A 59,959-nucleotide genomic window follows, 5' to 3' on the forward strand; every position below is an offset into this window, starting at 1 on the left:
AAACCACTTTGACTGTGAGGTGGTACCTTCTCCACCAGCACTGCCTTGCTCAGAGGAGCTTCTGGTGACTTGAGTGAGAACTAAATCAGACCACCTGGTAGGTGTGAAGTGCCAGGAGGGAAGGAACCAGCGGGTTTGTGGCTGATGATATGTGCTTGCAATCTGATGTCCTATTTCACAGCCTTCACAGCTGGAGTTTCTGTGTCATCAGGAGGAACAGGAATGCTCTCTTCCCTATAAGCACAACGTCAGAGCAGCTTGGCTGTGTTACCTCACTAAGCTGCAGTAAATTGGTTCCCACAAACCTCTTATTGCTATGAGTAAGACTTTCTTTTTTTCCTTCCTCTTTTTTTTTTTTTTCCCTATGATTTAAAGTATCATGAACGAGCTTGGTTTGTTTCAAATAGTACCTTCCTTCCCAGAGGTGCTAAATCAGAAAGAACTATTTGCATTACTCGCGTATTTCATGTTCTTGTGTGGGTTTTGGGAGAAACTGCTTCCTTTGTTATCCCAGCTGGGCTGGAACACTGATTTTACATATGGTCATAACACGGAGGAGGAAATGTAAAAACTGTGGTACAAAACCATTTTGTGTTGCCATTGGCACTTGAAGCATACTGTGTTGGCAGGTCTGATGCGCTGAGAAAAACACTTCTTATCTGCTCACCCATTTGAGGCCAGGTATATGGTTCCTAGGTCCTCCCTTGAGCACCTGAACAGTAGTAGTATCATGCAAGACACAGAAACCTGCGGTGACTGCTACGTACTTGTTAGTCACTGATATGAAGCTGTGCACCTGAGTACAACTATAGGTGCCATAGGGAGAAGAGAAAGAGAGAAATGAAATCTTGCTGTACCCTGGAGCAGCTTGCTTCCGTATTAGGCTGCAGAAGGCTGTTAGTCATTTATGAAGAACTTTGCCATGATGAGATCTGTTTATTCCACGTAGGATTTGCTTTTTGCTGTTAGCACAGAGCTGAACAACTGAGGCTGTGCCTACGCGCTCACATCCCCAGCAGCACCAGTCCTATAGTGCTCTGCTTACACAGAGGGCAGGGCCAGCATTCCCACGCTGACTCAGCGAAGCACCCCAGCACTGTGCCTCCCTTTTTTCACCAGGTGTTATGGCCAAGTCTGACTCAGTAGCAAACCCAGACCTCACCAGGAAGGCGGTGATCACATATGGACAGTGCTGGGATGTCATGGAGGAGGAGTGGGGGCTGACTGGGGCAGGATAGGTGCCCTAATGTCTTCATCCAGCTCCACGGCAGAGAGAGCAAGATGTGGTTTCTCTGCCAAGGGAACTGATCTGGGAAAGAAGATTTATTTTTTTTCCTTAACATACTCTGCTGCTTACATTAAGGTTTGAGAAAGGTGTAAGTAAGTTCATATTATCAATGTCACCAACAGACTTTCAGGAAAAAGCAGACATTGCTTCAGAAAAAAAATTAAAGACATAGGAAAAAAAAACAAACACCCAAATCTCCATTAAAAACATAAATTTAACCCAAATTAAATTTTCAAAGGCTTCTTCCTAATCATAAATCCTTTGTGAAGGTCATCATTAGATGATGCAAACCAACGCTGTACTTGCAGCCCATGAGCCGCACTGGAGCCGGCTGGCAGCCAGCACGGTGTGGTGGGTCTGCAGAGCAGAGCACTGGAAACCCTTCCCAGGGCAGAAAGAGCTGAGATCCTCCTGGTCCTCAGGGCGTACAGTGCGGCCACAGAGCACGTCATGGGACAGCTCATGCAGGAATCGCTCCTGGCAGAGACTGGCCCCGCAGAAGGCATTCATAAAGCCTTTTGAAATGTTGCCTCCTTTGGTCAAAACAGATGGAAAAGGGCTTGGCCTTGCTGGTAATTTAGGGGTTCCTGTGGCAGCAGGCAGCTTCCCAGTGCTGGCTGCCCTGTGCTGAGCCACATGTGTGTGAAGCAAGTGACTCATCTCACTCTAAGGAAAATGCAGAGCTCTGTGCAGAGCTCTGTGCCCCACTCAAACTGCCGTTCCTCCCTGATTTTAAGTACTTCTCTCTTGTGTTAGCCAACCAGCCATGACAGTATGGCTGGTTTAGGGGCTCACTGCACATTTTTGTTGGTATGAAGATCGTATCATTTCATGCAATTGAAAAAACAAACAACAACAACAACAAACACCAGAAGTTACTGTATTTGTTTGGGGACTGGTCTCCTCACAGATGCAGCGGGGTTATTCTGGTGTGGCTGCAGTGCAGGAGTGGTCATTCCCAACTGCACTTGTTAAACCTTTCAACTAAAGAGCTGTCTGATGAAGGAGCGAGGCTATGAGGTCTCCTTCTGCTATAAGACTCACTGGAGACCTAAGAAAGAGCTATTGTGAGCGTTAGGGGGCCTCAAATCTCTGAGACCTGTTGTACCTTGGATCTTCAGGTGAAGATGAGGCACTGTGCTTTCCATATGTGCTGCACAGGGCAAACTTAAATTTCTCTGCAATTTCCTCAGAGAAATCATGACTCCTCTGACCAAATACGGTGCGCTCAAGAGATGCTGAAGGCACCAAGCTGCACTTTTCTGGAGTCCCCAGATCATCACCCTCTCTGCCAGCTTGTTAAATGGGCATGCTTCAGGGAGTTGAAGTGTCATCGATGTTAAACACTGTTGGAGTCTGCGGCTTTCCTAAGGGGCTTGTCAGAGGTAAGGTATGTCAGAGGTAAGCTTGGTGAAAGGCAGCATTTTGGGGCTTCTGTGTACTGTAAAACACTATGTACCAGCTCTTGCTGGCAGATTCTTTGCAGGAAGACCTACTCTGGGACTCCAGCAGCACTGAATACTGATCAAGTGAAAGAAAAGGCTGTATGTGTGGGGGGAGGGAGGCTGGACCAATTTCTCTGCTGGACTAACTCCAGAGGGTAAAATCCCAGCCCTGTTGAGATACATGGGATTTTTGCTAGATATGCAACTGCTGATAAATCTTTTAATAACTCAGCGCCGACTTTGCTTTGGATGAAAACCTCCTTGTAACCTTAGCTTACAAATACTCATATCTTGCACACAGAATCAAAATCTTCAGAAAGCAAATGAGCTTGAAAATGAATTCAGCTGCATCGGTGGAACCCCTGCAGTAGAAATTCATCAAAGGCTGATTTTGGTTCATTGTGGTAAGACTGGCTGAATGGCACAGAGACACTGAAATCCCTCTGTAAGGGAAGGCTCCAGCTTTGACTGCAGTCACACACTTTACCAGACATCCTGTGAAGTACAGAAGCACAGTTTTGGTGCCGTCTCTTGGTGTGACCCTCTCACGCAGTCAGTGCTCATTAACATTTTTAAAGATCAGATTACTGACAGTACATCTCTCTCTTTCCATTGCATATTGCTGTCATGGCTTCTGGGCTTCAACTTGTTGTTCCCAGGTATTTGGAAGCCTTCTGGAAGCCCTTGTGCCTGAAGATACACCTGCAATAATGACCTCTGTGCTTCTCCTCTTTGAGGAAAACTGACTACACCTCCTGCAGGGAGGTCAGAGAGCTGGGGCTTCCACTGCCTGCAGATACAACCAGCTCGCCTTAAAAACAAAGCAGGAAAAAAGATGATAGAAAAACAAAATAAATTAATAATAACTCTGGTTTCTTTATACATCGTAAAGAAGCAGAGGATAAAAAGTGGTTTGCTTTGCAGGTCACCTTCACAGCAAATAGGAATCATTCAATCACTGCAGGATAGTATCAAAGTCACTCTCACGGACTGGCTACTGGAATGTTGATTAAAAAAATATGAGAAAGATTTTAAATGTTTCTTTGTGAGACAGAGCAAAACTGCTCATCGGTGGAGGAACAGACTCTGTAAACTTTCTTTTGAAAGCTTTCTTAAAATGGACCTGGAAAGACCATGTACCTCCCTAACAATTTAAGAGAAGATGGCCAGTTCTGTCTTCCCAACTCAGTCCCAGCCACATACGGATACAGTGGGAGTTTGTGACCTTGTCTTCCTGTGTCAAGCTAAGTAGAGCTTTATGTCTCTTTTTGCAGTTGGCAGATAGGAAAGATTTTCACAGAATCACAGAATTTTTGAAGTCAGTGAAGACTCTTGAGATGACCCAGTCCAACTGCTCGCAGGCAAGGTGAGCTACAGCAGGTTGCCAAGGACAATGCCCACTTGGTTTTGAATATCTATTTCCATGAATGGAAACTCCACAACCTCTCGGGGCAATCTGTTCCAGTTTTTGACCGCCTTCACAGCAAAAATAAAAAAGAAAGGAATCTCAAATGTCTCAATTTGAGCTTATTGTCCTGTCTGTGAGCACTATTGAGAAAAGCCTGCCTGCCTTCCTCCTGCTGCCTTCACTTGCTTTTCATACTTGCTGGGATGGATTTTTCTTAAGCATGGAGGTGATCCTTGAATACCAACCAGCAATTCTGCACCTATTATCTCCAGGACTGTATTACAAGCAGATCTCTGAAGAGGCCGAAGCTTTTTCTTCTGAAATCAATGTCGTGGTCCTGCCTTCTGCCCTGCTCCCTCCTCTCAGAATCCTGAGCTCAATCATTTTGTGGTCACTGCCACCAAGGCTGACCCCACCTTCACGTTTCCAACCAGTTCTTCCTCCTTGTTTTTAAGAATCATGTTCAGGACAGCATCTTACACCATTAGCTCCTTGATGACCTGTGCCGTGAAGCTGCCATCGGTGCACTCTTGAACTCTCCAAGATTGCTTGAGCCCTGCTGTTCAGATGTGAGGGTGGTTAAAGTCTCCCAAAACAACTAAGGCCTGCAAGTGGGAGGCTTCTTCTGGTTGTTTGAAGACTTCAGTGAGGGCATAGCCCCGTAACAGCACACAGACTTCCAGCAGGTCCAAGGAAAATGGCCAGATGGAACAAGGGAAGGGAGCTGCTGATTAGCAGCCTTATGAATTCCTCTGTCCCTTCCTTCTCCAGCCCAAATGGGAGCTGGACAAGGCCTATCACAAGAGGAGCTGGATCAAGAAGGTGTGCATCAATCTCATTTACACATGAGAATTTCCTGCCCTTCCATCTTCTTCTACTGTCACTGCTCCAAGTGGAAATACCGATATGTATTACTGCTCGTGTCAAATAGCTGCCAGCCTCTGAACAGCCCAAACTGTACAGTAGCACTCTCCATTCCAGCGCTCCTGGTGGTTCTGTAATTTGGCTCTCCCTCTCAGGAAAATAGCAACGCTACTTTGCTGCGCCCTTTCAAAGCCACATTTAGCTAGCTGGGCTTTCCCACTGTATTATTTTAAGCTCAAATCCATAGACGACAGCAGTTACGAAAAGCTTGGCTGTGCATTCTGCCACAGCAGAGCTCTGCTCCAGCAATGCTGTTGTGCAATGCTTATCTGGAGCAGTGTGCAACCCAGTGATCACAGTTAACACACGTGGGGTGTGCATCCGTCAAGAGGAAGGTGGCACGAAGCACAGGATGATTCGCTTAAAGCCTGCACGAGCTTAGTAAAACATTTCTGTATATCTGTTCCACATCCTTTAGGCAGTGCAGATGAGGGGATGAATAAATCACTTGGTGGCCTCTCCCCTGCCTGCCTCTGCCAGGAACTGCCCGGCTCTGCAGCCCTGCCGCTGAAGAACCCTTGCAATGACATGAATCTGATCACGCTAACGCCTTCCCAGTGGTCACGAGGGACTCAGGAAGGAATTCGGGCCAAACTCTCATCCAAGGCTGACAGCGTCTCCGTTAAACATTAGACAAAAGATATTCTTTATCTGTAGGACTGGTAACGTTTTCCCACAGAGCACGTGGCAGCGGCCGGCGGCTCTTTCACCCACGCCGCTGCCCGCAGTTGGCAGCCCACCAGCCGCCCGACCAGCAACGCGGACAGGAGCAACTGACGGAACGCACCGCGCATGCACCCGACCCCGCCCGGCCATAGGGAACATGGCGACTGCACGGACCAATCAGCGCACGGCGCCGGCGCGCGCCCGCCCGTCGCCCAGTCCCTGCGCTCCGCGTGCATCGGACGCTTCCATTGTGCAGCGCCCCGCGCTCCCCCCCCGCCCGGCTCCTCAGGTGGTCGCGCCCGGTCGGTATAAAAACGGGCGCGGAGCACATGCTCGCCTCAGTGCCGGCGGGAGCGGGAGGCGGGCGGTTTCTCTTCCGTGTTGGTGGGGGGAGAGAGAGCGGTGGGGGTCGGTCGAGCCTCCCAGTGACTTCGCGGCCCCTCGGTGCCCGTGTCCCCGTCCCGTGTGAGGGCCGCCGGTTCCCCTCCCTGCCCCAGCCCGCCCGGCCCTACTCCACTGCCGCCGCCCCGCGGGATGCGGGCACGGCCCTGTCCCCCGCTGGTCCTGTCCCCCCCGCCGGCCGCAGCATGAGCGCGGCGAGTGATGCGTACGTCTTCATAAAAGACATAAAACCCGGACTGAAAAACTTAAATGTCGTCTTTATTGTGCTGGAGATCGGTAAGTGGCGGCCCTCCATGCCCCGCCCGGGCCGCCCACGTCCCGCGGTGCCCCCCCACCCTTCCTCTATCCCTCCTTTCCTTCCTTCCCGCAGGGCGCGTCACCAAGACCAAGGACGGGCACGAGGTGAGGTCCTGCAAGGTGGCCGACAAGACGGGCAGCATCACCATCTCCGTGTGGGACGAGATCGGCAGCCTCATCCAGCCTGGAGACATCATCCGCCTCACCAAAGGGTGCGTAGGGGCCTCGGCTGTCTCGGCCCGGCGTGTCCTTTGTCACCGAACGACGGCGTGGGGGTCGGAAGCAGGTTTGGGATCGTGGTGGGGAGGTGCAGCCCGCCCCGCTCGGGCTGGCTCTGTGTCGTGGAGCTGCCCGAGGGCTGCTTGCCAAATGAAAACAGCCTGCTCCGGCCCGGCACTGCCCAGCGCCAGCGTGTGCCCTGCTAGGTGGTGGGAGGGGCCTGCGGTTGTCACGGCTGGCTGTGCTGGACGACTTCTCTGGGCCCGAAGAGCTGTTCTCTGAAGCTCTTTTGATAGGGAGCAGCGCATGCAGCAGTCAGTCCCGGTCTGTAAGTGAAGCGGGGCAGGGAAAGCCACGTGTTTATCTTTACAGCCTGAACTGTACCTCAGCAGTCGGCTCTTTAGCGGAAGGCAGGGATAATTAACGTCTCTAACATAAGAAAGTTGCTTTTCATTGCAGTGGGTTTAGCAGAAATGACGGGCATGGCAGAGCCTTCTCAATTTCACCGTAAGCCCGCACGTTAGGGCTACACTGCAGAGCCCAAGGTTGGGTAGGTGCTGCTGAATTTCTCACAGAGAGACAGTTTAATTTGAAAACTACCCATACTGTGTTTCGTGGCTGTGGGAAACTAGACTTAGAGAAAACAACAAAATCCTTCATTTTGCCAGTTACACAGCAACAATTGCTTTCATTTCAGTTCCTCAGTTACTTTACACTTTAATGTTGCACCGATACTTTCTCCCACAGCACTGCAGGACATGGTGGTACTACAGCATGCGTAAGATCCTTTTAATATGTGCTTATGAAAGAAAGAAGGGAAAAATTACTCAGCAGAGCTGAGTGAGCTCTTTTACTTGCTCATTTCAATGTTCTAGGAAGAAACTGGATGACCCTTGCTGCCAAGACTATAGCTGCTTCCTCCTATGCAAATATTTTCTATGAAATGGGCTGGCTCCTCAGTGGAGGAGGTTCTGAGGAAGCCTGCTGGTGTGGAGAGCATGTGGCAGTGCTGCAGCACTGAAACGTGCAGGGTGAAACCAGGGCTCTGGGCCAGGACAGGGCCTCACACATAGCTGACATTGAAACAAGTTGTGATACTCTTCAGCAGCATTCTCTGAGGCTTGCTTACTGCAGCTGCTCTGATAGCTCAGTGCTGCCAGTGGGAGGGGCGTTGCATCTCTTCATGTCAAAAACTGAGTTTGGCTTGTACAGATTAAATCTATGAGCTGATATCCATCATCTTTGTAGGTGGCTAAGTCATGCCTTCATTTACATGAGTTGCAAGCCTCCTTTAGACTGTAATTGCAAAAGCCAAGTACATTCTTGTTTGGTTCTTCTATTAAAAATGCCTTCAAACAGGCATATGGGGTTCTCTGAATGCATTTATACTTAATCCTGATAGGGTTCAGTGTGGGATGTTGCCATTGAAAGACAGGTAGTCTTCAGCTCCATGCAGTCCATTCCAATTCAATCCATTCTGATGCTTTCCAGTGCAAGCTGCTTATTGCAAGTAGTAGAGCTTAGCTAGGCTTTGCATGTAAATGTGCCTTTCTTCAGCTGAATTTCAAGCTGTTATGGATGCATTTCTCTGCAAAAGCAGGCACTGTTGCTGTTTACCATCACTGGCTGATTAACTCATTTACAGGAAGCTGCTGCAGTTAGCATTTCTAAATTCAAATTTCTTGAGTTTAGTGTTGTATGGCCAACTTTTTCCTCTTATGAGGCATAACCACGTACCTGGAATAATTTGGGGCTGGAGGGTATCAAGATTTGCTGGGTCTTGTCCCAGTAAATGTGCCCTTTGTTTTTCACTGTTTCTGTTTTCCTTTGTGCTCTGCCATAAGATTGTTCAGCTAACTAGTTATTAAAGGTGAAGCACACAGGGAATCATCTTTAAAGCGAAAGGTAGCACTACAAGGTGAAAAACATTGTTCCTGCTTCTAAATGAACAACTCCTGAGACAGGCTTCAGACTGTAGAGCTGACACTGCACTGTTTGTGCTCAGCAGAGAAGGTCACCGCTGCACAGGCATTAGAGTCCTATTCTGCCAGCAGGGCCCCTCCTTGGTACTTCTGCTGGGGACCCTGTAAGGAAGGCAAAGGACAAGTGGAGGAGGGCTCCTTATCTATTTTGGAGATAGACCTGGAGCATAAGGAAGTGGTGACTCCAGATTATCAGTGACTCCCGAGAGTGGAATGTCTGGGGCTCGCACTTCCTTTGCAGGAAGATCAACATGCCTGTACTCCTCTTAGCTCCCTTGCTCTACATCCAGGCTTACAGTGTGCATTCTGCCATGTTTTCTTTACTTGATGCTCCTCACTGAAAGGAACAACTCTACAGAAGGTTTTGTGTGGCCTGCATTCCATTGCCTGGAGCAGTTGTCACTCGTGCTCTGTCTTGTGAATGCTTCTGCAATCCAAAAATGCTAGTAGTATGTGTCTGTATGCCACTTGGAACACCACATTCAAACTTCTGCCTTAAAAAATGCCAAGGACCAGTACTGAAAGAGCACTTCCTATTCTACATGTTGCTAGCAAAATATATTTTCTTCAGTGTAGCAGTCCTAGAACTGAGATTTGTCAGTGAGTGGTAACATGGGTACTGCTTTTGGCAAAATGCCTTTTCTGCAGGAATGGGTCACAAGGTTTTCTCTAGCCAGGGAAAGAGCAAGTCTCAAAATAGTTGGCTGGTCTCCTGGAATTCCCAAGGGGTTCAGCTGAGCTTTCTGTAACTTTTGCTAGAGGTAAAACATAAAGATCAAAATCTTTTTAGTGCCCTAAAGTTGAGAACGCTTGAGCTCCCTGGGGCTTGTTTTTAGTGCTTTAATTCTGATATGAAGTACCTTTTAACCCTTGAAGACGTCATATTTCTACTTGCTTTTTCAGCAGCTGTATTTCTCTTCATCTAGGAGTGACTGCTTTGCTTGTCCTCTTTGCCCAGGTATGCATCTCTGTGGAAAGGATGCCTGACGCTTTACACAGGACGAGGAGGCGAGCTGCATAAAATTGGGGAGTAAGTATTGCACATTCACACTGTTGTTTTATGTCCAGTTCTCAGCAGAGCATCGTGGTAAGTATAAGATGTGGTGGTTCTCAACAAATAAGAGCTAGGTCAGCAAAACTATGCTGAGTGGCTGTGGGTAGGTACACTGATGCCTGCAATGTGAGTTTCCACATTTGTTGTAATGTCTTCCAGTCCTCTCTGGTTAACAGCTTCTGTCACAGCACAGGTCTGGATTTTATGGTGAGGTGGTGGTGGGAAAGCATTCAGATGACAAAGAACTTAGTCACTCAGCTTGAGTTATTGTTTTGATGGAAGACTCTATCATGCTTGAGAGAAGCAGTACAAAGAAAGAAGACAAAGGTAGCTTGAGTGAATTCTGTCTAAACAGAAACAAGCCTCAAACTGTCCTTAAAGTGCTCACAGTGAGATGGTGACTTTTTGTGTCCCAGAACGAGTAACATGCTTGGCAGGCAACAGGTAAAATAGCAACATTTCTAACCAAAAGAGAAAACTTTTGCTGTTACACAGTGCTGCAGGAGCCCTTGTAGTCACTGGAGAGGTAGTGCTATGGGGTGGCCCTCCTCTTAGATGAGGAATGACCTGCCAGTTTTCTTAGTTCAAGTTGGTGCCTCAGTGTTGTCATCCAGTAGGTTTAGAGTCTGACAGGTTGGACTGAGGTGACTCTTTGTCTAGGTTCTGCCTCCCAGCAGGAGCTGCTCTTCTGTTGAGCAACTCTGAGCTGCTTAATGATCCAGATCTTTCTTCCTGCTATAATTTCCACGTGGTTCTATTTGTTAAGACTCCCCTGAAAGGATGTGCTGGATTTTGTTCCTTGTCCTGGACTCTTCTGTGTTATTATGGTAATGGGGTACTCATTGCATGGGAATGTGTGGGAGTTATTTGTTCTCTCTAGATATCTAATGCAGCCATAGTCTGGGAGCAGGCTGGGTGGCTCTGCCTCAGGTGACCTTGTGAGTGGGTGCTGGACAGAAATGTGCAGATGGGAGATGTGAGGGAGCTCTTTGTTACGTTTTGTTTTCTTTTGGCTGTTCTACTTCCTACAGCAGATGTGTATTTGCTTCTGCTTGACAGAACTACCTGCGACAGCTTCACCACAACCCTACACAGGGATCAAACAAGTAGCAAGACCTTTTAAAACCTACTGACCCTTTCTGAACGAGAGGGCTCTGGATTAGTTCATGGTCGGATATGTGTGGGACATAGATTCTTTGAGTAGCAGAGTAGAGAAGTTTAAGAATAGTTTTGGAACCTCCCCATAATGGTAATTTCTCCTCAGGTTCTGCATGGTATACTCAGAAGTGCCAAACTTCAGTGAGCCCAACTCAGAACACGTTGGACAGAACAAACTGGTATGTTAAACTTGTCTGAGAATTCCACCATAAAGTGTTCTTTGTTATGAATACTGTGACTCTTCTGGAAAAATGGGCTTGAACTAATAAGTAGATTAAAGTCAATAACCGGAGTAGCAGGTAACTTCTGTATGGAGCTGAAATAGGAACACAGGAAGAAAATCAATCCCTCTATGTGAAACTATGAAAACTACTCTGATCCATGTTTCTTTTTATATCTCTCTGAAGGCACAAGGCGAACAGAATAATAGTTCTGCATCAAGTAATATGGGTTCTTGTACTTTCGGGCCACTGGGTAAGTCATTTTTCATTTTGTGGAAGTGAAAGTATGTCAATGAAAATGAAAAGAAATTTATTTTAAGGTTCTGTTCTACTATATTAAAAATGTACTAGTCTTTAAAAAGTCTTTTGAGTCTGCAAGCACACGAACACAAATGTTTCCTGAATAATGGTTTTGGGGTTTGCTTCCAAGAAGAGGAAGAGATCAGAATATTCATGGTACCTGTACTGTGTAAAGGGATTTTGCCAACTCTTGATTGTTCTGATACTTTCAAAGAGCTTTGTAGCACTTCAAATTCTGCTTATAAAGTGGATTAGAAGGAGACATTTTTCTTTAAACCACCTGAGACCTTGGCCTTAAAAATCTTCCCTGTTACCATGGTTTTCCTGCCAGGTTAGGTCCTCAAAATAGATAGAAGTGGTGGTAATCTGAATTCTAATATCTGACCTGACTGCGTGCTTCTGTAATATACTCTATTTAAACATTAAAGCTTAAGTAAGTTGCTTCAAAGTCTTGAGTGGGTGTAAGCTCAGAGGGAGCCTTATTTGTGGCTGCCTACACAAAGCCCAGACTCAGTGCCTGGTGTCGTACAGCTAAGCTCTGCTGATGGATGACTGCAAACTGATACATAACTCACTGCTCCAAAGCTCTGTGTAACTTCTAAACAGTGACTGTCTGCTTCTTTAGTAATATGACTATCATTTCTTTAACTTCACTTATGAGCCTTCTTTGAAAACAAATGCTTCTGAACAAAGAAGGGCAGTGCTTTCTGAGGCCAGTCTCTCCTTTTCCAGAATGAGCCAACTGGGCATTTAACCTAGTTGGTATGTAGGCACCTCCTCAGAGGAAGCAAAAACAAAACATAAGCCATGATGGCTAATGCTCAAATTTCTGAGCTAGCTGACTTGCTTCTGTGGCAGAATCTCACAAGACAGCTTTCTATCCCAAATTCTGGTGGTGGGGGAATGATGCAGTAAGCTATGCATGACCTGCTTTCCTTTGGCTTGTTTCTTCTTGATTTGTCCTGCTGTGTCTCTGTAACCTTGGTGTGCTACCTATCAGCCAGCATTTCTGAAAGCATCAGTCTAGTTTCATTAGACCCCCGTCTCTTTCCTGTGCAAAGAGTTGTCATGCAGCTCCCTGTGTCCTGTCTCACTTTTGTTGAAAGTGGATGGAAGGGATGGGGGAGAGAAGGTAAGTTGCAGAGTGGGGCCTTGGAAAAGCCTTTCTAGTGCTCAGGGCTTGTTGGTTGCTGCAAACTGTGTTCTGTTGTTAACTTGTGCAGGGGAGTTGTGATTTCAGTCAGTGGAACTTGTGATGACCTTTTTTGTCTTTTCCAGGAAATGGTTTACAATCTGGACCTGACTCAAGTGGATTTCCATTTACATATAATCATGGCCACTCTTATGCAGGTAGTGGGAGAGGCAATGGACGAGGACCTGTAAATCCAGCAGCAGCTAATAGTGTTCAGCCTCTTCCCCCTGCTGTCAGTAACGGGAGGGACCCACGCAGAGCCTTTAAAAGATGACTATGCCAGACGTGGTTGTACAGCTTGCTTAAACTCTACACTCTACTTGAACACTTATTGCACTTTTATTTATGGTTAACTGTGAACCAGTTTGTCCCTTTTTTTTTTTTTTTTTTACCTTTTGGTCTATGGAGCAAACTTAATGTGATCTTTCTGTTTTGCTTAGGGAAGCACCGGGAGTCTTCCCATTAAATTAAAGGAGTAGGGAGAAAAGGTGGATAATAAAGAGGGTGAGGGGTAATGGTTTGAAAAGTCTCAATTAAAACTCGATACCCTTTGTTAAATGGAAGAAAATTTCAGTAATGTGTATGTATTTTTCTGTTTCTCTTCATCAGCCATATAGCCTTAAATGGTTTGTAATGTCCTGTGTGCACATACGTTGACTTCCATTAGGGCTAGTGGGAGTCCTTCGTATTGGAAGAGAAATTATGGAGAGTGGCAAACGTACCGCAGTGAATTAGGTGTCCTTAGGATGAATATAGCTTGGAGAAAGCAATAAGTATAAGGAAATGATGGGGTCAGCACTTTGTGGTGTTTTCTAGATTGGAACTATTAACTCAAAAGTTGAAGACCCTGGGAGTGTCTTGAGGCCTAACCTCTGATTCCAGAAACCTGTATACTCTCCTAAAGAAATTCTCAGTAATACACTGTCATCAGTGTCAAGGAAAGCAACGCTGATTCTTTCTGCTTTGGGTAGAAGCTTGGATACTTATTCTTGCTTTGCTTGGAATATGACAGATCTAAATTCAGATAGCACTGGAGAATACTGTTAGTAGCTGCTCCTGGTGTGAAAGCCCAAAGCTACCTTTACAGGACTCTGAATCTCCAGGAAAGAATGTGTTTCAGAAACTGTTCTCAAATGCTGCATTATATATCTCTTCAATGAGGCTGCCTACTTTTCCTTCATTCACTTTTCCAAATCAATTATATATTAGATCAAGCTGGATGTGTGGATTGTGGAGGTACAGGCCAAGCACACAGCTGCAGTTCTGATGCTGTAAGCTTTTGTTCCTCTGTTTTATATGGAATGAGTTATCCCTTAGAGAACTTAACCCCTCCCACCCTAATCTCCCTGGGAGGGAAGTAGCTGTGGTTTTATTTCTGGGATTACAAATGTCTTGACTCTTTATCTAGAGTCCTGTGCCATATTTCAGATCAGGTTTAAAATACGACTTTGAAGCTGAGGTGTCATACTGGTTTCATCTGTTTAACTCTTCTTACAGCTGACCTCTCAAATAAAAATTGCACTAACCATTTCAAAAACAAATTTAACTTTCTTTGTCAAGCCAAAAAGACTTTGTGACAAAAGGCTGTTTCTGAATTGCAAGTTGTCTCTGTTGTCATCCATGTTAGTATCCCTAAATTACTGATGTTTACAAGTTATGTTTGATGTGTTTGGTACTCTTATCAAGATGATTTGTTGACAATTGCCTCCAAGGGGCGAAGGTTCCTTGCTTGATTCTGAAATACCAATCTGTCCTTTAAAAGCAGGCAGCAGCAGCAAATATCTCAAGGAAGCTCTAGGGAAACCTGTGTGCTGTTTGTCTCCAGTTGGTGCTTTCCTGATGCTTGTTGCCAAATTTGTCTTGCATACAAGGGAGGGTGATGTGCCTCCTGAGGACACTCAACTGGTGCTGATACAGGAGAGCAATGGTAACTTGTAAACCTAAAGCATGCAACGATTTCTGGGGAGGTGGCGTAAGGAAATGTGTAACTCAGGGACTTAAAATTGTTTATGTATTTAGAAAAAAACAAACATGCATAGAGTGTAGATGTATGGAGAAGCTTTTATGTGGTGTTGCATTAAGATGTTTGATATGCTTATGAGAAGGAAGCCAGGAGGACTTCTAAACCTGTGAAGTGCACGTGATGTGCTCAAAAGGTAAATGAGATGCAAGTGTGGTGTGAGAGCTTTCCAGTCGTAGCTGTAACTGTAGTAAGTGAGCAGTGCAAGTGATAGCACGGTGGCGACTTCGTATTTGTTGGGATTTCTCAGCTGTGGATCTCTGCAATCCTGGTGATCTTGGTTTCTCTACAATAATAAAGAAGGTTGGTTATAGTGCTGAACCCACTTTCAGTGTATGCTGAGGTACCTGGTGTTTGCAGCTCTATGCGTTTTGGCTTTTTATTAAGCTAATAAATGAAGTTGTTCACATTCAAAATTGACATCACTGCTGGTAAATGGCGTGAAGTTGAAATCTTTGCTGTCAAGTGGACAATTGATTTGCAGTTGGGAGGAAAAAAACACAAGAAGCTGGTCTCCGTGTTTTCAAGGTTAGTAACATTCCTGCCTTCATCTTTCTTGTGTGAAACTATTTCAGTTTATTAATGAATTTTTACTTCTTTGCAGGGGAGATCCGTGCCCTGAAAAATCGCATGGACTAAAAGTAAATAATCATAGCAACTTTTCAAGGTTCCTCTGAGCTTCCTGTGAACCTAGTACAAAACAAGTTATTTCCCTCAGAGGTATCAGTGTCAAGATAGAGAGCTCTCAACTTGCAGAGGCGTCTGGAAGCCTGCCTTGCATCTGGATCCTGTCACCTTGCTCTGTGGAGGCTTGCACAGAAACATTTCTCTATGTAAACAAGCAGTGGTCATGAATTACTCAGACACTATAAGCTGGCTTGTGGGGCCCCTGGGTAGGGCAGTAGGGAGTCTTTAATACACAAGTCTTTAGGTAGATCCCATGCAGAGCCATAAAGGAGGAACTTGTCCAGACAAACCACAGTCTGCTGTGCAGAGCAATTGAGGCACACTTGAATCACCTGACAGCAGTCACATCACACCAGTGCTGCTCTCTTCCCCTGTACCAAAGGCACTGCTCCAGACCAGCAATATCTCAGTGCAGGGGTTTGCTGTGTGCTGAAGTCCTTTCTCAGCATGAGTCTTCCCAAAGTGGAAAAGCAATCCTGTACTGTGAGACACCACCTAGCCTTGAGCATGTGCTGAGGCCGTGTGACCTACATCCACAGGGACAAGGGGGGGAGGAAGGGGTGCTAAGTAACATGAAACCAGCGATTATACATCACATGCCTTGGTCTTGTGTTTACAAGTGATCTGGATGGCTGCGGCCTTCAGTTAAAACTGCTCAAGCTGCAGTCCTGTGCAGATCTACGGTATTGCTCAAGTGCTAATGAGAGTATGGGTGTTTAGTGCTGCTTCGGCTAAGATGACATGGGCTGTGTGAGATCTTTCCTGGGTCAGTGGAGTCTGTATACCTGGCAGAAGTACTGTGAGGATACTGGTCATGGTGTGGCAGTAAGCTCAGCTCATATCTGAACTTTTATAGGCCCTAATGCCCATGTTTTGCTCCTGGGCTGGTTGTGCCATGATACTTCTGTACAGCTAATGTCCATACCATCCCAAAACTAAGAGCTGTTGCCTGTTTTCATAAAGGCAGTTTCCATCAGCAGCTCCCTAAGTGCCTTGCTAGAATTAGGGATTAGCAGCAAGGGGGGAGTTCAAGCATTTCTGCTGGAGCTTCCCTGCTGCATTCTCAGTGGCCCAAAGCTTTCCCTGTTCCCCTTTCTTTGATACAGATTTGACCTATTTAACCAGAAAGCCAAGCAATTCTTTGCGCAGCTGGTGGTGCTCTCCAGGGAGCCCAGCATGGCTGTGTGCGTGCCGAGTTAGCCAGGGGCTTGCTAACAAGCATCTCAAGTTGCTCAGCTTCAGGAGGTGCCCCCTCAGCAGAGCATTAGTGTCAGGAAATCACGGGCAGCTCTGGGTCCTGTGACAAGGTACCCCATCCCATTTTATCTAGGATTGACTAAACTACAGAGGATGGGGTTCAGAGGGATTAGAAACTAAGCTTGGAAGTGGCTAAGGGGAATAGTTAAGGACTTCATTTAGCTTTTTGATTTCTCCCAGTTCCTAATGTGTGTGCCGTTTGTTTTTTTTCTCAGGAAGTAAGTAATGTAGATATAAGAGCTGCATCTGCAACAAGCTCCCAGCTGATAAACAGGGGCCAGGTTTGTACATTTCCTAGGGATTGAGATTAGGAAGGGAGAAAAACATCAGGATATGTTCAGTAAGGAAAATTCTCACATGCTCCTGTGTGAGCTGAAATGGAATGAGGTCTGTGCTGCTCAGGGGAAGTTCAAGGCCCTGCAGCACCACAGTGCTGACCAGCTGCCCTATGGTAGGGAAACTGACATGTAAAAGACAAAATCAGCTTAAAAAATGATAAGCAAGGCTTTAAAGTAGTGCAGTTGCATGCTGCAGGACTCCACGGGGATGCGTGTGTTTCCACTGCACATGAGCATGGTTTGCCTTGGGTCCTGTGCAGGCAGGAGGAACACAGCTGTGAAAGCAGAGGTGATGGGGCAGAGCTGCTGGGAGCTGAACTCAGCATTGGTGTAGAAGCTGAATGCAATGGAAAAGCTGAGGCTTTTCTTTGTAAATCGAGAAATTTAGGTGCACTAGTGAATTTTGCAGTTTTTTTTCCCCCTCTCTCCCCTACCCCCTTTTCTTTTTTCTTTTTTTTTTTTCCTCCTTTGTTTTTTGCCTGAAGAGGACAGAGGAGCCCCACACCCTGCCAGGTGGGCTGTGCAGCCGTTGGTCTAATCAATTTCACCTGTTGCTGCTGCCTGGGCTGGGCCATTTGCGACAGGGCAGGCACAGGGAAAGGTCTCAGAAATATTTCTGCTCACTTTGGAAACGTCTGTAGTTCGGAGGCAGTGAGGAAAGACCTGGAGCAGGAGGACTGGTGACTTTGGCAGGTAGATATTTAAAATATTTGAATAAATGCTTTTTGGTTTTGGATAAAAGTGGCTTGGGGAGAGGGGGAGTGATTTTGGCAGAGGGCAAGCGTGAGGATGCATTAAATGATCTCATGAAGCTCTCTCCACTGTTATTTTCTATGATTTATGCATTAGCTTCATTTTTGTAATTTCCTCTTTCCTAGGTTGATTAATACTAAATTTAATTTTCTGTAATCAACTTGAGCATGCAACTTGAAGAGATGAGGTTTAGGCTGATTGCAGTAAAAATCTACCCATCCAGTCTAGCTTGAATAAAGCAGAACTATTTTTATCTCTAAATTATGCAATATTTTCATGGAGCTCTGCAGCCTACTTATATTTAGCCTTTGAATGGAGTGCTCTGTTTTTTCAGATCACCTAATACAAACTTCGAAAATGGGTTTTTTAATTACGAGAGACCCACCTGCATGCCATCAACCAAATTATTAGCAAGGCAAGGAAGGATAACCAGTACTGCTGTCAGACTTGAGCTGCATGCAAAAAAGGTTTAAATGCCAGGAACAGGAGTTGCCAAGATATAACTTTGAAACACCAGGTGCTGGAGGAACAAATTAATATGGCTTATTTTTAGAAATAGCGAATGGAGGCCTGGTGCAGGCTTTTCCATGGACGGCAGCGCTTGGCTGGGCAAGAGAGCCAGCAAAAGAGCACAGCCTCTTACAAAAAGAAAGATGCAATTTAATTAAAAGCCTTAATTAGGGAGGAAAAGAGAACCTGCTACCCTCTCCTCTTATTTGTGAGGCTCTGGTGAGCTGTTCCTGTGCTCTTACTTATTGGAATTGCCTTTGATGTGGTTTGGGATGACCTTGAAGTAAGAAAGCCCTGTGCAGAAGCTGCTCCTGAAAGCCTCTCCCTGATGGTTGCAATTGAGTTTCATTTTGGCTACACATTGCTGTTGGTGGGGCCCGCTGCTAGGAACAGCAAGCCTGAGCTTTCTCACTCAGCTGAATTCCTCCAGTGGTACAGGAGTCAGAGGTAATTTCTAGAGGAAGCAGGACCTGAGACATTGAGTATCGTGAAGCCAGTAAGCGGGGTGTTATAGATCATAGAATCATTAGAGTTGGAAGGGATCTTTAAATGTCAATTAGTCCAACTGCCCCACAGTGAACAGGGACGTGCACAGCTAGATCAGGAAACTGCTGCAATAAGCTTCCCCTAGCTTTCTTAGCCATGTGGATTTGCAGAAGCCTTTATTGCCACTTCATCAGTGCTGAGGGTACATGTTAGAAAACCTGGCTCTTCCCAGTAGGCATGAGTGGCTGGGAGTGATGGAAAGAGGGCGTGCATTGATAATGGGGTAGCCTGCTGGATGTCTGCTAACAAGTCTGGACCTGTTCTGTCTGGTTGCTTTGGAGGTGTGCTTCAGCAGTCCATTTTCACTGGGCTGAGTTGGCATTGTTGGTGATAGGAGAAGGCAGATCTTTCTGTAAGAGGCCGGCATGATGGGTGCAGCTGGGATCACAGGCTTGTTGTTGTCCAGCTGTTTGGTGATTGTGTGTGGGAGGAACTGATCTTGTGACTGCGTTTTTAGGTACTGCAGGTGTTTCCTGTACCTCCAGAGATGTTTAGTTCACTCAGGCCCAGAATGGGAGGACTCTGTGTATTTTAATTTTCTTTCCTTGGGTTCTGCTGCCGTTTCAGATGAATTTGCAAGACCCCTGCTATGCAGCTGTTTTTCCTCTGCCTTTTCTATGTGTTTTAGGAAGGCCTGCATCAGCAGAGCACAGAAGGCTCATGCAGTCTTGCAGAAGCCTATCTCCTGTCTTTGGTGGCTTGCCCGGCTGCTTTTGCTAATAGCCATTTTATTTCATACAAATCTGATTTCTCTCTAACTTGTGTTATTACTCATCTGGTACGGGTCTGTGTTATCATTTCTGCTGGTTGCAGCTCATTTCTGCATTACTGAGATAATTCCCAGCCCTTCCCGGTGAGGTCCCTGTTTCTCCCAGGGGTTGTGTGGCACTGCTGGCTGTAGCTGTGCTGATGGAGCCCCTGGGGCTCGAGAGGGCACTTTGTGCATCATCTGAACAAGTTGTTTGCAACTCCAGGCACAGGGCTTGCGATTCAGCTGCTGAGAAGACTTTGATAAAGAATAAAGGATTGGGATTTTTTTTCTTTTTTTTTTCCTGATGGCTGCAAATGAAAAAGCTTTTCACTTGGGAGTCGTGGGTCATATTTATGGAAATGTGCAGAACAGTTGCAATATTTATAGCAGTTACAGAAGCGATTGAATCTATATTTTATTGATACATATTTACATGCCCACAGAAGTCCTATTGCACAGTAGCTGAGAGAATTTTATTTAGATTTAGTATTTTAAAGTAATTTTTTAGTGCTTCTCTATTATCCGAGGAGTGCAAGATTCAATATTTCAAGTAGAACTGTCACCAAACAGCCGGAGGTTTTTAAAAGATTTTTATTTTACATAAAGATAAATGTTGAAGACACATTTTTCAGAGACACCATCTGTTCCGTGTTGACCTTAATTTTCTGGATGAGTGCTTTTCTTCAAACGTTTTAAGTCTTGTCTACATTTCATTTGGTTGGGAGTGTTTAGGATATTTGTTGAACAGGAAATCAGATATTCAGAATGCAAACACACCATTACATTGCAAATTATTGCTTTTGTATAATTTAGCAAACTGCTGGGTAAATAGTTGTGCAGACTGGCTGGGGCAGAGCTGCCTCTGAAATCTGTCAGGTTGGCCTTTGGTAGGGCTGCATTTCATAGAATCGTTTGAGTTGGAAGAGACCATTAAAGACTGTCCAGTCCAACTTCTTTGGAATGAACGTGGACACCCACAGCTCAGTCAGGGTGCTCAGAGCCTCATCAAGCCTGACCTTGAATGTCTCTGGGGACACAGCATTCACTACTTCCCTGAGAGATCTGTTCCAGTGCCTCACCACCCATTGGAAAAAACCTTTTTTTTTTTTTAATATCCACTCTAATTTTCCTCTCTTTTGGTTTGAATCACTTCTCCTTGTCCTGTCACAACTTATTGTGCTAAAGAGATTTTTTGTGAGAGAGCCAGTGCCACTGGCCTGCAGGTGCTGAGCAAGAAATGTAGAGGTCCCATTATGACAGTGGTGCATGAATAGCTCTGGCCTGCTCTGTGGGCACCTGAAGGAATAGGGGTAGGATAGGGCTTGTTGGCCTTGTGTCCCCAGTACGGTTTTCAGACAGAAAAATGTTTAGTTTTGCAAAATGAAAATGTATTTGTTTCCATGCATCTGCTTTTCCACAGTGTCTTCAGAAAATACTTAATGTCGATAGCATCATTATAGAATGAGGGTTTAAAAAACATTTGATTGTGTGCTCGTTACGTTTCTGTACATAGCTCTGCAGCAAGTGGTCTGTTACTTTTTGTGTGTTTAATTCTTCTGAGACAAAACATCCAACTTAATGTGACTTAAAGATGTTTCAAATACTGCATTTGCTTGGATATGGTCATATCTGCAGAGCAGGTGTAAGTGTATGTGAGGTGACAAGAAGTATTTTGATCTGCTGGGTTGCAAGTTAGATGTGAAATCATTGTAGAGCTATTTGGAAGAGAGCAACTGTGTTTCTTAAGTTAGTAGGTAAAAGTTGAAAGCAAAATGCTTATCCATGTGAATATCTGAACTGCCTTGAGGTGGCAGTAGATAGAAGATGAGTTGTAAATGTCTGGGGCTAGGGAAGGCTGCTGCTTTCTGCTGGCCCGTGGAAGTCAGCACAGAGGAAAAACAAAGTGGGGTTCGAGATTTTTTTTTCTAATTCTCTTTGCACAGAAATGAGTTGAAATCATTGCTTTGAATCTGCAGTTCATATGAAGTGTGTTCTGCTCAAAGGAAATTGCAACATATATGAGTGCTGAAAAGCAAAACAGCATTTTGCCTCATTAGAGGTTGCTACTTATCCCAGATAATCTCTGGATTATAGCTAATTAATGTAGCTACACCTGAACATTGAATTAGCTGCAGGTGAGTAGGAGCTTATTTGTAACGAGGTTTGTCTGATGGAAACAGATGGATTTTCCAAATGCTCTGTCCTTTCATCCAGAATTTTCTCACCAAGAACTGGGCACCACAGGGATACAGGCTGGTTCTGCTGTGCTGTAAGCTCTTTGCTCCCTTGCTGGGGTATGCTAGCACTTTGGGTCTTGAACCAAAGTCTGAAAGATGTCCCTTTGGCTGGTCTCAGTGAGATCAAAGAGCACAGTGTTACATTTTGAAGCCAAATGTAGTCCTAAAAATATTTTATTGGCTCATCCGAATAGTTTTCACACTTGATTATGAAAATAGCAGTGTTCAATTGTCATCTGTTTATTCTAGACTGTATTCATATTTTTTTCCCCCTCCAAGGTAAAACTAAGATCTTCTGATTAACAACTACAGTAAAATGTGTCTGATTTATTTGAGAGAGCTGCTTTTTGCCAAGGACTCTGCGATAACAAAAGTACTGTTCGTTATGGCATTGTACTGAGTCACTTGTTGATGCTATTTGAGGGAGAGAATTTGGTTAAGAAACTGGAACAGGATGTTCATTTTATTTCAGTCCTTGTAATCCTGAGTCATCTCTGATAGCTGATGAAATACAGAAACTCACATTTTAGACAGGGCTTCTCTTAACATAATTTTGGGATGCTGTAATTTGATGGAGGGTGGAAAAACACACAAAGCTGATCTTATGCAGAGAGGTTTATTTCAGTTGTTGCTCTCTGCTGAAGCACTCTTAAGCTTTGTAAATCTGCAGCATTTTGCCATGTCTTTAAGTGTCTTGTTGGTAGGTTGCAACACGAGTTGATGTGTATATTGCTCACAACTGTGCAGGTGTTTGGATTCTGAGAACACTGCTTCCACTGCGTGCTTTCTGGCTGGTTTAGGAGATCACCAGATGGCTTCTGGGTTGGTCCCACGGGCTGTTTGTGGGCTGCTCCCACTGGTGGGCAGTGTGGGGCACCCAGCTGTGTGCGTGTGGGGAGAGAAGGGAAAAGGCTGAATTCACATTTTAACTGCAGTTTTGGGTATAATCTTATCAAAGCCTGTGAATTTGCGGGGCTGTTATTATCCAGGTGACAATCAGATTAGTATGAACCATCAGATCCATAACGCTATCTCCCACGGGACTTACTGGTGCTGATAAGATCCTGAAGCTGAGTCTATTTCCTCACTGGAGCATGTAGTCCTTCCAAAATAACTTATGTGCGTCCCTTCAGCTTCACTTCAGGGTGGCAGGCAGCAAATAAATCTTCAGCAGCCCAGCCTACTTATGGGCAGAAAATAATCAACTGTTAAAGCTGTAGGAAGAATTCATGTAGGAAGAACATAATTATTGGGTGTGAAGTCCAAGCAGGATGCTGCTTCAAGATCTGTGTGGACCGTGTGAGAGTACCTACGAAGGCTCCTTCCCCACTTAATAGAAAAGCAGAATGAGTATGGGGAATGGAGGTAAAACTGTATATTTAAATCATCTGCAGCCAAGCAGTGTAATTCATTCGTCCCTTCTGGCACTGTTGCTAATTTATATTTAAAGCAATGTGAATTTCATGAGCATTTTAAAAAATCATATTTTAAATTCAATTTGCTGTCAACTCATTTGATGTTTTATGTAAAGTCATTTCCCATAAACAGGTTACTGAATATCAAAATACTTCTCATGCATAATTTTTTTGAAGGAAATAATATTATAATAGAGATGTGAGCTTGGCCCTCCTGAGTCGAGAGCAGAGCTGGGATGGCATTGCTCCTTGGTGCTTCCCTTTCTGCAGTCAGGGTTTGTCCTGGACAAGTGGCATTCGAGAGGCGTGCAGCAATAGTATTAGTGTTTTCTAGCCTGCAGTAGGTTGTTCTGCAATGAACTAGTGATAGATAATATATGAAGAAAGACATCAGTGGGTTCTTTTCCAGATATCAGAGAGGGAGTTGGAAGAAAATGGATTGAAATACCTCAAATGCGACAGAACTTTCAAGCTGTACAGCTCACGTGGAGCTTAATGGACTGGGTAATATTAAGAGGGATGCTGAAATGCTAAGACACGTTTGTGAAAAACTGTTGAAGAAATAGCTGCTGTATTTTCTTGGCACGGGATTCTCACTTGTGCCTGGAGATGAAGGTGCAGCACTATGTGAAATGGCATCAAAGCTGCCATGGAGCTGAATCCTTCACGAGAATAAAGAAATTGGTCTCTGGGTGACACCAATTTCTCTTCCAGGTGCTGAGTAATGTGTCCTGGATGTGTGCACACAGTGTGCAGGTAAGCAGTGTGGGCTCTCACAGTGATTTGATGGATTCCTATCACATCACATCAGGCCAGGAAGGTTGCAGCAATAGCTTTTTATTTATTTATCTGTTATTTGAACTGGCTCCAGTGTAGAAGTGGGCTTCTCCCTCTCTGTGAAAACAATTAGGGGAAAAGAATATCAAGTCCCCTGGTTTACCCAAAATGAAGTTTGCTAGCTTGAGGCGAGACACCTGAAGCCACTGAAGTGGTTCTGAGTGAAAAGGTTCTGAGCAGCCCCCTCCCGCCTTCAGTTATCTTCCTTCTTTCAGCTGAGCACAGTGCTGTCTAGTCCAGGGTGGCCAGAGTCTGCTCTCAGTTTTGGTGGTCTTTTTTTGTGCTTTTAGATTATTACGGGTCTCGGGCTGCCGCAGAGGTTTCTAGAAGGTGTTTTGTGGAAGGGGCAGGGATGGATGAGGTTGGCCTTGTTTTTAGGGCCCACCTCGGGGGGTCTCCAAGGTCGTTCCAGGCATGGGGTGCGGCCTTTCCCGTCCCATCGCTCTGGCCCGGGGGGAGGCATGGGGCTGAAGGGCAGGTTGGGCACTTGGTGCAATAGCCATTTCTCCTCCTCCTCGTTCCCTGGGTCAGTTTTGTGAAGAAAATGAAAGGCATCCCTGAGCACTGTAGGCGTCTGGGTCTTGCTTGAATGTGGCCTGGGGTTGGTTCCTGCTTGTGTGTGGGACAAACCTCGCCACAAGCCCCGTGTGCCTTCAAGCTCAGTCTGTAAGTGTGTAGAATCTCCTTCATGCTGGGGAGGCACGATGGCTTGGTGCACCGATAGGTGGTGCGAGATTGCTGCTGTTTCAGGGAATCTGGAGCTTTTTTTATTTTTCATTTTTTTTCAAGGATTGCAGTGTGCTAATAGTGGGATCAGAGGAATGAAAGCTGGGTGCCGTGCCAGCTTTAAGTAACAGCTGAATCTGAAATTCAGCAGGGCTGCCCCAGCCCCTAGTGACGCAGCTGCAGTTTGTCATTTGAAGCTAAGCAAATAAAAAACAAACAAATGAAAAAAGAATAAAAATAACGACATCTAAAATGAAACTGGGAGGTCCAGTAAATCCTTGTAGACTAAATCTGCAGTTGCACTCTGCTGTGATCAGACCGTGGAGTGTCCTGTAGGGCTTGCAGGGAGATTGTGCTGCGGCTCTGGGAAATCTGAGCAGCCTGGTGAGAAATGGTTCCTTTTGGAAGAGATGTAAAATATTACTAGACTATTTAAGGGTGGTGAGGCACTGGAAAAGCTGCCCAGTGGGGTGGGAATGCCTTATCCCCCGAGGTCACAGTGAATGGCACTGTGAGCACCCTGATGGAGCTGTAGGTGTCCCTGTTCGTGGCAGACGTGTTGGACTAGATGGTCTTTAGAGGTCCCTTTCAATTCAAATAATTCCGTGTTAAGAATATTTATTCTGTGTTAATGCTTGGCTCAGTTATTTCGTCAAGCAGAACACACCTCTCTGCCCTCCAGTGTTTAATGTAGGGAGGCTGTGAAGCCAAGGAGAGATACGTAAGCAGTGCAGCCTGTGTGCAGGCATGTTTTCTAAAAGGGTTTGTGTCCATGTGCTGCAGCTGGCCGTTGTCTTGCTCACAACTGTTCAGGGAATGACAGTTTCTCTTTGTTGCAGCTTTCAAGTTTTTAACTGTGCCTGTTTCTTATAGAAACAATGACAAAAAGCATATTCTGGGCTGTTTTCATCAAAACAGAAGCAACTGGTTGAGGATAACTGGGTTCTGACTGCTTTTCAGCAGTGTGGTTGCTGATTGACCCAAGCCCCAACAGGTAGTGCAGCAGAGGAGCAGAGCTCACCAATGTCTCCTGGCTCCGTGCCTGGCAGCACTCTGCTCTCATCAGTCAGGGACAGGAGCACGATGGCACTCAGCACGAGATGTGGGGTGACAGTGGTGCACTGAGGCCTCTTGTGCTAATCCTTGCTTAATGCAGTGATGCTGCCGTTGTTAGCGGCTGTTGCTGGACAGGATTAAGGAAGAAAAACCTGTGAGAAGCAGGATTGGTTACACGTTATCTCCCTGTATCTTTTAATCTCTTAGTGTGGTACGGCCTGATGTTTTCAAGTCACCCTTTCAAAATGGCAGATAGAAACATATTGCTGCTGTCTGGAGCCTTTAATCTTCAAATGGAAATAAGCTTTCCTTGCAGAAGCAAGCTGCTTTTTCAGATGCTCTCAGAAATGCTGATGTTGTGCCTTTGTTGATATGGCTAATTAAAAATGAGATCCTGTCAATCAAAGCTATTACTTTAATGGTAATGGCAAAAATGCAAAGTGCAAGTAAACCAGCGTTAGAGAAAAATGTGCCTCTCTTCCTCAGTCTAATTTACTGAGGAAGAATTTAGGCTTTTACCGTGAGTCTTGATATCCACAGACCCTTCCGTTACAAACCTTCACTCTTTTAGTTACTATTGGCTGCCCAGATGATCTTGGTCAGTTTATTCAAAGCATGTCATTACTTGCCCATGTGTGGGACTGTGAACTCTGTGCTCCAGCCTGCTATAGCTGCTGGGCTGGGCTCAGCTGCCCTTGGGACCACTCTTCTCTGTGCCCTCTGCAGCCTGGCTCATCAGGAGCCCTTGCTTTTATCAGAAATGGTTTTGGATTTACCAGAAATGTTCTTTGTAAAAATGGGCAGATCTAAACCCGCAGCCCCAGGTCTTCTACCCTATCTGCTTCTGCTCCAAAGAGATCAACTGTTGCCATGAAAGGTGTTATGAATATTCCAGGGAGGATCAGATTGGATATTAGGGAAAATTTCTTCTCAGAGTGGTGAGGCTTGGAACAGGCTGCCTGGGGAAGTGGTGGAGTCACTGACACTGGAAGTGTACAAGAAACGTGTGGATGTGGCACTTAGGGACACAATTAGTGGGCATGGTGGAGTTGGCTTGATGGTTGGACTCAATGATCTTAGAGGTCTTTTCCAACCTTAACAACTTTATGACTCTACTCTATGATTCTATGAATACAGAACTTGACTTGGAGGTGTGAAGGTTCCACACGTGCAGGTGCTGCTGGCTTTGTCACTTCCTCACACACCCAATTTCCACGAAGGCACAAAGTGATACAAAACTGGTTTTACATATCAAATGTTAGTATGAAGACTGCAGGTGCCTTAGTGATTAATTAGACCCAAAATGGTGAACGTGACCACCTAGCAATGAAATTGAATTGTATGCAAATAGGACATTAACTCAACCAGTCCTCCAAAGCAGCCCTCCAATTTCTTTTCATCCCTGCTGTAGCCATCTGAAGGTAGCAGAGGTCTGACACAGATCCTGTGTATGCTTACAGCAGAGCCTTTTGCCTTCCCCAGGCAGGAGCCTCAAAGGAAGTATCTGCTCAGGTATTCCTGCGCTCCTACACCCCTAATTACAATCTCATGACTTAATCATAAGCTGCCTTTAGCTCAGGTCTGCTTGTAACATCTTCCTCTTTTCTCCTTTTGACGCGTGGGCTTTCCCTTTAATGTCTCAGTTGTTCAGTTCTGCGGTGAGTGATGGGACCGAAATACCTGCCGACAAGCAGAGGATCTTAAAAATTCCTTTTGAAATACACCTGAAAATTGCAAATGCAGTTCTCAGATGTAAAATCCAACTGCTCGCCACCGGAGGCATGCAACCAGGCACAGGCTTCCTGCACAAACAGGTGAGCTGCACAGGTACAACACGCAGCTTCCATGTTTAAGGCTCTCTGTGCTCCCAAATTCAGGCCTTCTTTCTTACCAGGGAGTCTCAAGATACTTGGTATTTTCCTTAAGGCTCAACCTTCCAGTCCTGTGGTTATGAGAAATGCTTTCATTAACTAGAATTGGCCTGAAAGTGTGACAGTGATCAACTGGTAGATGCTGCTGGCTTGAAAATGGCAAGACAAAGAGACGTACCCCTAAATTTTAAGGCCTTTTGGCTTTGGAGGTTGTGATTTCTTCCCAGGAAGCAATAGTGATAATTTCAGTGTGCTACTGAGAACAATTCACAGACAGCTTTTGTTTTTAAGGTGACACCTGAAAGATGTTTTTCCCCCTGGCTTTGCTTCCTCAGGATATATCTCCCTATGAAACACCTTGTGGTCTGTTTGAGTTTGAAAAGATTTTTTTTGTTTCAAATATTGTTTCTTCTTGGACTGGAAGATTGGGGTCCTTAGCCAGCCCTCTCTGAACACGACTGTTGTTATATGCTTGTTGGGGATAGCGCAGCTTGCTGACAAATCCCTCACCAGGCTGTTTGCTGTCATCTGCTTCTGGTCATATCACCAACACCCACACTGTGGCCCTTTCTCCTTTGGGTGATGTGAACGTGCAAGGAAAACAAAAACCTTAAGTATCCATTGTTATGTCCCCCCACAGATGTGACTTTTTCATAGCGAGAAGGGAGAATGTGTCCAAGTGGGGAAGAAAGCATGGATTTGGGAGCTGGAAACCTTGGGAGCAGCATATTTATTGTGTTCCTAGCCAGTGCTGAGGAATTTCTGGAGTCTCCTTGTTGTCTCTTTGCTGCACGTAGTACTTCTGTCATTCTGCTTTGTACAGTGAGTTCACCAGCATCAAGGCGAGGAGCTGCTGCTGCCCGGGTGCTGCCAGGACGTTGCCTGCTTGCTGCGGAGATGCCAGCGTTTATGAACAACCTCCTTGCCTTTGCCAACACGATCCTGCCTTGGCTCGGCTGCTTTCATTGGGTGCCTGTAGCACAGCCGGACTCACTTTGCCCTCCTGTGGCTGACGGAGGATGTTCAAGGCGGCTCCATCCCTGTGCATCAGTGCCCTCCAGGGCCAGAGTTGGCTCAGACTTTGCCCTCTGCTCAAAACAGCTCCTCGGTGTTCAGGACTGCTTCTAAGGGTAAGCACAAGCGTCTCTTCTCATCATTTAACCCTTGCTTCCTATTGCCGCTGTTTTGAACATTGCTAAATGGAATAGCTGAGAGAAAATTAGTGTAGGATCCATCTCCTCACTGTGAAGTACATCCAAATTCTTATGAAGAGCACTCCACTGCCAGTTCTTCTTTCCTTGAGCCCTGCTGGTGAAATAATTCATGGTAATGGGAGCTTCCTCGGTGTGAGATGAAGCATTCATTCATTCACTTCTTACAGTAGATGCAACTCTACCCGAAAATAACACCGTTAACCTCCCTCAGAGCTGTTACATCTTCAGCTTTTTAGATCTCAGACTGTTCAGGTGCTTGCTGCTGATGATGATTCAACTATTAATCTGCTTTCAGTTGCTGAGTTGTTTTGAGAATCTGATGAAAGATGTTGAGGGGAGACAAGACTTGAGACATCACAGAATTGTAGGGGTTTGAAGGGACCTCTAGAGATCATCTAGTCCAACCCCCTGCCAAAGCACTCAGTTGCTGGCTCTGGATGTTGTTGCCTTCTTGGATGTGGCAGAGGTGGTTGTGTTGGCAGCATGCAGAGTGGCTTGAGCATGGAAATGTGCCACCTTGTGCCATCACGGGGATGCTGCCTCTGGTCACTGCTTAGGCAGCTGGGTTGGTTTTCTGCTGAGAAACTGTACATGGTCTGTGGGTGAGTGGGTAATGGCTCCCAAATTGATAGATGCTGTGCTTTGGTGCGACTCCCTCACTGGAAGTGGAAAGAAGTTTTATTTTTTTTGTGGTCAAATTTTTAATGTGAATATAAGAAAATCTCCCTTTTTAACACTGACAAAGAAAAAATTTCGCGAAGTAATGAAAGCTGCTGGTGTTAGCATTCAGCAGAAGTGGTCTCAGCTGGTAATGGTTCATGTTCCATGCTTGGTTCAAGGATATCACTGATATCACGTGTGAACGTGTAAAATGAAACTTTCTGAAGAAACAGGTCTTTAAATACTCTAAACAGATCAGTAATTCCTTGGTACTTAGATGGAGATATATGCAATTTGGGGCAAGTGAGGACTCTTGTTCTCTATAGGCTCGTCATTCTCTGTAAATCTTGTTTATCTGTTTATAATGCTTGTAAATACAAGAAAAAAAAAAGGAAAGAGTAAAGGAAGACTAAGCTTGAGGCAGGTGAATTGCAACTCTTTAAAATAAAAGCCACCACTTAAGATAAATGCAATAAACTAAAGGCTAATACAGGGAAAAGCAGGTCTGGGACCCAAATGTGATTATAATGCAAGTCAGAATGTAATTCCTAATGCAGGAGGGGATGTGTGAGTGAAAAATACATTTGATATGGTAAAATTTTTGCAGTTCTGTAGCTCTCAGCCTGAAGTTCTGCACCCATTGAAGATTTCCAAAGTTGAAGCTTTGGAATTGCTTTAATGAGAAATATTTATTTTTACATTACAAAGAAAATAATGGCCTAGAAAAGAAAAAAACTCAGGAAAGTATTCACAAAATGCCAGGATTAGGGCTGTGAAAAACCACACAGAAAACTGCTTCCAGGTTCACGTTTCAGAGCCGAGGTGGCCTGAGTTCTCAGATGTGACAAGCAATCACCAGCTCCTCTTCAACTCTACAGGAGCTGTGGAGTGCTCAGTGTGTGTTTGAAAATGAGGCCACTGATTTAGGCTGCTGCGCAGGGACTTAATGGTCTGATCTGAGACATCCACTTCAGGAAGTTTTGACTGGATTCACATAAGCCCTTCAAGTCAGCATATCATTTCGTATTTCCTGTGGCCCGTCAGAGACTTAACTCTGTTTTTAAGTTTCTGATGCAGGGCTTGTTTATAGCCCTGGTAGGACAGCAGGTATTTTTAAGCAGTGCTGCTTTGACAACTGCTCAGCCTCTCAGAATTTGTTTGCTCCTGTAAGCTGAGCGTAGTGAGTGCTGATGACAGCTCTGGGATGGGCTGACTTGGGATTGTGCTTGCTCCCACCATTGCCAGGGATCGTAACTGGTGGCTTGATGCTGCAAAAGTTCTTCAGCAGATCAAGTGCCACCACGTTGTCCAGCCACAGGTATGTACTTTCTGGCAGTAGTTTGCCCATCCTCTTAGCAGCAGCATCTGACCATGGAGGCTCTCCTGCCTCCCCAGGCAATCTTGCTTAGTGCTTCATGGTGGCTGCTGTTGAAAAGCAATATGATGTTTTGATTCCCTCTGCTGACATATAATCCTGATATTCTTTCCCCCTCCTTTAGAGAGATAATATCTAGATTATCCTCTCCTAGTTTTGAAGTGTCCTTGTTAAGTCTGACAACTAGCAAACTTTCCTTTGATATTGTGTTTTTTTGGTGCCGGAAGGTTGAAAGTGTTAGGACAGATTTATTTACTTTGATACTCTTGGCTCTCTCCATTTGGTCCATAACTTTGTAGAGGCAATGTTTCAGAGGAGGTTGAAGGACTTCTGGGTTTGTTGTTGCTGTCAATCCATGGAGATTTCCTACATGTACTGCGCTTTGTGATTCAAGGCTGCAGTAGCATAACTTTGACATGTATTTATTTTATGGTTTCCTTGAGAATATCCCAGAAGTATTCCTGCATCACTGCCTTACCCATCCCTGTTTCATATGGGGACTATCCTGTCTAAGCATAGAGCATGCATTTTTCTTCACTGGAATACAAACTGGGTTACATTTTTAAGACTGTTCATTGCCGATTTGTCAAAATCATGTTCATTTTAGCTCTGTCTTCAGAATTCCTTAATGCTTTTGTCATCTGCAGAATTAGTGAGCGTGTTCTTTTCCATCATCCAAATTATTTATGAAAGTGTTCAAGTCATCTAAGACAGATCATCATGGAGAATAGCCTTTCAGTTTGACAGTGAACCACTGCTAGTGCTCTCTGAAGACAGAGTCTTGAGCTTCTGTACTCTAGGTCATGTTTCCCTTTTTTATGATTATGTCTTCAAGACTGTCAGGGAAAAAAACTTGCTGAAGGTAGAATCTGTATCATTGCTTCTTTTCAATGAAAAGAAGTGTACAACACAATCATGGATACTCATGGATGTTTTTCTGTCCTATGATCAACTCAGTTAAGGTAGAGACAAGCGCCTTTTATCTGATGGACAGGCCAAGGTGAAAGGAGCAAGTAGAGGGAGTTTACTTCTCCCCTTTTGTTTTCTGAGTCCTGTGATCCCATAGGGTAGTTAAGGCTGCAACACGAGAACACACTCGCCCATTGGTCAGCTTGTAAGACGGGGCTTCATTGCAAAGTGCTTGGAGCTACATGGAAATGCATGCAAAAGTTTGGAGGACCAGCTTGTCTGTCCGCTGTTAAAGAAAACTGCTGTGCCATGAAGGGCAGCCTGCTTGCAGGGCAGGCCCTCAGCAACAGAGAGGGGCAAACAGGTGGATTCTGGGCTGAAAACTGCCCATTTCTGGCAAAGCTTCATCAAAGAGGGCTGAGATGCTGGGAGGCTGTGCCACACTGTGCTTGGATATGATGCCTCAGGTCCCAAAGCTGCCACCCTGAGGTGTAATAGCAGGGCTGATGCTGGTTTTCACTGTGCTTTGAGCCTACTGTGTGGCTGACCTTGGCTATCTGCAGCCATAGTGCAATGGGAAATCCTGTGGAGCGAGCCCCACCTAGAGAGGAAAATGCCGAGCACGGACTCAGTGCGTCCTTGGACTCTGTTCATTGCATAAGTGAGCAGTGAATCACAGCATGGTGACGCATCCCAGTTCGCTGGCTGCTCCTCTCCTCTCACTTACTGCCCACGTAGCTCCGCAGGTCAGCAGGCCCCAACAGCTCAGTGCTTTCTGCTCAGTTAACTTGAGGATGCAGCTGGAGCACAGGGGGAAGAACAGCCTGGCTAACTGTGCCGAGGGTGGGAGGTAACTCCTCTGCTGCAGCGTGATAGCATGCAGCAAGGCACGCTGGGCATTTAGCACCACATCCTTATCTCAGCTGGTATTCAGAAACCTCAGACTCGTTCATGGCAGGAGGGTAGGGAGGCAGAGCTATGAACTAAAAGCACCTGTGTACATCTGGGATAGAGGGAATGCTGGTTTCTGACAGTTTCATCTTACAAGGCATTATATGCTTTAAGCTGGAAAGTAATTCTCATCTGCTGTGGCATTTGAGCCGCCTCTGTGCTGTCAGAGGGCAGATTTTCAGTTGAATGGATGTGCAGCAGTGGAACCAGCAACAATAATAATTCTTTTGTGTTGTTTCAATGGTACTGAGGACCTGCTCCTGATTCCCTGTCCTGCAATTTCAGGGCAAGTTCTATGCATCTGATGTTGGCATCTTGTTAATCACTGGGAACCCCCCAGGTAAAAATAACTGGATGTGATGCTTTAGGTGTTGTAAGATTTTCTAGTGACTCATAATAGTGCCCTGGATGTTTCTCTTGGCTCCTGTGCGTTGCAGTCATTTCATCACTGTAGTGCAAACTGCTCCTCAACCTCACTGAGCGGGAGCAGGATGTGGGGTGGATGGTTGGGGCTATAAGAAGGGCCCTGTGAGTTTTTGGTGGTGTTGGCAATTTTGTTCAAGCACTTTTATTCCAATTTATTGAGAGCAGGGGAGAAAACACCGGCCTTGAAAGCACAATGGAAAGGGGCTGTGTAGTAAGGAACATTACAGACCTGGGTGCATCACATCATGCTACTGCAGGTAAGCACAAACAACAACGTGTGAATTTTATTTGCATGCTCTTAGCTTCTGCTCCTCTTTTGGCATCAGGGGAACAGTTGTGTTCACTTGATCTTTTCACTTTGAGCGGCTGTTTGCAGAGCAATAAGATAGATGAGTTTTGGAAGTGGAGAGTTTTAGGATTGTAACTGGTGAAATTGCTGCTCGATAGAATCCCTGTTTTGACACTGAAATGGGAAGTTGCACCATCTTGTAGTGCTGTGTATGCTGGAGCTACCTGTGGTATGCAGTGCGAAGTCATCCCTGCAGGTGTCAGAGCTCTGAGAAGCTTCTGCATTGTGTCACCACAATGACAAAAGCCAGGAGGAAGGCCAAAGCCTCAGAGGCTTCATCTTTCCAGGCTCTGATTATCACTGTGTTGTTATGCATGTTCTTAATGCACGTGCTTGCACAAGTTGGAAACAGATATGGCATACAGAAGAGGTTAAACTGCTCTAGTCTTCTACTTGAAAGAAAGGAACCGTGTGCAGTGTCAAGGCCTAAGAGCAGTGGGAGTTCTTGATGGTGGGATACAGGGCACGTCTCCACTGCGGCTCTGTTTTAGAGGAGAATTAACATTGCCGTTGATTTTCTCCGCTTCTTTGGATTGTGAAAACGATAGACGTGCCGAGTGCTTCCAGACAGCTGCTTAGCACTGTGTGATCAATGGAGGCCCCCCTCGTGCTCCTGGAGGAGATGAGTAACATATCTGTGGGAGCTTGGGCAGCCTGCCTCGGGGAGCACCACCCCCAGAGTGCCACGTCTCATCATCCGCCGGCCCTCCGCTCCCCCAGCACTCTGCTTTCTGTGTGTGTAAGCTAGAACAAAGCTCCCAGAGATGAAATAGCTCAGTGGGCAGCCTTCTAGGGAGCAGCTACAAAATGCCACCACCCATCAGGAGCTTCTCCAGTCTCAGCTGGTGTCACAGGATGGTGGTGACTGTGGGTGGTGTTCTCGTGTTACAGATGTGATAAACCCATGCTGGAGCTTGACTAGCAGCTCTGGTTGAGAGGGATTGCTGATCAGATGCTGGTTGGAGCTCCCACCACGCTACCTGGTGTGCGGGAAGTTAATTTTCCTCTCTTGCAAACATGAATCAATTGCTTTAATAAGCAGTAGTTCATTAAAGGGATATACAATCTTCAGGGAAGAGGAACTAAGTAACATAAAATGCACTTAAAGTGCTCTAATTGCTTCACAGTCCTGTTGGAGGCAGCTAGTTGTTTCCCCTTCCCGTGACAGCACCTCACAGTTGGGGAGCATTGGGCTTTGGACCCCTGTCCCTGATCCTGCTGGAAGTGAGGCTGTGCAAGTTAATGACCTCGGGACCTTTCTTGCATTTTTCTCTAAGTGACTGCTTCCATATTGCATGGCTTCATCGTCACCGGTTTACAGCAATGAGGACTGCTTTGTATCTCCAAAGCACTGGGAAATGCTGCAGGTCCTGTCTGTGTGTCATTTATAGCATTCCTCACATTGACACCATGTGACATACATTCATTCCTGGATATGCAAACTGCTGTGGCTGTGCTTGTGCAGTTCAAGGGATTGCTTGTACTAGAGAGAAAGATGTACACATCAGGCTCGTCACTGAACAACAGAGCACTCCCATATAAATAGTTTTAGTTTTTAATACTGCTCTGACAGCTTGCAGGACAGCAGATGTAAACATCCTCACAAATACCGATACATGAAAATTCCCCTCTAAGCTGAGGAGGGAAAGCTAATTATTTTTTCTGTGCACTCATTCCTTGCAGCAGCCCTGGCCAGGAGTAATGCCACAGAGTCCATGTAGGAGAGAAAATCAGCGTTCTTATGGCCTTGTAACGTCCCAGTTATTTCTCAGATGGATTTAATGGCATTTGAAGTTTGAAAGTACACTTGGCTTGTCTCAGCTCCTTGGTCTGTCTCCCCGCTGCAGTGGATGGCTCTCATGGTTTCTGTCTCACTAATCTCTGCTTTGATTTTGCCAGCATTTCTTATCTGCTTGCTGTGGTCCATTTGACACATGCAGCTAGAAAAGTAGTAATGCTAAATAATAAGATAATACTTCTGCCCCAGTATAAAGGGGCTTTCTGTTCTTTGGGAACTTGGAGCTCTGTAATGATCTGGTTTCACTGTGCCTCTTTGAGATAATTGATATTTTTGCCTATATGTCTGTAGCAAGAGGGCTGAGCCCAGGCTCCCTGGGGGCTGGAGACAAAGCCTCGGAGCTGGAAGCTGTGTTGTACCATGTGGATCCAGATGTCCACTTCAACAGTGACCCATCTCTGCCATGTATGGATGGCCGTGCTCACATACCGTGCTGCTGAGCCTCGCTACGTCTAAGGCGAACAGCATGCCAGCAGGCTGCCCACGTCTTAACCTGGTTTTGGCATTTTCTTTTTGGAAAAGATATCCTCAAGAGAATAGTCTTCTCCTTCACCTCTTGTGAGATTTGGGAACGTGTGAACTATTCTGGGAGCAATATGGTCTGTGTCACTGTCTGGATGCCTGCTTATCACTGTGAGACAAGTGCCTGGAAGCAATCCTCTGGGGAAAAACCTGCTCGTTTCCACTATTTACGCTTTATTGTGGCAGTATCTGAGAGGCACAGTTATGGTTCAGAGTCACATTGTGCAGGGAACAGATTATGAGCAAGCCTGGCATGAAAGAGGATGGTTCCTCGGGGATGGGCTAAAGTTTGGTGTTCTTCTCAAGTTTTACAGAAAAATACATTAGCTTCTAAATGAGTGGCAGAGCTGTTGGTATTTACGGCCTGCATGAGTAATATAATTTCTTTCATCGTTTTACTTCAAGCTCTGAGCAGTAGAAGGCTGAGTGCTGGGAAGAGAAGCTGGCAAGCCCAGCTCTGACAGCATTACTGCCTTCAGGTGGTACATCTGAGTAGCATTTATCCTCTACTCTGGGAGATTACTGAGGTAAAAAAAAAAAAAAAAGCCAAGTTTGAAAAGATGTGAAAGTCATCTGCACGCAGTCAGGTATTCGCCATGTACTGGGAGAATCTAGTAGGTGTTTAAGCATTTGTGTGGTACGGGGTGAGGAAGATAGTGGATGCCTATGGAAACCCACAATTTTCTGTCTTGTTTTGTCTTTAATGAGGAGAAGCTCCTTATATGTTATTGTAGATCTACTTCAAAATCTCTTTCTAATTTGTTAGGTTTTCTTACTAGTCTAATGCATGCTGAGAAGCAGAATAACCCACAGGAAGCACCATTAATTTCAAGGAACAATTCAGCTTTGGTAAAGCTGATTAGCTGAGGGTATTAGGTGAGAGTTTTTTGCAAAATTAGAAGTGTTAAGCTATTACCGAACTTCACATTGATTTTACTGATGGTCACACTTTTGAAAAGTATTTTAATTGATTTGCCATGTACAAGGAGGTGACTGAACTCTTCCTGTAAGCTACTCTATTAGATATTCTCCTGTATTGCTGGAAGGCAAAAAAAGCAGGCTGTAGAAGAAAATACCACTACAAGGAAAGCTTGAATAGTAATGCTTACGTTGTAGGCAGCGCTCCGCTTATCTGGCTGACAGCCAGCTTTATCATGATATAGGCACTGTGTTTGTTTGGTATATCTCTTATCAATTCTGGAAGCTAATATTTGAGATAGTCCTCCACAAAGATCAACAGGAAGTGCTTGAGTGAGAATTAAGGTATCATGTATCCCACTCCTCAGAACAGTAGCTGGGTGCTTCACCTCGAATCCGAGGAAATGTCTTGCAGACATTAACCTGTGTTCCAAGAAGGTCTCTTACAGGCTGTGTTATGTGCTGAAAGTATGTGAGGAAGCTCAAGCGAAGGGGGAAATCTCAGCTGTAATCAAATGCAAAGTGTGCAGTAGTTGATTTGAATACATCAGTTGCCTCTGTAGTCCTCTCAAGTCAGGCTTTTAAATCTGGAGGTAGCAAAGAGGCCATCTGCCTTTCTGAGAAGCTCGAATAGGGATTCTGTAGTCCCTAATACAGTCTCTGTACAGCCTGATGGTGCAAGGGGACTCAGGTCACCCTCATCTGCTCTTCTGCAAGGCAATGAGAGTGCTTATGTGGCTTTTGCTAAGTGGCTGAGCTACATGTAAATAAATGGGTGATGGAAGAAATCATTCTGAGGATGTTACTGCTGATGGATGCCAGGAGCACCTCCTTGTCTCCTCCACAAAACAGCAACAAAAACCCAACCAACAAGAAAAAACAAAAGCAGAGTTGGGTGGCTGCAAAGGTTAACATGGGCTAGGGAATCTTGGTGAAAAACAACCTCAGAATGCAAACTAAGGTTGTAATAGTAATACAGTGTGGATAGAAAACAAGCAACAAGACTAAAAGGCAGCAGCAGGCACAGCAACAAAGGAACAACAGAAGCTATAACATAAATTAAATGTAGCAGGCTTCTCCTCACCAGGTAGTATTCACATAGCAAGCAAAGCTGAACACTAAAATCTGACAATATCACATTATATAAAGAGGATTATTGTGCAAAAGAACTTTCTAGCAGTCAGAAAAAGAAAGGACCGCTTCTCACGAAGGGCTCGAGTGAGCTATTGAAATGAGAACAATAACAGCTCTCAGTGCTGATGACCATGGAAGTTTGATGTCTGCAGGTTGTTGCCAGGCTCACTGTGTGCTTTGTTAAGGGTTGGAAGGAAGCAAAGTTGCTGCAACTTGCTGGAATGCGTTAGGTGGAGAAGAGGAAACTCTCTGTTTCCTGTCAACTTTTTCAGCCAATGCTTTTTTGCAGTGTGCAGCCAGCTGCATAGTTCAGTGTTGATACTGCTCAGGGAAAGATGGTAGAGCTCATTCAATAATTCAGAATCTTAAAGACTAAAACGGGGGCAAAATAGAAGTTGCCTAAAGCCTCGTGCTCAAAAGCAGTTATTCTGAGCAAGCTTGTTGAGCTCTGTGGATCTCAGGAACGTCACCTTATGGCTCCTTTCACCTCATGTCTCTGTTGTCCTCCAGACAACAAAGCCATGTGAGCAGAGTGCTGCTGGTGACAGGTCTGTCAGTGTTGCACATGGCCCCAGAGATGGACTGACATGCACTGCTGCTGTGTCCCCAAGCAGTATTTCATGCCACCTTGCCTGTAGGATTTAGACCAGCAGAAGAACACTGCAGTGTCACCAAACCCTTTGCTGGTCTCATACTGGGGCCTTGTACAAAGACAGAGCAAGCACCAAGCACTGTGCTGTAGCGCAGTGATTAAGATTTGTAGAGCCAAAATGTTCTTTCCCAGGGATGCATCAGAGGAATTTTGTCACACTCTCTGTTATAAGAAGCAAATCAGGTAAATTCCAAGTAGAGGTGGTTTGTTTGCTTGTTTATTTATTTATTTATTTTCCCCCCTAGAGCTTCAGTATTTACTGCATGTAGAAACAGTTTCCCAGATTTCCTTTCCCTTTCCTTCAGATCTGATTTTCTTCAAGTATTTGGGATGGTTTTGGTGTTAGCAGATCTACAGTGTAGTAAGACTCCCCCACAACTGCATTGCTTGTGCAGTTGAAACACCGGCTCAGTTGCCTGACAGATGATCTCACCCTGTCTGTGTTTTGCTGCCCAGTTGTCACATGGATGCAGTTAGCGTGGCACCCCGCTCTAGCTGCTAACAGACATGGAGCAGTAGCTGGCTAGTGTCTGACATTTGCCACATCTTCCAGCTGGCTTGAAGGACGGGCAGAGTGAGTCTGTGTCTGTCACAGTGCAAACGTTGCTTTTGTCTGAGAAATGTTGTGCAAAGCAGAGCATGAAAGGCTTGCAGAGGGATTTTGTGAAATCCTTAAAATGTGAAACTTTCTGTATTACAAAACTACTGCTATCGAAACTCCATCTGATTAACTCTTCTACTCTATTGAGAAACACCAACTGAAGGATCACTCATCTCTGATTTTTCCCTGAATGCTTCTGGACCTCTCCCACTCGTTGGCACAGATTCTGCCTACCGTCACACATGGAGACTGCCTGAATTTATTCAGTTTTTCAGGATGGGTGCTGAATAGTGTGATAGTGTAGGCACTGTAAGAAGAGTTAGAAGGAAAACTTCTGAGGAGCTTTGTATTCATTAGATGATAGAACTAGCGATAGGGGTGCGTATGTCTTCAAACTTAATGGGACTTGGGTGCCAAGTGTGTATATTTGTGTGTATATATGTATTTTTAAATTAGATATTAGTGTATTAATGCTTGTACTAGATGGTAAGGATGGACAAACCATTATGCAGAGAGATAGTGATGTCTCATGAGTATACGTCCGCATGTTTGAGATACGTTTATCTCTGCAGGGTTGTGTCACAAAGAAGCCACAAAACTCCTGAGTTTCCACTGCTGTCGTCATCTCTCAATGCATCTCCCTCTGTGGAAGATGACTTTCTCAGGCAGTGAAAATTGAAAGCACCAGACAAGCAGGTAAGGATTTTCACTTCAAAGAGTCCAAATATATAGATTTTCACAGAATCATTAAGGCTGAAAAAGACTACTAAGGTCATGTAGTCCAGCCATTGACTACAAGCTTTGCTACTTTCCACTGACTACAAAGCTGTTCATCATTTTATCCCTAACTTTTTCTTGTCTGTGTAGAAAATGATCCAAGTAACAGTAGGAGAAACTTAATCCATTAACTTGCGTCCTGTGAGCTATTGCTGGGAATTTTATTCAATTTTATAAGAGTTATATAGCAAATTTTCCAGGAAATATGAGGAAATGGCAGGAGACGCCTTAGGAAATGCAAAGATTGTAGAAGGAGAAAGCTGCTTCTGACCTCAGAATGGTGTGTCAAGGTGCGAAACCACAGGTCTGTGTCATGAGAAGGAACAGAAGAAGGCAGGGCTAAAGAAGGGAAAGCTGGGCAGCATGAGCTGCTTCTCAGCAGCTGTGTGAGAACTGAGCAACTCCTGAGGGAGGCCAAATGTGAAGAGTGGCCCAGCCAACATGATTGCTTGTATCTTAATATAGCAGAGCTCTTGGCAAAGCAAGGGGATGAGGCCTGGAGAGGGAGGAGAGCTGGGTTTGCTTTCCAAACCCATTTGCAATGCAGAGAAATCCTACTGGCTCTTCAAGGGCTCTTCCTCCCAGCTCCCCACCCTTCCTACAGATGGCTCCCCTTGTATGCACCTTCCTCCACACACAACCCACTCTTCCATTTCTCATCTGTGTTTTCCTACTTATTTTCTCCTCCCATGCGCTTCTCCCAATCTTAATTCCTCCCACTGTTCCCAACTGAATGGCAGGTACCTTCTTGTTAAGAAGTAATGGGAACTGGTTAAGAAAATCTGATGGGTTTATAGGATCCTGTAAACAGGTTTCCTTTTTAGTGAAAGAATTTAAAACAATTCCAAAATTTGTACTAAAAAAGAAAAAAGCTTTATTTGTAACTAGATGTGATATATATATTACGTATATGTCACACAAAGTGTTTTAGAGCTACTGCATGCATAATCTTGAGATTGCTGCTGACTGTAATGCAGAAATGCATGCATTGTGTAGTGTAGGCTTAGCTTTTGTTTGGAGAGGTGTGCAGCAGCTTGCAAAGTACAGTCATTCTTCCAAAGAGCTTACACCTGGCCACAAAAACAAAAAAATCTCCTTTTCAAATATATGTAGGACTTGTTTACACAGGTTTTACACAGCATGTCACCTCTTACCGTGTTCAGTCGTAACCTGCTTGCTGACTTTCAATCTCTGCCAGTCATCAACAGAAGAATGGTAAGCATGGTAGGAAAATGAGGGTTATTTAGAAGTCACAAATTGCATATAGCTTTCTCTGTGATACCATGGAAATGACAATTGACTCTGCAAATATAGGCAACTTGTGTGCGTTCATAATTTGTTTGCTGCTAGCCAGACGTTCCCACTGTTCCCTTTTCCGTGTCTCTCTCGGCGCTCTGTTGAGCTGTAATGAGTCGGGGACCAGGCAGCTGGGTAATGCAGCTCATGTTGTCACCCTCACGGGGCTCATTTGCCTACAGGCATGTCAGAAGGAACAAGCAATATAAGGGTATATATAATCATAGTTGGCACTGCAACGAGAAGATGCTGAAGCTCACTTTAAATGAATAGCACAGGACATTGGGAGCCAAGGAACTGAGCATGCAGTTGCATGCTGACAAGGCAAGGCAGAGATAGGTGTCCCTTCAGCCCTGGGCTGGGCTTAGCATTGCAGAGCTCAGAGAGGAACAAGCTTCTTGTCTTTCCTTTCAGATCATGACTGTTGACTGCACGTGGGTGGCCTTGGTTTGCTCATCTTCATTCCTAATTCTGCTGCTGCAAACAGGCTCCATCAGTTTTCTGAGAGCTTTGCACCAGCATGCGTTGCAGGGCAGATGTGGGAGACAGCTTCAAAAATAAAACATGCATTAAATAAAACAGATTCACAGCCTCTGGTGATGATCTGGTACGGTCATCTCATGAACTATTCCAAGGAACGGCGTGGTTAAGTTGCTCCAGCACCAGGTTTTTCCCTAAGGAAGGGATTATTTCTGAATGTGTATTGCAGTGTGGTCAGTGGAAGAAGATGTACTGGAAAGCTGATGCTTGTGCATCCTGCAGCAACCAGGTGTGACAGGGCAGCTCCAGCTGTTGGAGCCCAGCTTGCTAGCCATGATGTGAGGACGTGAGTTATTCAGAAGGTTGGTGCTGATTAAGGCTAGTGAAAGCAAGGAAACCTCATCCCTTTTTGTAAGAGAAATATGGCCATGGAGACTCCAGGAGCCACCTGGCTGTACTGAATATCGAACACAGTGCTTTGTGCAGTGCTTGGATCAGCCTGCAAGAGAGAAAATAATGGAAGTCTCCTCTTTCTGCGTGTTTGTTCAAACGAAGGGAAATCAAAGCTGTTACACCAGAGCTATATATATTTTAGGAACTGTGGAATGATCATAATTACAAAAAAGTCCTCCAGAGAGAAATTATGACTCATAGTTTATGTTCTCTTCGGTGTTGCTATGGAAAAAGGGGTTCGTGCCAATGGCCATACAACAATATTAATCTCAGATCTGAAAGAAAAATAAATAACAATCTCTAGCTTAACCCAAAGCAGATTTGTTTTGCGCTACAGAAGCGCACTCCATTAAAGGGGATACCCATGTAAGAAAAATTAAAGGTGACATCGATTATTGGCCCTCAGCACAGTCAGAGCTGCCCTCAGAGAGAGCACTCGCTCTAGGCTGGAGCACAGGGCTGGAGGAGTGAGGGAAGGGCGGGAGGGCAGCCCCACTGATAGCTGCGGGTCACAGCCTCCTTGTGCTCACAGCTGGACCCACCTTTAGGGCTGGAGCTGGCTCTGGGGCAGTTTATGAAACAGAACCTTGGCAACGGGCAGCTATAAGTGGTGGAAAGTGGCTACTGGCCTATTTTTTTCTGTTTATTGGGGAAAGCGAGGGCGGTGAGTCAGGCAGGAGGATGCCTGTGTGCTGAGTCAGCTCTGGTGGCTGCACCCCCTGGAGTTCCCTTGCCTGAGCAAAGCCCTCACCAGGCTGGGCACAAGCAGCTGTGTGCTCACTGCACTCGGGTGCTGAGGCTTTCTTTGCGGTGGTCCTTTACCCCAAAAGCAGACAGACTGTCATCTGCTTCCCTGGTACCGTGAGTGTCTGCTGTGTCAAGGAGGGGTAAACAGGCAGGTTTAAAGAAGCAGCTCTGTGGACAAACCTGTCAGCGGCAGTGTGGCATACCTGTGCATGTGCTTGACATCTGCCTGGCTGACAAGGCTTGGGCACCTGGAAAGCCGTGGTGCTGCTGCCAGTCATTCTCCCCAGGCAGCACATTTTGCAGACTGGTGTTTTCTGTTTGGACTCAGGAAGGGGAGGTAAAACAGGCATCTTGGGAGCCTAAGCTGCTCCCTCTGCTTTATACAAGAGTGCCAAAGCAGGCATTTGTGAGTTGAGTCAGTATTTGTTTTTCTCTCCTGCAAAACATGTTTTCCTGTTTGTAAGGGCTGCAGGCCTGTTGGTCCATCGAAGTGCAACACTGCAATGGAGAAAAAAGTTGAATTCCAGTCCTGCGAATGATCACTGTGTGCATAGTGTATCCTCAAGTGTGTATGCGGGTTAATGAATTAAGGTGCGTGACGTCTGTGTTTCCTGTGCTTGCCCAGGTAGCATTGTAAGGCTCTTAACTCACTGCACCGGCCAATCACTTCAGCACATGTACACCTAGACAAAGTGTGTTTGGGGCAGCTTCTGAGTTACAGTGTGTAATGCTGTGATGCTATGATGTGATAGAAATACAGCAGTAGTAGCAGGGTGTCAAAATCCTAGGCTGCAGCAAATGAGAACAAGCCCAAATGCAGCAACTGTGGACACAGAAACAAAGGGAAAAAAACTACTTACCTTTGGAAGTCCTCAGGTAGGCAGGGATCTCCAGTGAGATACCTTCACTTCTACTCCCAGTCCTTAAATGAGGTCCCCTGGGTTGGTCCTGCCATCCTACCAGGTGCTCAATCACGGTTCAGGCTGTGACTTAGCATTTCCACTACACAGCTCAGCAGCACTGACAGGCCAGGCATGTATGGAAGCAGCACACACAGTTCAACGCAGATATGCTTTCAGGACTATTTAAAGTGGTCTGATAAAGAGAGCATGTGGAGCTGGCAGGTTTGGGGGAGCTGCCTGGCTGCACTCGGTTGTGTTAGAGATCTGACAGGGTCTGGAAGCACAGCCTGAGTGCTGGTGTTTGCATCACCAAACAGCAGCAGACGCTGAGGAAGAAAACCAGGGCACACCAAGGCACTCAGAAATGCCTGACCTTTAAATTTAATCTGCCTGCTTCTCGTTCTGCTTCTCCCAAAGACTGAAAGAGCTGTGTTTCACGTTATGCTTTTATTTGTCGTATTTGTCGTTAGTTACAAGTAAAAACATTGGAAATCCACTGTAGTTAATACAAAACAGAAATAAAGCCGCATGAGTTATGCCTTATTTTTTTCTTGCAAACAGTATCTCCTATACGATGCTGTGTACTTCAGAGCTTAACTCCTAACAGTACTTGCCTACAGGAAGCTTTTACTAACTAATTTCCAGTGTGATTTACTGGTCACAGATACCACCCCCACGGAGCAGTATCTGTTATTCATGTCACAATGGCATTGTTGCTGTAGTTTTTACTTCCCCTGCAACTGGTGATTCTAAATACAAGTTGAAGGAAGCAACCTTTTAGTGCAATGTTAAGCATCAGTAGAATTATATTTTATATATATATATATATATATATATAATAACCCGCTGCATAAACAAACAAGGATGTAAGGTGACTGCTGTGGGTGTCATGCTTCCCTTTCTTCCCTGTGCCATTACCTTTGTGAAGTGACAGGAATGAATATTTATAGTGAACGGGCTCCTCTGGAACCTCTCCTTTTCCACACGACCTGAAGAATTTGGCATCCGATTTTGAGAGCATGGAGGCAATCTTGAGCGAAGTTATTAATGGAGTCCTGTGCCTTTGCAGACTCGTTCCTATGTAAACTCATGCCTGTCATCAGTCCTTAATACAATTTTCCCTTTAGATGTGCCTAGAAAAGCATTTTCACCTTTTTGAAGCTTTGCCCTTACATCCCTGTAATTATCTAATTCTTTTGTGTAATATAATTCTATGTATGAAATAATTTGTAAAAAGATAAATTATACTATTTCCAAAATACTCTGAGATACAAAGTTGTGCAAGTGCAAAGTTTGATAGCATATTGCTACAAGTATTAAGAATTAATTAATTAGTGTTATCTGAGTATATATTCTTTAAGCTAGGAGTATAGATTTAATATAGTGGGGTTTTATTTTATTCCCTCTTTTTTGTCTTAACGTTTCATAGTATTTCATACTTCCTTCATACTATCTCTGTGTTTCTATTGTTTCTATCAAACTCCTCTCTTTTTAACAATCTCGGATCCATTAAGGGTACAGTAGCTGATTACATATTCATGCCTGTCACTAATGCATTTCTGTAACTCTGGCAGATTGAAATACATCTTTTCATTTCCATATAAACAGTCATTTCTTTTGAGTGAGAGACTTCTGGCAAAAATCCTGTGCCCATAGAGATTGATGGATCCAACTTTTCAGTTTTGCTATGTGCATTGCTCTTCTGGCCTTGCAACATCAGGGAGCAAAGCTCTGCACCAGCTGCATGGGTATGCAGCTACCAAACTTGTTAGTATTCACAGAGCATAGCAAAGAAACCATACTTGAGTGTTCTCATTGGCATTTCTACACTTACATACAAAATTGCTCACTGTACTATATACTCTGAGAGAGGAAAACAGAAGTGTGTTCGGTCTTTGACTACTCTCTCTGCATTTCTCTGACCTAACTAGAAGAAAGCCAGCTGAGCAGCTTGCTCCTGCTAGACGTACTCTTTTTTTCCTGTTAGTCTCGTATGCCAGCTGACAGTATCTCTACATTACTGAATACCAGAGGATTGGCCTAAAAGTTGGAGCACGTTGCAGCCCGAGTTGTTGGCTACGTTCCCTCCGCATTCCAATATGATGCGGTAAATTATCATTGCAGAGAGAAGGCTGGAAGAAACCGGATCACCACTGCCACACTTGTATCAGAAACCAGTCATTCACCTAGGCAAAACGTGGGCATCTGGAAGCTGAAGGACGGCTCTGATGTCTCAGGCTGTTTGGTCTATCTGCAGAACAGCTGCTTGGGTTGTTTCTTCATCAGATTCTTCCATTTCCCCGCTGACTGGCTTGCTCCTTTCATCATACAGTTTCTGGCTGGGGTCTTCCAGAGGCATCCTGTACTCTTCATCATCCTCAACAATGGACAGCTCAGTGTTGTTGTTCATCATGGCACTGCTTTCCATCCTGCCTTCTTTCTCCAAAGAATCGATGACTGCTTTGCTCTCCTCAGCCAGAGACGTGGTGGGGGTCATATCTGAGTGTGTGTCAGCAAAGGACATCTCCTCCTCATTCTCGGCCTGGTCAGTGCTTGCTGTATCTGCTGGTCTGTCCTCAGCTTCAGCAGGGCTTTCTCCTTCATGGGTTTTCTTCACGTTGAACGTGAGTGGAACTTTGAAAGGTGAACTCTTGGAAGAGGAGGATTTCTGATGGTGGACTGTAAGGGATTTCTTAATCTTCTCTCTCCGTTCCGGTGAGACAATCTTTGTGCTGATCTTGTTCATCTTTTTCTCGATGTTTTGGCGGGAGAAGGCTTTCTTGAGGCTGTCGACCTTCTTCAGGCTGGTCCTTTTAATTTTCTCAGCTCTTGACTCTTCTGCTTTCTCCTCTGCACTGTCACCCATGTCATCTTCATGATGCATGTCATCCTCTGAGGACAATTCCACTGTATGCAAGGTTTCTTCCAGTGTTTTGTTCTCATCCACGGGTTCTTCTTTTCCTTCTGTAATGCTTGGAATAGGCTCTTTTGCAAAAACACTGGCAGGGATCTCATTTTCCTCCTGAAAGAATTGACAATATTTGAGTTTCATAGTTCAAAGATTTAATAAATAAAGCACAACCCTGAACAATTACTTTTTTTTTAATTCCAACAGTGAGACGATGGATGCTGAACATTTCTTGTTGTTTCAGCGTGTTTAACCAGTAACAAGCCACTCAAAGCCTGCTGAACCATTATTTGATACAGTTTAAGACTAATGAGCTGTCAACTCTAAGATTTCTCTTTCAGAGTGACTTGGAATGTATATAGAATGGAAATTCCATTATTTGTCATTTAAATAAGATTCTGTTTTTAAACAGTCTAGCTGTGAGGTTGCACAACTATCCCTGATAAGATATGACAAGGTTCTGAGAGATGCTCGCCCCTCCCTGCCTAACCCTACCTAACCCCTGCCTCCTTTGGATGGCCTTAGGTCTTCAGGAAGGGGAAGAGTTGTTTGGGTGGGGTTGGCCAGAAACACTGTTGTTAGCGTTGATGTGCCTTAACCGCACCTCAAAGGCTTCTGTGCTACACAGTTGACTGCTCAGGCACTGAGTGCTTCTTTGTCCTCCTGGGGAGAGAACCAAGGAGTCTAAGGGAAATCTGTAGACCTTTCCTTTCCTATGGGTTTTGCTGTGGAGTAAGTCAAGTGGCCACGTGGATATTTAGAATGTGTGCTGTTCTACAGCTATTTAGAGCATACACACATGCACACAAAATGGGAAATTTGGTTAGTATTTTGGGAAATACTAAGAACTGTGAGAAATGAAAAAAAAGTTTACAGTATCTGCGTGCCCCAGACTTGCTTTATCCTTTTGAGAATGTGTAAGGTCACTCAACGTTGTGCATTGGAAGGGTTTGTTGAATCTTTTTTGTGTGTGTGGTTTTTTTAACAAAAAAAATTATCAGCTAAGAGAGCAGCAAGTGCTGAGTGAAATGGTTGTAATAGCCTCAGCTCTCCCCCCAGTGGGCCCAAGCCTACAGTTAAAAGGGGAAAAAAGGCCATATATGCTGCCAAGTTCATGCTCATTATTTCAGGGCTGAGCATACAGTTGTGAGCGCTGAGAGCAGTGTCCTGAGTTAAATTTGCTGGCAAGGCTGCATGAAGATGGCAGAGGATACTGTGCTATATTGTGCAGGCTTTTTTTTTATTTATTTAAAAATAAAACAGTAAAGGCTACTGCGTGGCTCTCCTGCAGCTCAGAGATGTGCTGGTGGGTAACTGCACGCCAGTGGGACTTGGGTGTGCTGATGAGTAACCCCACAGGATAAAGAGAAGCATCACCAAAGGGATGGCTGGATTTGGTCTGGATGCTCCCAGGGTTAGGGTGCAACTGCACAGACAGTGCTTTCTCTGTGCTGGGAGCCCTGACGAAGCCAGAGCTCTCCTCACAGTGTCCACTACTACAGAAAGCACCTGTGTCTGCTGTAAGTGAGCATAACTCTAACTGCAGTACAAATATTTGTATTTTCTTTCTGCGCAGATAATGAAATGTGGATTATGTGAGTGGGTGCAGTTTTAAATTACTCCCTAGGGCATGAGAACTTGGTATAAAACATAATTTACTCATCTTGTGCACTCTTTGCAAACCTAGGTAATTGCTTATCATTTTAAACAGTGCAGCATTCAGCTGTGAGGCACAGAAAACTGACTTCAATGAGTACGGGTGGGCTGCAACTTTTGATGTGTGACACTAGGAGAGAGGCATCACAGAGCAGTTAGACCTAAGGTGGCCAGCATGGCTCTCTTCAGGGACAGACTGTGGCTCAAGGGGCCACGTCAGGCTGAAGGACTGCCAAAAATACAAGTGTGGAGGGAGTTTAGTTCAACTTCTGTCAATTCTGCAACCGAGTGGTAGGGAAATGGACAAATTATCCATGCTTATTAAAAAAAAATATTTAATAAAATCCAACCAAACCACTCTTTGTGTGCTAATGAGCCAGTGATTCAATTAAAAACAGATAATGGGTGATCTTTGGCAATCAGTAATGGCAGTTGAGAAATCACATCTCTGGCTAAGCTTCTTGTATGGCCTCAGCAAACAGCACTCTCTGGGCACCTCTTACTCTGCCTGAAAAATGGGAATAGCGTGCTTTCCTATCTCACAATTGTAGAGGACCTTAGGATTGCGGGAAGCATTAAAATGCAAATAAAAATAAATGATTTAGAAGGCTTTGGAAGCACAGAGTGGTGTAGCAGGAGTGCTCTGTGCTGTAACAGCCTTTCCCTTCTCAGTTACTGGTATGGCATTATAAGTAAGGTGGTGCTAACTTTTAGGCCTAACACGTCCATGTGACATCTGCATTCTGTTCTGATAAACATTTGAGCTGCCTGCTATTTCATTTAGGAAGATGAGAACAATGCATTTAAAAGCGCCAATGGTTACAAATTGTGTAGCAATTTTCCATGAGAGGAGAGGAAAAAAAAGGTGGAACTTTTTATCGTTTCCCCTTGATCTAATCTAAAATTCTAAGAAAGGAGCTCTATCTCTATTTTCTATGTTTGAGTTAAAAAATGGCACTTGCGTTTTCTGATGTCAGTTAGTATGTAGCTTGTGTTTCTGAATTCTGCTTTTCCTTGTAGATCTAAAGTATGTGAGTTCTCTGGGTGCGAGCTGTTGCAGATGCCAGGACTATGAGCAAAGTTGGTCGTGGTACCTTCCTCTGGCTGTGACCAGCTCTTCCTGAGAACCTCTCACAGGTCACCATCCCATCCATATGCTGTGAAGGAGCACGGCAGCTGCAGTGAGCAACGCATGACCGCAGCCTGGGGCTCAGGTGGATGTGTGCCTGATGCTGCAGTAGGGAAGTGCTCTGGTTTGGATTTTTGTTGATTTTGCTATACTGCATGTAGCGAGAGGCCCTCCAGAAGGGGAGGTAGCATTTTTCTGTGCCTCTAGCAGTCCGTGCTGCTAGGTGCTGTTGTAATGCCTAAATGATTACTAGCCTCAAGCTTGTTTTGCTCTGCAAATAGGTATTTCTGTCAGAATATGACTAATGTTCCTAAAAGCAGCTGGAGTTCCACCTCCACCTCCTTCCCACTTGTGCTCCTCTACCAGCATGTCCCAAAGGGGCTGGGGCTGCAGGGGGTGGAGGAGGAGGATGTTGCTGGCCACCCATCTGCACATCCTGTACAGGCTGTGGTATCTGTGGCTTGGCCACCCCCATCCTGCTGTCCCAGCTGGATCAAGTCCCAGGGGCCATGTGAGACATTTCTGCCATTAATCAATGTAAGAGTAACCAATATGGAATCACGGAATCATTAAGGTAGGAAAAGATCTCCAAGATCATCTAGCTCAGCTGCCCAACTACCACCAACACTGCCCACTAACCATGTCCCTCAGTACAACATCCACGTACTTTTTTTGTACACTTCCAGGGACAGGGACTCCGCCATATCACTGGGCAGCCTGTTCCAGTGCCTGACCACTCTTTCAGAGGGGAAGCTCTGCCTAATACCCAACTTGAACCTCCCACATGAGAGCACTCATCCGGGGATAAAGCATTCACTCAGAGCAGCATCTGAAATGGGTTTGAGTACCAGGGTGCTCAACTCCAAGCTTATAACTTTGTCCTTGTGTACCTGGCCTATTCCCTAGGAAACGTGATGCTTCCCTGTAAAGTTAAACACAGCCCTTTTTTATCTTGAATTTTGCTTTTGCAGCTAAAAGTAAATGATCCCACCGAACCACCACCAAAAACCCAGGCATGTGGCAAGCACAAAATAACAATGCCAAAGCTTAACAAGGATTTTTGAAACAGTCATTTCAGTGTTTCGCTAAATTGCTGTGTCATTTGTAATAACTTCAGCATCCCCAAACACTTGGATACAGTGCCATTAAAATATGCCACCAATTACCGCAAATATATGCAAACAAGGAGCAGTGCAGACAGTCTAGGGAGAAGAAACTTCTGTTTTGATTTTTACTCTGAGCTCCCTCCTCAGCTGGAAAGGTGGGTCCTAATAAGAAAGGTGCTGTGTGAAGTCTTGTTTTTATTCTGAATTGAAAAAAGTCACCCAAGAGAAGTTGCATCCAACCAGCTCTACCTTTGTTTTTTAAAGAAATCTGGCATCAATACGGCCTCGCTGACTTCTCCTTCCTGGTATTGTTTTTCTTTGGAAAAGCAGAAACCCCAGCCAGCCTTCTGCTCTCTTTTTCCTCCCTCCAATTACCCTACATTGGCTAGCACTCCTCTAGCCCCAGCAGAGCCCACAAGGAGGCTGCTTGTGCTCCTGGCAAGCGCTCACCTTCCTGCTGGCTGCATCCTCCCAGTGGAAAATCCCATCTCCTGCCCGGAGAGAGTCCTGGGCACGCCCTGGAGCACCCCAGTCATTGCCTTCATCGAGCTGAACAGCAATCTGCCTTTCCTAACGTTTGTGTTCTGCATCCACTGTAGGTCAGAGATGTTCACTCCTTGCCAGAATGTGATCAGTGGCATCCTCATGACAGCAGCTGTGTTTTGGGGCCCAGCATTAAGGAAGAGCTCTGACTTTAACGGAAGTAAGTAGTCCCTAACTTTGTGGGGCTGGTTAGTGGCAGGAAGCAAGCTGCCAGGATGCTCCTTCATCTTCCAAACTTCTCCTGGGGTGGTTTCCTTCACTCACAGCCTGCAGTTGTGGCAGCAGTGGGGTCCCACCTGCCAGAGCATACATACAGCTGTCTTCACTCTATACGCTATGCTTTCTTAAAATGCTGAAAGTTGGGTTTCCACTGTACAACTTGTAACACATGTCATGAAATTTCCTCATCAAATTAAGTACACCCTCGCCTTGGGATGCTGGCAAGGCATGGGCCTGGAGGTGCTCATTCTCAGCTTGTGGGAGGTGGCCCTGCTCTGACTCACCCAGGCATCTCCCAGAGCCCTCCGAGAAGCCCAGCAACATGCATCTTTCCATTTAGCTCTTCCTGAAATAATTTCCACATTCCTCCTAGGGTAGAAACTACCATAGCCCCTCCTCTCCTGGCCTCGCCACACACGTTGTCATTTGGGAGAACAATAAGCAGAGCGGAGGGGGCTTCCTCTCCATGAGGATGTGCTTGGGTGGTGGCCAGACCTGACAAGTTCATCAAAATTAAGGGATGTTTTTTTTTTTTTAAACAGAAATCAGCTGTCCAAAGAGCAGAACAAGCAACTGACGCCATAATACACAGCCCACAAGCTAAGAGTACGGAGCTGTGACATACCCGAGCTGTAGCCCCACATCTACTCTTCATCCCTGGTATGTTGTATAGGTTTCTTCTTTTTTCTCCTCCTTTCCTGCTTTTTTTTTTTTTCAGATGTAAAACTCACGTCCCATGTTTAGTTAAGCTCACGCCACATTCTGCCCAGCCCATTGCTTAAAAAGGGGAAAATATGCAAACTGCTGCTATCACTGGATGGGCTCCCGGGAGGTTTAGCTGCATTTTTAGCTCCTCTCTGATGGGGTGGGAGTGGGGCAGGGGCTGCAACGCTGCTCTGATCTTGTGGGCAGATGAAGAGTGGTGTTGAGGGGCTCTTTCCCCAAGCTGGCCAAACATCAGCAAACTGGGAACTTTCCCAGAGTTTGCCAAGAGTTAACCAAAGGAGATCTGTGCCCAAGTTTGCTAAAAGTTAGGAAAACAAGGGCTCCGCACGCCAAGTTAGCCATGAGTTAGTAATACGGGATTGTGCTCCAAGTTTGCAAAATGGGCTCTTTCTCTGAGTTTGCTAGCAGCAGAATAAGGCTCTTCCTGAAGGTCTGGTAAGAGGGGTCACCAGACCCTTGTCAAACTTCACTAAGAGCTGGGGAGACAGGTCCTTTCCCCTGGGTTTGCTAAGAGTTGGCAAAAGGGCAAGCGGGAGGAGGGGGGGGGGGGAGAGGAAAGGAACACCAAAAAGACAAAGATGTGCTGAACACTAGGAAAGCGGTTCACCAAAAAGTCCGCCAGGAATGGGGAAACGAGCCCCTCACCCCACGGAGGCTCAGAGGTCGCAAAACGGGCTCTTAGCCTCGAGTTTGCCTTAAGTTAACAAACTGGGGCCCGTTCCCCGGGGCCCCTCGAGCTCCCCTCCTCACCTGGAAGATGAGCACCTTGAAGCGGTCCCTGCGCAGCAGCTGCGCGTGGTGCTGCTCGAGCCGCCGCACCTGCGCGCACTGCCTCTCGAGCCGCTCGCGCACCGCCCGCGTGTGCGCGCACACCTTCTGCGACTTCTCCAGCAGCTTCTCCACGGCCGCGCCCGTAGCCCCGTGGCTGCGGCACAGCTTGCCCAGGTCCCCCTGGATGCCCTTCACCGCCCCTTCCAGCCCCCGCTGCCGCTGCTCCATCTGCCGCTGCTGCCCTTCCACCGACTCCAGCATGGACACCAGCTTCTCCAGCAGGGCCAGCACGGTCAGGGCGTTCACTTGCCCTCCGCCCGCAGCCTCCGCCGGCGGCGGCACCGCGCTGCCCCCCGCCGCCTCCCCCATGGCCGCCCCGCTCCGAGCCGCCGCCCGCGGCCGCCGCTCTTAAGGGCTGCGGGAGGAGCCCGGCCCCGGTGCCGGCCCGCCCTGGGCGGTAGAGGGCTTCCCGGGGCGGGCCGGTCCCGAGCCGGGCTGATGTCCCGTCGCTCGTCGTCGGTAGGTGGCGAGAGACACCGCGGAATGCATCGCCGCTTCCCCGAGTCCCGCGGCTCTTCTGAGCCGTCTCTGAACGGCCCGGGAGTGCTCGGGGTTCGTCCCGCTCCCATGCGCCGTCGGGCAAAGCTACAGCGAGGTAGCCGGCACAGAGTACGTTTTCGCAGTTTGTCCCCCGCCCTAGCGAAGCAAATCCATATCGCTGTCTTAACGGCAAGGCCCCTCAGCCCACGCTATGACCCGTGGCTCAAGAGGTCCTGCTTGGTGCCTGGGGACGCACCGTGGGGGATGTGGTGCTGCGACTGAAGCAATGAGACGGCCCCAGAATGGTGCCTCTTGCAGCCAGCCGCGGTGTGCCGGCTGCTGGTTTTGACAGCAGCTGTCAGGTCTGATTACACAGTGCATTTGTAACAGAGCTGTCAAGTTGGCCGAGCCTGTTGGTCTTTCAGGAATCACTGCATGTTGATACTGTTTGGTCCCAAGACAGACCCCTGAGGGACACCAGTTGTGACTAGCATCTACCTGGACATAGAACTGTGGGCAACGACCCTCTGGCTACAGTCTGTCCAACCAACTCTTTTATCCATCAAATCCTTCATATCCATATCTCTCCGATCTAGAATTTTGCATAGGACCACGTCAAAGGCCTTGCAGAAATTCAGGTAGGTGACAGCAGATGTTCTTGGTCTACTGAAGCCATCCCTCCGTCACAGTAGGCCACTCAGAGGGTGGTGACACACTGGAGGCATTCAAGGCAAGGCTGGTTGTGGCTCTGAGCAGCCTAGTCTGGTGGTTGGTGACCCTGCCCACGGCAGGGGGATTGAAACTTGTTGACCTTTGAGGTCCTTTTTCAACCCAGGCCATTCTATGATTCCGTTGGGTCAGGCATAATCTGCCGTTGGTAAAGCCACGCTGGCTGCCTGTCTCAAATCACCTCCTCATCTCACATGTGCCTTAACATCTCTTCTTTGAAGGTCCACTTCACGATCTTCCCAGGCACAGATGTGAGACTCAGCAGCCTGTACACTGGTAGTGGTTTTATATTTTTTAAGCTTTACTCGTTAATTTGGAGGGGTGGCAGAGGAGGTTTTTTGCCAAGTTGTGTTGCAGGTTTTGCTGGTGAGAAACTTTATAGAGGAAAACATTTTACATTTATTTAGAAAGAAAAAGCATTAAGGAGATTAAATTTATCAGGGTCATCTCCTGCAAGTCAAGAGTGATTTTCGTGTAAAATCGATGTGCGTGAATTGTACAGACAGAAATTTGAGGTTAACTCACTCATCAGTCACATGATGCTCAGGATAATAAATATTTTATGCTGGAGCATTACTACTAATTTATTAGGCATGGAATGATAGGTAAAACTATATGGTAGAAGGGAAGGAGAGCAGAGTTAACAGGGGAAAGAATGACTACGGGTGCTGTAGACGTCAACCCCAGACTTCAGGTCAAAGTTCCCACTGTGCATTTGGCACTAAGAGTGGTCAGGTGCAGGAATGGGCTGCCCAGGGAAGGGGTGGAATCACCATCCCTGGAGCTGTTCAAGACATGTGTAGGTGTTGTACTGAAGGACATGGTTTGTGAGAAATATTGGTTGTAGGTGCGTGGTTGGACTGGATGATCTTGGAGGTCTTTTTAAACCTTGGTGACAATATGATTCTAAGTACCCAGAGAATCCAGCCCTGGGGATCGTTGACTGGTTCTGTGCGGCCTTGTTGGTCTCGATCTATGTGCAGATTGCTCATCACTGCAGGTGGAAAAGGACTATTGCTCCAGCCCTGTCCAAATTGGGGTTGTTGCAGGAGAACAAATGTGTGGGAATGGAAAATTTGGAGAATCACTGCTGGGAGAGATTTTAATATTTGGGGAAAGAGAAAAAGATGAGGATGCCCGACAGGAAATGTATCATCATAAAGAAACATGAAACTGCAATTTTGTTTCTTGTGCAAATGGCATCCAGCGGAACTTAATACGCCACCAAGAAATCCACTTCCACTTTATCGGCCAGACTAAATCATGTTATGCACAGGCGACTTCCTTTTGCTGTGTGCCAAATAGCAATAATTCTGCGCAGACTTGTAGACAAGTGAAAAAATAAGCCACATAAAAATACCATATGTGCCAAGCATTTTCTGTGTATTTCCTCAGATGTTTGAGGAGCTCAATAATAAACTATGATTTTTCTTTGAAAGGCAAATTAAGTTTATGTGACGGGGGGGAAAAGAATAGCTTCCTTGGCTTAAGGTACAGGAGGATTCTTCAGCTGCTCGGTTGGACTTCTAAGCAGCTCAGAGAAAAGCGAGGTCAGGACACCAGCAGACACAAATTGAACAGCATATGGGCAGGCTGGACTTGCCAATTTCTTGCTTTCATCTAGAGAATATGTGGGGCACAGTGCAGATTAAGCAAGTCCAGTAATATCAGAATAAGAACATTTTAAGAAGAGCTAGTTGTTATTAAACGGATGTGGGAAATGATAGGATCTGCAGAATGGACCATGGCTACCCGCCTGGAGATGGCTTTGCCTTTGGAGCAGGCAACAAGCATGACCATGTAAGCATTGTTCTCTGTCTGGGCTTTTGTGGTAGGTGTGAAGGCTGGCACCAGGGAACCTGAGTTTGATGGGCTTGTGGTGGTGGTGTGTGCTTTGTTGGTTAAAGGCCCTTTCCAGTGGAAGATTGGCAGTTATTTCTTCCAGTGATGCCATGTTCTGTTGAAGAACATTACTACTTTTTGCTTTTTTTTTTTTTTTCCAACTGGAGAGTGTATGTGAAAACAGAGCTGTTTTCAGATTTCTTTCCTGGATGTTTCTGGAAAAACGGAGGTAGCTTTCAGTGAAAGGCTAGGCTACCCTGCCTGCTCTCTCCTCTAGAAGAGAGTGAAAATCAGAATGCTTTTAGAGTTTGGTACTGAGCACGTGGCTACTTTTTATGCTAGGGCACTCTTTATGACAATCCTTTCTGTGATTTATCATCAATGTTTCTTATGAAACGTTGCCCCAAGCAACCTTCTTGTAGAGGCCAGGAGCACAGCCCGCTCCCATTAGCAGAGTGTTCCCACATTGCTGCGTAGGGCTTTGCTCAAGATGATGCCTCTCCTCAATGGAGAGGAGTTTTTCTATGGGAAAGTTGGGAATTAAGGTCAGGATTATGCTGAAAAAGAATCTGCCTTTATCTGGCACGTTCCTCAGGACTGTTGTTATTAGTAAAAAGCTGATGGAGGAGTTTTTTCCTCCTTGCTTGTAATCAAGTTGTTTGGAAGAAGATAATGAAATCACATGTAATGGAAGCAAATGGAACATTAATTATGTGAAAAGCAGGTGAATTTAAGCAATCTGTTTTCTGCAGATAATTGGGGAGACTCGTGTAGCTTCGCATCTGCAGACATACTGCCATTCCTGTCCCTTGAATCTTGTGGTTGGGATGAGCTGGATCCCAGCGAGCATCTCTCCCTCAGTGCCACGGTAGCTGTCATGTTGTGTCATGGTGCTTCGTGTTGTTCCAGTGACATCGCGGGAGATAACAGCGCAGTGCGAAGCGAAGCGTTACAAATACGACGTGGCATGTCCAAAACAATACTTGCTTTCAGTAGATCAGTTATCCTTTAAAAGGGAGTATTTAGGCTTGTGCTTAGATAATTCAGTCTCTGGTAGGACTGATGTCAACCTGAGTTACTCTTTCTGATGAGCAGTGACGATGGGACAAGAAGGCATGAAAAAGGATGAAGAGCACTGGGCTTTGGGTGCACGTCCTAGAGCTGTCTTGTGTGATCAAGGCAAGGATCGTGGGGCTGCTCCCTGTAAGAGAGAGGCAAACAGGATCTACTACAGAACAGCTGACTTCAGTTCTTGATGGTCATAATTTTCAGCTATTGAAAACTTGTTAATTTTGTCATACAAAAAGCTGCTTATTTTTCAGAGTCCCTGTAGAGGTTAGAAGATTAAAAAAGAAAAAAAAAAAGAGGTTAAATCAGCTCCTGGCTCGTGGTATTAATATCCTATTTATTATTGCACAGCTATTAAGGGTGTTTATTCAGAAATATTGAATAAGCAGGAAGTCATCTGCATAGGACACGGCTAAAATGTCAAGCTGCAAATTAGCTTGTTTACTCAATAAGCGCCGAGGTTTTTCGAAGCACTCTTTTATGAGCTGCCGTACCCCAGGTTGCAGGTGAACCCCTTGGGCAAGGGGAACTTGTTTCATAACCTGGGCAGGGCTAAAAAGTGGGCTGGAGAAACAGAGCCTTGGGACTTCTTATTGTGTAAAGTGTGCGCTGAGAACAGTAGTGAATGAAAAACAAATCAGTAAGTAGATAAAAGCCTGTTTCCTGATTGCTAAGCACATCTGTCTGACTGGAGAGCTTCGCTACTCTAGCTCTGCTATGCACTCAGCATCAGAGCAGCTCTTTTGCATTGTGCCGTGCTATGGAGCGTTGGTTAGCTCGCTTCTTTCTGCATGACTTCCAGGCACTGGAGGATACCCTGGTGGGTTAAGGCAGGCAAGGTGCAGCACTGGCATTCTGGATGCTGATCAGCTTTTCTACTCTCACGCATGGGCAGTGAAAAAAAAAAAGAAAAGCTGGCTGTTGTAAGTTACCTGACTGTCACTCCAGGAAGTATACGAATGGACTTGTGATTTCAAATATCATCCAAGAAACTCAGAAAAATACCTTCTGCTCTTGGACAGCCCCCAGTTTAACGGGGGAAAAAAGCAAGATGAATTCTGCATTAAAACATGTCTTTCTTTTCTGTCCTCTTTCTTTTTTCCTTAAATACCGCTAAGCCTTCTCCTCCCATCCGCTGTTTTGTGTAGTGTAGTAGCACAGAGTTTAGGTAGCACAACCTGAAGGGGCAGCATGATTTAAAGATGCATTTTCTCCCCACATGTTCAACATCATTGGGTCAGGCTGCAGGTAGCAGCTACCTTCTGCAGCTGTAATGAGCTTCAAGAGGACCAAGCCATCAGGACCAGAGTCGTCTCTATGTCATTTCCCATAGTTGCAGTCACGAGCATCCTGCGTCCATGAGAGCTCTCCATCCTGAGATGTAGGAGCGTGGGTGTTAATAAAAATGAAGTGATTAAAAATGAAGCTTGTGGCCGAGCTGCACTCAAGATATTTGCCAGAGGGATGGTGCGGGAGGCTTGCAGTGATTTAAGAAGAGCAGGTCCAGGCTAAAAAGGAAGTAATCGAATTTTCTCTGCAGAATATTTCAGCAAATACTTCCACGTCTTCTCCACTTACTAAACACGGTAACATTTAGACAATTGGAGCTGAACGGAGGAGCACATGAAATGTCAGGTTGTAGGAGCTAGAAGTCTTCTGATTTAATCACTGTAATAATTTATTTCAATAATTTCAGTTTAATAGTTTTCTGCTTGCACGACAAATCTGTCCGCCTTCAGGACAGCCCAGTGTGGACTGCCTTTTCTGATGGTTATCTCACCAGCTTACATCTTGCAGTGAAATCTCAGCACTCGCTGCTCCCTGCCTCAGCCTGCTGCCCATCTCAGTCCTGTTTCTGAGCCCAGCCATGTCCCATCCTGTGCCACTCCCAAGAGGACAGCCACCTTGTCTTGCCTAACACAAGCCCTGGTGCGTGCCAGCAAACTGCTGGCCACTGCTTGGTTTCCTTGGCCACACAACTTCTAATTAGGAAGAGGTTAATTTTGCACCTTGGTTTTCTCTCTGATATTATTCAGGCTGTGGTTACCTCTCCCCGTTGCCTTCCTTCCTCTGTCTCTCATGTAAAAATGGCCTTTTAAGATAAGTCAGCTTCTGATCTCTGCATTTTTTGCCTGTTGCCTTGCACGTCTCTTTTTAAAAGCACTACTAGTGCCACTTTATGCGAAACTCATGTCATTATTATTAATTTCTTTTTTTAGATTTGAAAGGATTTTGCTTGTAAAGGGAGAAGAGCACATCTCTGCATTCTTCTCCATTGTAGCAGCAGAAGCAGGGATCTCAGAACAAGGCGTGAGGAGCAGTTTGGCACTCAGCAGTGATGGATGTCGAGAGGAGCCGGCTGGTGTCCCTTGGCACCTTGGTTCTGCTTGGAGGCGAATATTGGCCACTGAGGACAGCTTCTTAGAGGCAAGCTTTAAGTAAGTGAATTGTGTCAGCTTTTGCAGAAATAATGGGAAACTCTTTTCCAAAAATATGTACTTATTTCTGGGTTTGTTTTCTCGTGGCAAGCATCAACCAAGTTCAGTGTGACTTTTCCGGCTGGCCAGCTCAGGTGTGACTGGTAGCTGTCGTTACAGTTTTCTCAGGCTGCAGTGCCCCCAAATCCTGCTCTGGTGTTCTTTGGTGTGACTGCACGCACCAAACTCTGTGAAACACATTTCCAAGCAGTTTTACTTTGGCTGAGGATAAGATGGCAGTGTGTGAGGGATAAGAGCAGGGAGGGGTGTGCATTCACCTCTCTTCCCCCGAGTTCTGCCAGCAGACCTGGCTCCCTTGCAGGCACGATGCCTAAGCAGCACATTCTGCATGTCCCTCAGCCTCCAGCCTTCAGCTCCCACCCTGGCACAACGATCCACTGCTGGGACAGGGAGCAGAGGCAGCCCCAAGCTGCCATGCCCCCTCACGCTATGCAGGGCCCCGTGGCACTGGTGGCAGAGAAAGCAGCCCGTGGCCTTGCTCCTCACCCAGGCAAGTCTGT

The 59,959-nt window shown here is 45.7% G+C and overlaps 2 protein-coding genes across 2 annotated transcripts; one reads left to right on the forward strand and one right to left on the reverse strand.

The window, feature by feature from the left end:
* Positions 1 to 6,125: 6,125 nt before the first annotated feature.
* NABP1 (nucleic acid binding protein 1) lies at positions 6,126 to 14,901 on the forward strand. Its single transcript, XM_065750302.1, has 6 exons — positions 6,126 to 6,409; positions 6,504 to 6,642; positions 9,590 to 9,661; positions 10,950 to 11,022; positions 11,251 to 11,317; positions 12,643 to 14,901. The coding sequence occupies exons 1-6, from the start codon at positions 6,319 to 6,321 to the stop codon at positions 12,828 to 12,830; spliced, it is 630 nt and encodes a 209-aa protein (XP_065606374.1). The 5' UTR covers positions 6,126 to 6,318; the 3' UTR covers positions 12,831 to 14,901.
* A 30,977-nt stretch (positions 14,902 to 45,878) lies between these two features.
* CAVIN2 (caveolae associated protein 2) lies at positions 45,879 to 53,184 on the reverse strand. Its single transcript, XM_065750999.1, has 2 exons — positions 52,762 to 53,184; positions 45,879 to 46,746 (listed from the first exon to the last, which is right to left on the reverse strand). Exons 1-2 carry the CDS (start codon positions 53,149 to 53,151, stop codon positions 45,958 to 45,960), a joined length of 1,179 nt encoding a protein of 392 aa, XP_065607071.1. The 5' UTR covers positions 53,152 to 53,184; the 3' UTR covers positions 45,879 to 45,957.
* Positions 53,185 to 59,959: the final 6,775 nt, after the last annotated feature.

Source organism: Cyrtonyx montezumae, unplaced genomic scaffold, assembly GCF_038088225.1.
Source record: "Cyrtonyx montezumae isolate F1298 unplaced genomic scaffold, pur_monq_1.0 scaffold_7, whole genome shotgun sequence".
Taxonomy (NCBI): Eukaryota; Metazoa; Chordata; class Aves; order Galliformes; family Odontophoridae; genus Cyrtonyx; species Cyrtonyx montezumae.

What these genes read in the sequence shown, in the direction of transcription:
- NABP1 (XM_065750302.1), top strand. Translation starts at nt 6,319, where the DNA reads ATGAGCGCGGCGAGTGATGCGTACGTCTTCATAAAAGACATAAAACCC. An exon ending in ATCATCCGCCTCACCAAAGG is followed by an intron (nt 6,643 to 9,589) that starts GTGCGTAGGGGC and finishes CTCTTTGCCCAG; the next exon opens with GTATGCATCTCTGTGGAAAG. An exon ending in GAGCTGCATAAAATTGGGGA is followed by an intron (nt 9,662 to 10,949) that starts GTAAGTATTGCA and finishes ATTTCTCCTCAG; the next exon opens with GTTCTGCATGGTATACTCAG.
- CAVIN2 (XM_065750999.1), bottom strand. Translation starts at nt 53,151, where the DNA reads ATGGGGGAGGCGGCGGGGGGCAGCGCGGTGCCGCCGCCGGCGGAGGCT. An exon ending in TCAAGGTGCTCATCTTCCAG is followed by an intron (nt 46,747 to 52,761) that starts GTGAGGAGGGGA and finishes CAATTCTTTCAG; the next exon opens with GAGGAAAATGAGATCCCTGC.